General features: G+C 41.6%; 1 pseudogene; it reads left to right on the top strand.

Annotated features, from left to right (window-relative positions):
• Positions 1-27,428: 27,428 nt before the first annotated feature.
• Positions 27,429-40,889, top strand: LOC112666698 (transmembrane protein 229A-like; annotated as a pseudogene).
• Positions 40,890-72,089: the final 31,200 nt, after the last annotated feature.

The raw sequence follows: 72,089 nt of genomic DNA, 5'->3' as shown, positions 1-72,089 counted from the left end.
AACTGCTGCCTGGCCACTTTGAGCTCTCTTCATGCCTCTGAATCAGTAGGCAAGGAAGGAAGTTAATATGCTGGCTGTATGATTAATCCCAAATACCTTGGAGAAATTGGTTGAACTCCACAATGGAGGTTAAAATAGCATGTGTGAAAATCATAGAATCACTTAAGACATCTTTTATTATAATTACATGTTTTAGTTTTCATTTCCTTCCATGTATTTTTTAATTTATACTTTAAATTCCCTGTTGAACCACTTATTATGAGCAGGAGGATATTCTTTAACCCCCAGGTATTTCTGGGTTTCCAAATTTTTTCTTGTGGTTGACCTTAAGATTCATATCATTGTGGTTGGAAAATATGCATGGTATAGTCTTCATCTTTTTATACTTATTAAGTCTGATTTGTGTCCTGGTACGTGATCTATTCTGGAGAATGTTTCATATGCACTCAAAAAGACTGTGTCTTCTGCTGTTTTAGGAAGAAATGTTCTGAATGTATTTGTTAAGTTCCAAAAGAAGAAGGAAAGACAGGAAACGACAAATACCCACCATTTGCTTCAATGTGGATGGAACTGGAGGGTATTATGCTGAGAGAAATAAGTCAATCGGAGAACGGCACTCATTATTTGGTCCCATTCATTTGGGGAATAAAAAATAGTGAAAGGGAATAAAGGGAAAAGGAGAGAAAATGAGTGAAAATATAAGTTGAGGATGACAGAATATTAGAGACTCCTAACTCTGGGAAACGAACAAAGGGTTGTGGAAAGGGAGGGGGTTGGGGTGACTGGATGGCGGGCGCTGGTGGGGGGAATTGACCTAATGAGCCCTGGTTGATATGCTCTATGTTGGCAAATTGAACTCTTCTCATTAAGAACCTGACTACATCCTGTCAGCCCTTTCTGGCCTTCCAGGAGCTGTTAACCTATTACTTTTCCCCTCAAGGATAGAGAGCTCTTGTCTCTTGTTGCTTTGAGGATCTTCCTTTATCTTTGGAATTTGCAGGTTTCACCATGCAATGTCAGGATGTTGATCGGTTTTTATTGATTTTAGGGGGGGTGAATATCTCTATCTCCAGGATCTGCATGCCTGTTTCCTTCTCCAAATTAGGGAAGTTCTCGGCTATGATTTGTTCTAATACACTTTCTGGTCCTCTGTTCCTTTCAGCACCCTCTGGAACCCCCATTAAATGTAGATTTTTCCTTCTGAGGCTCTCGTTTATTTCCTTTAACCTTTCCTCATGGTCTTTTGTTTTTCTCTTTTTCCCTCAGCCTCCTTCCTTGCCATCCACCTGCCTTCTATGTCACTCACTCATTTTAAAACCTCATTAACCTCACCATTAGGACCTTCAGTTTGGATTGCATCTCATTTAATTGATTTTTAATTTCGGCCTGACTAGATCTAAATTCTGCAGTCATGAAGTCTCTTGAATCCTTCATGCTTTTTTCCAGAACCACCAGTTGCCTTAAAATTGTGCTTCTGAATTGGAATTCGGATATCGAATTGTAAGCCCAATTCTGTAACTCTGTGGGAGTGAGGACTGTTTCTGATTGTTTGTTCTTACTTTTGGTCATTTTGCTCAGTGCAGAGTGGCTAAAAACAAGTTGTACTGGAAAAAGGAAGGAATAAAAGAAAAAAAGGGGGGAAACAAAAAACAAAAACAAATATAGCAACAAAAAGCAAGAAACATTTCAAAATTAAAAAAAAATAAGGAGGGGTATCGTCTGATTCTATATACGGTAAGAATCAGATGAATTCCCCTGGAGCTTTCCAGCGCTACTTGGTCAAGAAATTGCTCTTCCCCTTTCCTTGCAGCTGGTCTTTGGTGGGAGGGGTCTTCTGTTTTGATTGTCAGGTGTGTGCCCCTGAAAGAGCTGCCACACACCATCCCAGGTGCAGGGTTCAGTGGGAGCTGTTTATCCTGTGAGGCCCATGCTCCCTGGGGGCTCGGCTCCGTCCCTGACACAAGGTTACATAGTGAGGAAAAACAACACTTTTGGCAGCCACCTCTCCAGCCCTAGAGTCAGCTTCCTCAGTACGTCCTTCAACTCCCAATCCGCGGGAGCCTGGATGCTCCGGGCTCCAGGTGTGGGGCCACCGACCTTCACAGTTCAGAGGTGCCTGGCGGCAAGAGCATCCTGGCTGTCCTATGTTCTCCTGGCCTCTGCCTTTCCAAAGGGAAAGGATTTGGGCTGTGTTCCCTGGCTTCTTGGACTCCGGGACCTGCACCCCTGGAATCGCTCTCCCGGAGTCGCGCAAACCCCTCCTCGCCAAGCCGCTGTCCAAGCCACCACCTGAGACTCTCCCGGGGCCCACTGGGTGCGCGCTCCAGCCCTTTACGGAGCTCGGTCCACGGTGTGTGGCGTCCTCTCCCCACTTTTCTGTCAGTGTCCCCGGGAACCTGGGGGCTCCACTGCCCCTCCTGGGATCCTGCCCCAGTTCCCTGTGAGCACATTTCCATCCGGGAAGATTGGTAAACTTCCTGATTCTCCCGGTCTGGGCTTTCCTTTCCTTGAGGCTATCCTGCCCGGCCTTAGCCAGGCTCCTCGTGGGGGCTCTCCCCCACTGGAGTCTATTTATTTATTTTTCCATCTTCCTACCTTGAGAGAAGCCAAACTCTTTTCACTGTAGCATTCCAGCTGTTCTCTCTTCAAATCACAGGCCGAATTTGTAGGTTTTCAGGATGATTTGAAAGTTATCTAGGTAAATTAGTGGAACAGGTGAATTCGAGATTCTATGCTTCCGCCATCAGACATCACTTGTTTGTCGTTATTTTGATTTCCTATTTTCCCGTTCTATTTACACAACTATTTTATTTTACCTTGTTTTTATTTTACTTTTTAAAAATTTGAATTCAATTTGCCAGCGTATAATAAACCATTAGTTTCAGATGTTGTGATCAGTAATTTATCATTTGTGTGTAACACCCATTGCTCATCACACCACGTGCCATCCTTAATGCCCCTCTCCCAGGTACTCAACCCCCACCCACGTCCCCTCTAGCGACCTGCCATTTATTTCACAAAGTTAAGGCTCTTTCAAGGTTTTTTTTCTCTCTCTTATGACTTCCCATTCAGTTTTCCCTCCTTCCCTATGATTCTATGCATGTTTCTTATATTTCACATATTAATGAAACCATATGATAATTGTCTTTCACTGACTGACTTATTTCACTCTCTGAGTAATACCTTCCAGTAACATCCATGTCGATATAAATGGTAAAGTTTCATCCTCTCTAAAGGATGACTAATATCCCATTGTATCTATAGACCACATCTTCTTTATCCATTCATCTGTCGATGGATATATAGCTCCTTCCACACTGTGGACATTGCTGCTGTGAACATTGGGGTGCAGGTGTCCCTTCTTTTCACTACCCCTGTATCTTTGGCGTAAATAAACAGTAGTGCAATTGCTAGTCATAGGGTAGCTCTGATTTTATGTTCTTGAGAAACCTGCACACTTTTCCAGAGTGGCTGCACCAGTTTGCACTCTCACCAACAATGCAAGAGGGTTCCCCTTCTCCACATCCTCGCCAACATTTGTTTCCTGCCTTGTTCATGTTACCCATTCTGACAGATGTGAGGTGGTATCTCATTGTGGGTTTTATTTTGTTTTGTATTTTCCTGATATTGAGTGATGTGGAGCATTTTTTTCATGTGTCTGTTCTCCACATGTAGGCCTTTTTTGGAGAAATGTCTGTTCATGTCTTCTACCCATTTCTTCACTGGATACTTGTTTTGAGTGTAGACTTCCATAAGTTCTTTATGGATCTTGGTTACTAGCCTTTTGTCTCTTATGTCATTTGCAAATGTTTTCTCCCATTTTGAAGGTTGCTTCTTAGTTTTATGGACTTTTTCCTTTGCTTTTGAACTTGATGAAGTCCCAATAGTTCTGGTTTGCTCCTGCTTCCCTTGCTTTTATAGACATGTCTTGCATAAGTTGCTATTGCCAAGGTCAAAGAGGTTGCTGCCTGTGTTTTTCTGTAGGATTGTCATGGATTGCTCTTTCACCTTTAGGTCTTTCATCCATTTTGAGTTTATGTTTGTGTGTGGTGTAAGAGAATGGTCCAGTTGAGTTATTCTGCATGTGGCTGTCCAATTTGTTGAAGAGACTGTCCTTTTTCCAGCGGATATTCTTTTCTGCTTTGTCGAAGATTAGTTGACCATAGAGTTGAGGGTCCATTTCTGAGTTCTCTATTCTGTTCCTTGATCAATGTGTCTGTTTTTCTGCCAGTATGATAATATTTTGATGATGACAGCTTTGTCTATGACATGCAGAAGAAGCCTTAGACAAAATGTAGCCTGAAGTCCAGACATTGTGATATAAACTGCTTTTGATTTCTTTTGCAACATTCCTATGGCTAATTGGGTTTTTTTCCGGTTCCGTGCAAATCTTAGAGTTATTTATTTTTGCTCCGTGAAAAATGTCAATGGTATTTTGATAGGGACTACTTTGAAAGGGTACATTGCCCTGGGTAGCAGGGACATTTTCACAATATTGATTTTTCAAATCCATGAACATGCAATGTTAACGCATCTCTTTGCTCTTCCACAATTTCTTTCATAGGTGTTCTGTAGTTTTTAGTTACAGATCCTTTACCTCTTTCATTATGTTTATTCCTAGGTATTTTATGGTTTCAGGTGCAATTATAAGTAGGATCAACCCTAAATTTCCCTGTCTTCTGTATCTTGTTAGGTGTCTACAAATACGACTGATTCCTCTGCATTGATTTCTCATCCTGCCACATTGCTGTATTACAGTACGAGTCCTAGCAAAGTTAGAAACTCTTGTGTTTTCCACATAAAGAATCATGTTATCTAAGAAAAGTGGGATTTTGACTTCTTCTTTGCCAGTTTGAATGCCATTTATTTCCTTTTGTTTTCTGATGGCTGAGGCTACTAATTCTATTACTCTATTGAAGAATGGTGGTGAGAGTGGGCATTCTTGTTGTGTTCCTGTCCTTAGGGGAAAGGCTGCCACTTCTTTCCCATTGAGAATGATATTCACCATGGGTTTTGTAAATGGCTTTTATGATGTTAGGTCTATTTCCCAATCTGTACACTGTGGAGAGTTTTAATCAAGAAAGGATGCTGTATTTTGCCTAAGGTTTTTTCTGCATTAATTCCGAAGATCATAAGATTCAGGCCCTTTCTTTTATTAAGGCGATCTATCATGCTGGTTGACTTTTAAATGTTGAACCACGCTTGCAGTCCAGGATCTTTTCCACATGGTCTTAGTGAATAATCCTTTTGATGTACTGTTGGATTCCCTTAGCTAATATATTGGTGATAATTTTGGCATCCATGTTCATCAGGGATATTGGTCTGTAGTTCTCCTGTTTGGTGGGATCTTTGGCTTTGGAATCAAGGTAATGGTGACCTCACAGAATGAGTATGCAAGTTTTCCTTGCATTTCCTTGCTATGTTTGCAAGATCTTCACTACCATAAGTATTATTTCTTATTCAAATGTTTGGTTGAATTCTCTGGAGGCATTCAGCCCTGGGCTGTGGTTTTCTGGGAAGTTATCGATGACTACTTCAATTACATTACTAGTAATGGATCTGTTCAGGTTTTCAATTCCTTCCTATTTCAGTTCTCCTAGCTTATAAGCTCCAGAAAAGCATCCATTTTTTCCAGATTGCCTAATTTGGGGGCATATAATTGCTCATAATATTCTTTATAATTGTTTGCATTTATTTGGAGTTGGTTGTGATCTGCCTCTTTCATTTATGATTTTATTTGTTTGGATTCTTTATCATTTCTTTAATAAGTCCTACGAGAGTTTTCTCAATCTCATGAATTCTTCCTAAGCAGAGGCCAGCTTGCCCTAGTGCTGAGAAATGCTGGTAGTCAAGGATCCAGTGGCACATGGTGAACCTGCGATCCAGGGGCCTGCTTGGCCTAGCCCTGTCTGGGATGTGTAACCCCAAGTCCAAATCACAAGGGCAGCCCACTTACCAGGGGCCTAAGTGAGTACAGCTGAGATGTGAGGTTGGTCTTCAGGTCCAAGGCACATGCTGATTCCCCTGTTTAGGTGCCTCCTTTTCACAATGATGAAGTGGGATGCAAGGCTCATGACTTGGAGGCATCAGCAAACCCAGTGTCCCCTGAACCCCATTGCCTTATTCTGGGCTCTGCTGGAGCACTGGTGGTGTGAGGCTTCTTGGTCCATCCAGTGTCTGGGTTACTCACATGCCCAGGGCCACGTGGGTTCAGATGGTTCCCAGTCTGAGGGCTACTGGTAAGTGCTCTGTTCCGTGGACTGAATTTCTCAGTGTCCTGCTGTGTTTGAGGGTTTGTGGTCTGTTGGCTCCTGGTCAGCCAGGGATCTGGGGGAATTGATTTTCCACTACTGAGCTGGGGTAGGCAGCTCTTGATCTGAGGGCCTGTGTTCCAATGTCCAGCAACATGTCCAGTGATCAGGTGACTCGTTCTCCCAGGGACTTACTTGTTTCATAAAATCCCCTCTCTGCTGGGTGCCTGGAGGCCAATGCAGACATGTACACATAGGAGTGGACTGGAGGTTTAGGGAACTCATGTGCCCTGTACTGAGCTGTGTTCGAGAGCTCCAGAGAAGCAGTGACTGCCCTGGGTTCCCACAGGATGTGGTCTCACAGCTTTCCTGTGTTGAGCCCAGTTGTGACCCCAGAGGTGTGGGAGAGGCTATTCCCCTCTGTCTGAGTATCCATGGTATGGATTTCCAGTGTCCCGCTCCCAGAGTCCACATGGGAATATGTCCGTGAGCAGCCAGGCCAACCTCACAGTGGAAAATGGGACCAAGAGTTGCTTGCTGTGGGTTCGTGGACTCTCAGAACTACAGACGGGGATGAAGGGAGGTGCAATCATGCAAGTGGAGGCGAAAGTTTTGGCAAGAGCCCTGGGGAAGGAGGGGTGGATAAGGGGCTTGCCATAGCAGGGGAAGAAAACAGGGCAGAGAACCTGAGGGAGAGCAGGGAGATCTGTGCCTGAAGTGCCATCACTGTCGTCACAGGGGCCTGGGTGGTTGCCTTACAAAACCCTGGTGCATCATAGTGCCTTTCTATGATGTCACTGCCATACCCTGGCCAATCACTCAGGATCGCATTGTGGACTGGTTCATGTGGCCAATCACCATGCAGCTCAGGTGGCCAATGTCAGATGGCTTTCTCAGTGACCCTCCTGATATTGTTGCCTAGAAACCATGCTGAAACGGAAAACAGAGGAGGTGGGGGCAAGATGGTGGAAGAGTAGGGTCCCCAAGTTACCTGTCCCTTCCCAATTACCAGATAACTTTCAAATCATCCTGAAAACCTAGGAATTCGGCCTGAGATTTAAAGAGAAAACAGCTGGAATTCTACAGTGAGAGAAGAGTTCATGCTTCTTCAAGTACAACATTTTTGGCCACTCTGCACGAGAAAAATGACTAGAAGAAAAACCTCACATCAAAGGAAAGAATCAGAAACAGTCCTTCTCCCACAGAGTTACAAAATTTGGGTTACAATTCACTGTCAGAAAGCCAATTCAGAAGCACAAGTGTAAAGGTACTGGTGGCTCTAGAGAAAAGCATAAAGAATTCAAGAGACTTTGTGACTGCAGAATTTAGATCTAATCAGGCCAATATTAAAAATCACTTAAATGAAATGCAATCCATACTAGAGGTACTAACGATTAGGGTTAATGAGGTAAAAGAACGAGGGAGTGACATAGAAGACAAGGTGATGGCAAGGAGGGAAACAGGAAAAAAGAGACAAACGAATAAAAGATCGTGAGGATATCTTAAGGGAAATAAATGACAGCCTCAGAAGGAAAAATCTACGGTTACCTGGGTTTCCCGGGGGTGCTGAAAAGGACGGAGATCCAGAATACATATTTGAAAAAATCATAGCTGAAAACATCCCTAATTTGGGGAGGGATACAGGCATTCAGATCCGGAAATAGAGAAACACTACTTAAAATCAATAAAAACCACTCAACACCTCGACGTTTAATAGTGAAACTTGCAAATTCCAAAGATAAAGAGAAGATCCTTAAAGCAGCAAGATACAAGAAATCTCTAACTTTTATGGGGAGAAGTATTAGCACAACAGCAGACCTCTCCACAGAGACCTGGCAGGCTAGGAACAGCTGGCAGGATATATTAAGGGTCCTAAATGAGAAGAACATGCAGCCAAGAATACTGTATCCAGCAAGGCTCTCATTCAAAACAGAAGGAGAGATAAAGAGCTTCCAAGATAGGCAGAAAGCGAGAGTATGTGACCACGAAGCCAGCTCTGCAAGAAATACTAAGGTGGAGTATGTAATTGATGAATTCCAGGGGAACAATCCACAACAACAGGGACTGAATAGGTATCATGATGACACTGAATACATATCTTTAAATTGTAACTCTGAACGTGGATGCGCTTAACAACCTCAGCAAAAGGCACAGCTGCAGTTTCAGACTGGATAAAAAAGCAGGACCCATCTATTTGCTGTCTACAAGAGTTTCATTTTAGACCCAAGGACAACTAAAGCCTGAAAACCTTAGAGAACCATTGGTTGGAGAACCATTTACCATTCATATGGTCCTCAAAAGAAAGCAGGGGTAGCCAACCTTATATCACATAAACTAAAATATACCCCAAAGACTGTAGTGAGAGATGAAGAGGGACACTATATCATACTTAAAGGATCTATCCAACAAGAGGACTTAACAATCCTCAATATATATGCACTGAATGTGGGAGCTGCCAAATATATCAATCAATTAATAACCAAGTTAAGACATACTTAGATAATAATACACTTATACTTGGCGACTTCAATCTAGCACTTTCTACACTAGATAGGTCTTCTAAACACAACATCTCCAAAGAAACAAGAGCTTTAAATGATACACTGGACCAGATGGATTTCACAGATATCTACAGAACTTTACATCCAAACCCAACTGAATACACATTCTTCTCAAGTGCATATGGAAGTTTCTCCAGAATAGACCACATACTGGGTCACAAATCAGGTCTCAACTGATACCAAAAAATTGGGATCATCCCCACATATTCTCAGACCATAATGCATTGAAATTAGAACTAAACCACAACAAGAAGTTTGGAAGGACTTCAAACACATGGAGGTTAAGGACCATCTTGCTAAAAGATGAAAGCTTCAACCAGGAAATTAAGGAACAATTAAAAAGTTTCATGAAAACTAATGAGAATGAATATACAATGGTTCAAAATCTTTGGGATACAGCACAAGCAGTCCTGAGGGAGAAATATATGGCATTACAATTATCCATCCAAATACTGGAAAGGACTCAAATACAAGCATACAAGCACGAACCTGGCACCTAAAAGAGCTGGAGAAAAAAACAGCAAATAGATCCTACACTCAGCAGAAGAAGAGAGTTAATAAAGATTCGAGCAGAACTCAATGAATTAGAGACCAGAAGAACTGTGGAACAGATAAAAAAAAAAAAGCCAGGAGTTGGTTCTTTGAAAGAATTAATAAGATAGATAAATCATTAGCCAGCTTATTAAAAAGAAGAGACAGAACTCAAATTAATAAAATCATGAATGAGAAAGGAGAGATCACTACCAACACCAAGGAAATACAAAGGATTTTAAAAACATATTATGAACAGCTAAACGCCAATAAATCAGGCAATCTAGAAGAAATTGACGCATTTCTAGAAAGCCATAAACTATCAAAACCGGAACTGGAAGAAATACAAAACCAAACAGGCCAATAACCAGGGAATAAATTGAAGCAGTCCTCAAAGACCTCTAAAGACACAAAAGTCCAGAACCAAATGGCTTCCCTGGGGAATTCTATCAAAGATTTAAAGAACCCATTCCTATTCTACTAAAGCTGTTCCAAAAGATAGAAAGAGACGGAGTAATTTCAAACCCGTTCTATGAAGCCAGCATCACCTTAATTCCAAAACCAGACAAAGACCCCACCAAAAAGGAGAATTATAGACGAATACCCCTGATGAACATGGATGCAAAAATTCTCCACAAGATATTAGCCAATAGGATACAACAATACATTAAGAAGAGTATTCACCATGACGAAGAAGGATCTATCCTTGGGATGCAAGGCCGGTTCAACACTCGTAAAATATCAATGTCATTCATTATATCAGCAACAGAAAAACAAGAACCATGTGATCCTCTCAATAGATATAGAGAAAGCATTGCACAAAATGCAGCATTCATTCCTGATCAAAACTCTTAAGAGTGTAGAGATACAGGGGAACATTCCACAACATCTTAAAAGCCATCTACGAAAAAAAAAAAAAAAGCCATCTACGAAAAATCCACAGCAAATATCATTCTCAATGGGGAAGCACTGGGAGCCTTTCCCCTAAGATCAGGAACAAGACAGGGATGTCCACTCTCACCACTGCTACTCAACATAGGACTAGAAGTCCTAGCTTCAGCAATCAGACAACAAAAAGAAAGTGTAAAATGGCCAAAAACAAGTTGTATTGGGAAAAAGAGAAAGAAGAACAAAAAGAAGAAAAAAGAATAAAAAGGAAAAAAGAAAAGAAAAAAAAGAGAATAGAATACAAGAAAAAAGGGGGGGAAGCAAAAAACAAAAAACAAGGGAGAGTCTCCTCTCATTTTCTATAGTGTAAATCCCTTGGCTTCCCCTGGAACTTTCCAGTGCTTCTTGGACAATAGTTTGTTTTTCCCCTGTCCGCTAGCTGGTCTTCTGTGGGAGAGGCCTGCTGTGCTGACTTTAGGGTTTTAGCACTTGGAGGAGCTGCTCAGCCCCCTCCCTGGTGCAGGGCTCAGTGAAAGATGTTTAACCTCTTTATCCATTGAGGCCACTGTGAGGTTCAGTAGGGGGTGTTTATCCTGTGAGGCCCCAGGAGGAACACCAACAGTAGAGGCAGCCAGCTCGAGCCCTGGAGTCAGCTCCCACAGTAGCTATGGAGCTCTCAGTCTGCAGAAGCCTGGATGCTCTGGGGGCAGGGGCCTCTGATCTGCCCAGCTCGGGGCCACGTGGTGGCAAGAGTGTCCTTGCTATCCTGAGCCTTCCTGGCTTCTGCCTGTCCCCAGGGAGGCGCCGGATCCTGGGCTGAGTCCCCGGCGCACTGTGCTCCCAGGCCTGAGCTGTTGGAATCGTGCTCCAGGCCGCCCAGGCCCCTCCATGTGGAGCCTCTGCCCAAGTGCATTCTGAGCAGTTCCCAGGCCGCACATCCCCCTTCACGGAGCCTCTACCTGAGCCGCTTCCGAGCTGCGCCCAGGGCCACACAGCTCCCTCCTAGCAGAGCCGCTGCCTCAGCTGACTCCAAGCTGCTCTGGGGCCCGCTGGATGTACGCTGCAGCCCTCTAGGGAGCTCGGCCGGTGTGGGATGCACTCTTCCCGAGGCGCTGGTGCTCTGTTAGTGTCCCAGGGAGGCTGAGGGCATCCCCGCCCCTCCTGGGATCCTGCTCCAACTCCCGGGAAGATGGGTGAAAGCCCTGCTTCTCCAGGATGGGGCTTTCCTGTCCCGGGGACACTCGCTGTGGCCTTAACCTGGGTCCTCGCGGGGCCCCTCCCACTTGGATGCCTTTTGTTTCTTTATTTCTTCCCCCACCCCGTCTGCCTACCGTGATAGAAGTGTGAACTCTTCTCACTGTAGCATTCCAGCTGTTCTCTCTTTAAATCTCAGGCCGAATTCGTAGGTTTTCAGGAGGATTTAAAACAGGTAATTTAGTGGGGACAGGTGACTTGGGGACCCTACACTTCTACCATCTTGCCCTCTCCTACTCTGTTTTCCGTTTAAAATTGTCTCTAGGCAAGGATATCAGGAGGGTCAAGGAGAAAGCCATCTGACCTTGGCCACCTGAGCTGCATGGTGATTGGCCACCTGAACCAGGCCCCTCCGAGAGCGTGCGTGATTGGCCACGGCATGGCGGTGACATCACAGAGGGGCACTCTGATGCACCTGGGTTGATATAAAAGCATGACAACCACGCAGGTGCCCGTGATGACAGAGATGGCACTGCAGCCACAGATCTCCCTGCTCTCCCTCAGGTTGTCTGCCCTGTTTTCTGCCCATGGCCATGGCAAGCCCCTGGAAAACCCTCCTATCCCAGTCCTCTCCCCAAGACTTTGGGCTCCACCTGCATGTTTGCACATCCATTCATCCCCCTCTGTGGTCCTGAGAGTCCACGAACCCACAGCAGGCGACTCCTGCTCCCATTTCCCACTGAGAGGTTGGCCTGGCTGCTCACGGACATATTCTCATGTGGACTGTGGGAGCGGGACACCGGGAATCAGTACCATGGATACTCAGGCAGAGGGGAAATGCCTCTCCAACACCCCTGGGGTCAACCTGGAGTTCAACACAGGAAAGCTATGAGTCCCCGTTCTGAGGGAACCCAAGGCACTCACTGCTTCTCTGGAGCTCTCCAACCCAGCTCAGTACAGGGCACACGAATGCCCTAAACCTCCACTCCACCCCCATGTGTACGGTGTTTGTAGTGCCTCCAGGCACCCGGCAGAGAAGGGATTGTATGAAACAAGTAAGTCCTGGGACAAGGAGTCACCACATCACTGGAAACGGTGGGGGTCATTGGAACACAGGCCCTCAGACCACGAGCTGCCTGCCCCAGCTCAGTAGTGGACAAATGGATGCTCCAGATCCCTGGCTGACCAGGCGCCCATACACCACAAACCCTCGAACACAGCAGGACACAGAGAAATTCAGTCCCCAGAACAGAGCATGTACCAGGATCCCTCAGACTGGAAACCCCCTTAAGCCTCATGCCTCCGAGCATGTGAATCACCCAGACACTGGATCCCTATCAAAATAGCATGGACTTTCTTCAGAGAGTTGGAACTAATTATTTTCAGGTTTGTGTGGAATCAGTAAAGACCCTGAATAGCCAGGGGAATATTAAAAAGAAATCCATAGCTGGGGGCATCACAATGCCAGATTTCAGGTTGTACTACAAAGCTGTGGTCATTGAGACAGTGTGGTACCAGCCCAAAAACAGACACATAGATCATGGAACAGAATAGAGAACCCAGAAGTGGACCCTCAACTTTACGGTCAACTAATAATATTCGATAAAGGAGGAAAAACTCTCCACTGGGGGGGATCCCTGGGTGGCTCAGTGGTTTAGCGCTTGCCTTTGGCCCAGGGCGTGATCCTGGAGTCCCGGGATCGAGTCCCACATCAGGCTCCTGGCATGGAGCCTGCTTCTCCCTCCTCCTGTGTCTCTGCCCCTCTCTTTCTCTCTCTCTCTATCATAAATAAATAAATCTTAAAAAAAATAAAATAAAAAAATAAAAAACTTAAAAAAAAAAACTCTCTACTGGAAAATACAGTCTCTTCAATAAATGGTGCTGGGAAAATTGGACATCCACATGCAGAAGAATGAAAATAGACCACTCTCTTGCACCATTGCAAAATGGATGAAAGATATCAATGTGAGACAAGAGTCCACCAATATCCTAGAGGAGAACACAGGCAACACCCTTTTGGATCTTGACCACAGTAACGTCTCGCAAGATACATCCATGAAGGCAAGAGACAGAGAAACAAAAATGGTCTATTAGGACTTCATCAAGATAGGAAGCTTTTGCACAGCAAAAGATACAGTCAAGAAAACTAAAAGACAACCTACAGAATGGGAGAAGACATTTGCAAATGATGTAACAGATAAAGGGCTAGTATCACAGATCTCTAAAGAACTTATTAAACTCAACAGCAAAGAAACAAACAATCCAAACAGGAAATGGGCAAAAGACATGAACAGAAATCTCACAGAGGAAGACATAGACATGACCAACAAGCACATGAGAAAATGCTCCACATCCCTGGCCATGAGGGGAATACAAATCAAAATCACAATGAGATACCGCCTCACATGTGTGAGAATGTGGAAAATTAACAAGGCAGGAAACCACAAATGGTGGAGAGGATGTGGAGAAAGGGGAACCCTCCTGCACTGTTGGTAGGAATGTGAACTGGTACAGCCACTCTGGAAAACTGTGTGGAGGTTCATCAAAAAATTAAAAATAGATCTGCCAAAAAGGTAAAAATAAAAAAATAAAAAAATAGATGTGCACTACGACCCAGCAATTGCAGTACTGGGGATTTAACCCAAAGATACAGATGCAATCAAATGCCAGGACACCTGCACCCTGATGTTTATCAGCAATGTCCACAATAGCTAAGCTGTGGAAGGAGCCTCGGTGTCCATGAAAAGATGAATGGATAAGGAAGATGTGGTTTATGTATACAATGGAATACTACTCAGTCATTAGAAACGACAAATGCCCACCATTTCCTTCGATGTGGATGGAACTGGAGGGTGTTATGTCGAGTGAATAAGGCAATCGGAGTGGGTAGACATTATATGGTCTCCTTCATTTGGGGAATAGAAAAAATAGTGAAATGAAACGCTATGTTGGTTCCTACTGGCTAGAATCTTTTTGTTTGTTTTGTTTTTTGTTTTTTTTTGTTTTTTTTATAATAAATTTATTTTTATTGGTGTTCAATTTACCAACACACAGAATAACACCCAGTGCTCATCCCGTCAAGTGCCCCCCTCAGTGCCTGTCACCCACTCACCCCCACCCCCTGCCCTCCTCCCCTTCCACCAGCCCTAGTTCGTTTCCCAGAGTTAGGAGTCTTTATGTTCTGTCTCCCTTTCTGATATTTCCCACACATTTCTTCTCCCTTCCCTTCTATTCCCTTTCACTATTACTTATATTCCCCAAATGAATGAGAACATATAATGTTTGTCCTTCTCCGATTGACGTACTTCACTCAGCATAATACTGGCTAGAATCTTGTGAGAATTTTTCCATCCATGTTCATGAGGGATATTGGTCTGTAATTCTCCTTTTTGGTGGTGTCTTTGTCTGGTTGTAGAATTTAAGTGATGTTGGCCTCATTCAAGGAGTTTGCAAATGCTACATCTCGTTATCTTTCAGAACAGCTTTAGTAGAAGAGGTATGGTTTCTTCTTTAAACGTTTGATAGAATTCCTCTGGGAAAGCATCTTGCCCTGGATTTTGTGTCTTGGTAGGATTTGAGGACTGCTTCAATTTCTTCCCTGGTTATCGGCCTGTTCAGTTTTCTATTTCTTCCTGTTCCAGTTTTGGTAGTTTGTGGTTTTCCTGAAATGTGTCCATTTCTCCAAGATTGCCTAATTTATTGGCATGTAGTTGCTCATAATAAGCTTTAAAATTCGTTTGTATTTTTTGGTGTCTGTGGTGTTCTCTCATTGATCATTCATTATTTTATTAATTTGAGTCCTTTCCCTCTTCTTTTTAATAAGGCTGCCTAATGAATTATCTATGTTATTAATTCTTTCAAAAAACCAACTCCTGGATTCGTTCATCCGTTCCACATTTCTTCTGGTCTCTCTTTCATTGAGTTCTGCCCGAATCTTTATTGACTCTCTTCTTCTGCTGTGTGTAGGATCTATTTGCTGTTTTTTTCTCCAGCTCCTTTAGATACCACGTTCGCTTTTGTATTTGAGTTCTTTCCAGTTTTTGGATGGATGCTCATATTGCGATGAATTTCCCCCTCAGGAGTGCTTTTGTTGTATCCCAAAGATTTTGAACAGTTGTATCTTTATTCTCATTAGTTTCCATGAATCTTTTTCATTCTTCTCTAATTTCCTGCTGTACCATTTCATCTTTTAGCAGGATGGTCCTTAAGCTCCATATGTTTGAAATCCTTCCAAACTTTTTCTTGTGATTTAGTTCTAATTTCAAAGCATTATGGTGTGAAAAGATGCAGGGGATGATCCCGATCTTTTGGTATCAGTTAAGTCCTGTTTTGTGACCCAGTATGTGGTCCACTCTGGAGAAAGATCCATGTGCACTTGAGAAGAATGTGTATTCAATTGTGTTTGGATGGGAAGATCTGTAAATATCTGTGAAATCCATCTGGTCTAGTGTACCATTTAAAACTCTTGTTTTTAGAGATGTTGTGTTTAGAAAACCTGTTGATTGTAGAAAGCGCTTCATTCCAGGCACCAAGTATGAGTGTATCATTATCTAAGTAGGCCTTAACTTTGGTTATTAATTGATTGATACACTTGGCAGCTCCCACATTGCGGGCATAAATTCTGGGCATAAATATTGATGACTGTTAGGTCTTCTTGTTGGATAGATCCTTTAAGTATGATATAGTGTCCCCCTTCATCACTTACTACAGTCTTTGTGAAGAAATGTAGTTTATCTGATCTAAGGATGGCTACCCCTGCTTTCTTTGGAGGACCATTGGAATGGTTCGTTTTTCTCCAACCTTTTATTTTCAGGCTGTAGGTGTCCTTATGTCTAAAATTAGTCTCTTGTACACAGCAAAGAGATGGGTTTTGCTTTTATATCCAGTGTGAATCGGCAGTTGCGCCTTTTGGTGGGGTCATTAAACCCATTCACATCCAGAGTTACTATTGAAAGCTATGTATTCAGTGTCATCATGAAACCTATTCAGTCCCTGTTTTTGTGGATTGTTCCCTTGGACTTCCTCTATTACAGAATCCCCCTTAGTATTTGTTGCAGAGCTGGCTTCGTGGTCACGTATTCTCTCAGTTTCTGCCTATCTTGGAAACTCTTTATCTCTCCTTCTATTATGAATGAGAGCCTTGCTGGATAAAGTATTCTTGGCTCCATGTTCTTCTCATGTAGGACCCTGAATATATCCTGCCAGCCCTTTCTGGCCTGCCAGGTCTCTGTGGAGGGGTCTTCTGTTATACTAATACTTCTCCCCATAAAATTTAGAGATTACTTGTCTCTTGCTGCTTTCAGGAAATTCTCTTTATCTTTTGAATTTGCAAGGTTCATTTTTAAATATCCAGGTGTAGAGCGGTTTTTATTGATATTGGGGTGGGATCTATCTTTAAATATCATTAAATAGCAGCTCCCCATCTCTTTCTCCCTAAGGTCCTGGAAGCCACCTTCCTACTTTCTATTCCTATGAATTTGACTACTTTAGATAGCTCGTATAAGCGGCATTTTAAACAAAATCTGACCTATATTTTTATTACATATACAGTCACAAAAGCCATGGCAATATGATTTTATATGTTAGTATATTAGCACGTTAATTGTTTCAAAGAGCTTGCATTGATATTAAGTCTCCCTTTATTCAGTATTTTCTCTCCTGTCACCCTCTTTCTCAGACTTCCCACTCTTTGAACCCTTTTCATCATGGCCTTCAAAACTCAATCCCACTGTAAACAAGCATTCTGTACTCTTAGTATTAACTGAAACCTCACTTCCCTGGAGAATCTTTTCTCTCTCTAAACCTATAATGAAGGCTCTTTGTTCTCTTATAATTCACACAGTCCAAGGCCATGGTGATGAGGTATAGGAAGGAGTATATAAGTTAATAGTTAATAGTCTTTTGGTTAGTAGTAATAGAGACTCAGACTAATGTCTAGCATAAGCTTAAAAAATTATGGACCTATATAACTGAAGAGAGGTATTCTCAAAGATGCAAACAAATATCAGAAATATTATTCCAACTTTCAGCCATTATTTCTACTTGTCTCTGCTCAAAATAATTTTCTCAGGATTCTATGGCCATCTTCTAGGCAGTGGGCAAGACGGCTGCTGATAACAAGGTCACATCATCTTTACCCTCATCTTGAAGAGTACATCTACAATTCAGAAGTACTGTAGTTGAATAGCTTAGGTAATAAAGCTATTCTTTGATCCAGTTACTTTCTATGCAAACACTTTCCATAACTTTCTATTGGTCCAGCCTGGGACATAAGTCGACTAATTTGTGAGGCTGAACACCAAAATAGATAGCTCCTCCAAAATCACATGAAGTTCATATCTTCAAAGAAAAACATAACAGGCTATCTACTAGAGAAGAAGTGGCATTCTTTAGCACCTCATGTTAGTTTGAAATCATGTCTTCTTTATCTTCCTCTAATAAAAGCTAACAAACCTCTCCTCCTTTGAGACATGTTAGCCAGCTCCTATTCTCAGCCATCTACTGCCATTGGTCAATACTTAACTTAAATCGGTTTGGCACAAGTTTTTTGAAATATTTATCATCATAGTGTACTACTTCCATGTCCATTTGGATGACTTCCCCAATAGTCTAAAGTCTTAAGTTCATAGTTCCTTGGTCCCCTAAAATCTAGTCATCTTAATTTTCTTTTTTCTAAATCTTATCAACCATGGAAATCTTCTTTTTTAAAAACCTTAAGATTCTAGTGTTAATCTCTCTGACCACAAATTCTGACTTTCTCCCAACATGTCCACACAGACATCCAACAGAAACATCAAGCCTGATATATGTCTAATCGATAAATCATGGTAGACTGTATTAAGATTGTGCCCCAGGCACTGCTACAGTTCACACACCTTGTCTCTGACCTGCTTGCCCACCTGACAAAGAGCAGCTGCCCATCAACAGCGATTCCAGCTCTGGCCAGATCTCCTCCTTTGGATTTTCTGAGTCCTAGTCTAGGTGTACATGCAATAACATGTAAAAGGCACCAGCTTCCATCTCAGGTCATCCAGATGTTGTGAGCATCAAACAAGTTCCCTCTGGCCACATGAGTTCTAGTTTGTTTCCTCAGGTTCCACTCTGTCTCTATGGATCTCAGCTTGCATTTTCCTTTCCTATGTGTCCTGATGACCTACACTAACTGCAAGCCCACCATGATATGCAGAGGGGACTTAAAGATATTATTTCTCCAGTTTCCTTTCATGATGATTAGCAACATTTCTCTGATCTTCTAACATCACTGTTAAGATTTCTGTGCCTCCAGGTTCTTGTACACTTTGTATGATCTAATCCCTACAATAAATCTATTTCATATCACTCATAGGGGTACTATGAGTGATAGTACCTAGTCAAGCTGTAACTGAGACACCTGACTGGAGGTTATTGCTCTGAGAAGTATCTATAGAAAAATAAAAGTCCTTTAAGAAGTAAAAGAATTCACATCAAAGGAGAATTTATATTCTTAGATGTGTTTGAAAAGTTCTGTATGATTGGAAATGAGAGGAATAGCAGGACTAAAAAACACTCATAAATTTTATGTCTCAAATCACTTAGGATGCTATTTCTATGTATACTCATCCCTTTTTCCATTCCACATAAAATCAAGAATCATTAACAATTTTTTACTAACTGGTCCTATGCTTTTCCCCACCAACCTCAACCAAACATTTTATGTTACATCTCAGTACAAAATGGTAGATTCAGCCTATTTTCAACTTTTCTTCTTCTGTATACCCCATAAGATTACAATAAGGATTATCTAAAATTATAAAAACACAATAACTAAAAGAAAATAGTGGGGGCATCCAAAAACAAGTACTTTAACATATTTCTGGAATATGAAAATTGAGAAAGAATACCTCTTGTGCTAAAGCTCTAACCCAAAACAAGAGAGAAGGAGGTTTCAGCAGATATGGGAAACACCTTGTCCAGCAGAAATCAAGATGCTTCAGAATAGAGACTATAGGTAGAAGAAAGGTCAGGAGAAAGTGGACATGAAAATGAGATTAAATGAAGACCTGTATAAGACATAGACACCTGTCTTTTCACACAGAATGACTTGTAGTTAGGCATTTCACTGGTGCCAGAAAGCAAAGCCCCTCTCCTTCTAGTATTAGCTAAAAGAAAAGGCAGTTGGCTCACTTCCCTCTAACTATAATGTAAAGCTTCTAGCCACCAAACCTCTTCACATACAGAACACACCATAACCTTTTAATTCCCTCAGTTTTAAATAGAAATGGGCAACAAATGACTACCAGAAAACTGAGGGAAGGTTGCAGTGTAACAGAAAGACCAAGATAAATAGCAAAATTTTCCCCTAAACAAAAAGAATATCCAGGAAACAGCAGAAGAGAGCCTTAAGTAAAACTTTAGTGTCCTTACACAGAAGATACTAAAGAAAAGATCAACAAAATTGAGAATCAATATAAAGCCTAATTATTAAGAATTCTAAAGACATGAGAACAATTTATCAAAGAATTAAAATAAGATAATTCTCCAGAGATGAAAGGAGGACCTGTCTCCAATCTGGTAGGGTCTACTTGCAACCAATGGTATGAATTTAAAAAGATCCACACTTGGGCACATTATTATAAAACTTCAAAACTCCAAAAGTTAAAAGATATTAAAAAGCTTCCACAGAGGGCTGGGAAAGACAATTGTGTACACAGAAATTAGAATCAGAAGCATTGATTCCTGGGATGTCTGGGTGGCTTGGTGGTGGAGTGTCTGCCTTTGGCTCATTCTGAGGTCCTGGGATAGAGTCCTGCATCAGGTTCCCAGCAGGGAGGCTGTTTCTCCCTCTGCCTGTGTCTCTGCCTCTCTCTGTGGGCTCTCATGAATAAATAAATAAAATCTTTTTTAAAAAAGCATTGATTCCTTTTTGTTTTATTAGCGACACCACATAGTACAGCAATATTTTTAAGGTTCTGTGGGAAGCTTTTTTCCAACTTAGCATTCTCTACCCAGCCAAACCATTAATCAAGTGGGAGAGAATGAAAAAGAACTTTTTGGTCTGAAAGCACTGATAGATTTATCTCCATACCCACTTCCTTGGGAAGTTCCATGAGGAGTGGTGACAGGTGTGAGAGTTGTGTGAGGTAAACCCTCATGACTCATAGCAGGATGACACTAGGAAGTGTCAAAGTTGATAAGTCAAGAAATCGCATTATACATGATTTATTGGAGACATGGAGTTAACCACCAGAATAACAAAAAAATTGAAGTTGTAAAAGTAGCGACTTCTAAAGAAGGACTTAGGTGGTAGGGTAAACCCTTCAGTACAACTTTAACCATGTACATATATTAACCTGAATTAATTTTTATTTTATTTATTTTTATTTTTTTTTAATTTTTATTTATTTATGAGAGTCACACAGAGAGAGAGAGAGAGAGAGAGAGAGAGAGAGGCAGAGACATAGGCAGAGAGAGAAGCAGGCTCCATGCACCGGGAGCCCAATGTGGGACTCGATTCCGGGTCTCCAGGATCGCGCCCTGGGCCAAAGGCAGGTGCTAAACCAGCTGCACCACCCAGGGATCCCTGAAGTAATTTTTAAATGTACTACCAGAGCTCCAATTAAAATTCTTTGTCTAATGTTTTATAATATTAACTACATGGACTGTGGTGAGCAGAATGATGCCCACAACAGGACCACATCTTGTGAATATGTTATCTTATGTGGCAGGAAGGGACTTTGCAGATATGATTAAGGTTCAGGATCCTGAGATGGGGAGATTAGCATAACTTAACTAGGTGGGCCTGACATAATCACAAGGTCCTTAAAAGTAGAAGAAGAGGGCAGCCCCGGTGGCTCAGCTGTTTAGTACTGCCTTCAGCCTGGGGTGTGATCCTGGAGACCCGGGATCGAGTCCCAAGTCGGGCTCCCTGCACAGAGCCTGCTTCTCCCTCTGCTTGTCTCTCTCTCTCTATCATGAATAAATAAATAAAATCTTAAAAAAAAAAGTAGACGAGGAAAGCAGAAGGGAGTCAGAGGAGATGTGACTAGGAAGAGTAGGTGGAGAGGTGTAACTTTGCTGGCTTTAGAGATGGAAGAAGATGCCTACGTTTGTAGGCAGTCTCTGGAAACTGGAAAGGCAAAGACATTGATTCAACCCCGGAGACTCCAGATAGGAATACAGCCCCGTTGACCCCTCAATTTTATTTCAGGAAGATCCATGGCATGCTTCTAACCTGCCAAAGCATAAGAAAGATTTTTGTTTTATTTTACCATGTTTGTGGTCATTTGTTACAGCAACAATAGAAGACTAATACATGGACTTACATCTGACCGGAATTAACTACTTTTGATGTTTTCCCATCTTAGAGTATTATTTTCCTTTCAGCTATTATGATCAGGTTTTCCATTTTAAAGGGCAGCAAAACAGACCCTTTGCTTTTCCTATTTTATAGGTACTGGCTTTTTTGTTTCGTATTTCAGGCAGTTTACCACCATAGTATCAAATCTTCCTTGGTATCAATTTTGGATCCATTATAATGTGTCTATTTTCAGTGAAGGCATGATGGAACATTTTTTGATGATCTTCTTTCCTAGAAACCTGAATAATTTCATCTGATTGCCCATGTCTTTTTTCAAGAGCTTCAACATCCAGAAACCACATTTTCAGAAACAAAAAAGAAAGTGATTAAGTGAAAGAAAAAGTGATTCTGTTTTTTCTGACACAATTAGTTTTATTTCTCTGTATCGAGTCTTCTAGACGTAACTTCAGGTGTCACAGCAAGGTCAGAAGCTTTTGCTAAACACTCCACTTAACAATCATGTATTTTCATTTAATTATACCTTAAAGTAATTTTATGGTTGTCATTATATATGTACTAATCTTCACTTTCTCTAAACTGAAATTCTCTTTGCCTCTTTGTGGGGAAAACATGGACTTTGAGCTAAATATACCTCTATTCCATACCTGGCTCTCTCATTTATAGTCTACATAACCTTGGGCAAGTTATTTAACCTCTCTGAGCTTTCTCCAACCATAAATACAGAGGTTGTAATGCTTTATACTGCCTACCTCACCTCTGCACTACTGATTTTTTTTAATAATAAATTTATTTTTTATTGGTGTTCTATTTGCCAACATACAGAATAACACCCAGTGCTCATCCCGTCAAGTGCCCCCCTCAGTGCCCGTCGCCCATTCACCCCCACCCCCCGCCCTCCTCCCCTTCCAACACCCCTAGTTCGTTTCCCAGAGTTAGGAGTCTTCATGTTCTGTCTCCCTTTCTGATATTTCCTACCCATTTCTTCTCCTTTCCCTTCTATTCCCTTTCACTATTATTTATATTCCCCAAATGAATGAGACCATATAATGTTTGTCCTTCTCCGATTGACTTATTTCACTCAGCATAATACCCTCCAGTTCCATCCACGTCGAAGCAAATGGTGGGTATTTGTCGTTTCTAATGGCTGAGGAATATTCCATTGTATACATAAACCACATCTTCTTGATACATTCATCTTTCGATGGACGCTCTTTGTTGTAAGGAGCTGTCCTCGTGTTTTCCAGCAGCCCTGGTCTCTCTATTCCTTAGATGTGAGTACATCCCCCACTCCTTGTTACAATCAAAATTTTTTCCAGACATTGTCAAATGCCCCCCTGGGGCAATGATTACTTGTTTGTTGAGTGGGTTAAATGAAATTATGTGAGTCATTTAGCACGTTTTGACACATAATAGGTACACAATAAATGTAATTTTTGTATTATTGGTAGACCTGGGTTCTCAATAATGACAACAACCACATTGTATTGCATAAAAACAAAGGATGAGAAATCAGAGAATGAAAATTTTTAAGTTATTATTATCAGGGGTAAGATTGGCTATAATTCAGAAAGGAAATAATTCAGTATTAGTTCGATTAGGATTATAGGAGTTTGGTTGTGCCTATTCTGAGGGAAGGAGAGGAGGGAACCTGAGTAAGTTAAAGCATTTGTGAATTTGACAGATACCAATTTCAACACTAGCTGACATTTTTTTCTTCTTTTAGTCCCCTGAGAAAAACACAGCCATTGGAATTATTTTTTTAATAATAAATTTATTTTTTATTAGTGTTCAATTTGCCAACATACAGAATAACACCCAGTTCTCATCCCGTCAAGTGCCCCCCTCAGTGCCCAACACCTATTCACCCCCATCCCCCGCCCTCCCCCACCACCACCCCCAGTTCGTTTCCCAGAGTTAGGAGTCTTTATGTTCTGCCTCCCTTTCTGATATTTCCTACCCATTTCTTCTCCCTTCCCTTCTACTCCCTTTCACTATTATTTATATTCCCCAAATAAATGAGACCATATAATGTTTGTCCTTCTCCGATTGACTTATTTCACTCAGCATAATACCCTCCAGTTCCATCCACGTTGAAGCAAATGGTGGGTATTTGTCGTTTCTAATGGCTGAGTAATACTCCATTGTATACATAAACCACATCTTCTTTATCCATTCATCTTTCGATGGACACCGAGGCTCCTTCCACAGTTTCAGCCATTGGAATTTCAAATTAAATTCAAGCCTTATTTCCAACTGTCTGATAATGTAGAAAGAGTTCAGCATTGAGAAACAGGCAGGAAAATGTCTAAACATTCTGAGCCTATTTCCCTATCTGTAATATAAGGAGCAATAATATTATTACTTGATAGTGTTTTGTGAATATTCTGTATTTCATCTGGCAACCTACAATAGAAATCAAGGATTAAGCACCTGAGACCCTACCATTTATTGGTACCTCCTATGAACCAGGCATTGGTCGAAGAGCTTGGCATATATTAACTCATTTATCTTTAAAACAAAGACAAGAAATCCAAGAGCAGGACAGCACTAATCTAACCCTTTTTTTAAAAAGGCACCAAGGTGCTAAGGCACTTGCCAAAGGTCACATGACCAGGGGGTGATGGAGCTAGAAGTCACAACCTTCCAACTCCAAAGTCTAAACTTATAACAAGTAACATTTCCTAACTCTTATCCTCGCCTAGTTAGATATATATAGCTGGAGTCTGCATAAGGTCCCTTACTTAGGTTGATGGAAATGCCTTTTCACTTTGTTTTAAAGAATTTTGGGTTAATAAAGAAGACAGATGTGATAATTCAGATTCCAAACTCTGGATTCAAAGTCTTGTGTAAATTTGGATCACAGTGAAGGATAAGAGCCTGAACATTTAACAGACCAGAAAGGAGAGTGATTAAAGACTTACAGTGACCAAATAGCTAGGGATTAATTGCTTACAAAGCAAGTTTATTTTTATTACAAGAGGTTAATTCATTTATGGATCATGTGCAAATCTTTTACAGAGTATGGGGAGAAGTTGGAGCAGAAGCAGATATCTCTGAAATGTTCTCACCTTCCTGAGAGTCTATAGGTTTTAGAGAGAAGATGTACATGAAGAGAAAATAAATGAAAAGAATATACATGGTTTTGGGTTTTTTGCTTTTTGGTTTTTTTTCTGGGTAACTGTTTTACTTGTTGAGACACATATTAGAGATGCCCCATTAGGAAAAGTCCTTCTGATATTACATTCACTGCAGTATTTAAAACTAAATGCTTATGCAAATTTTTTATCACAATCTTTGTTAAAAAATAAATCCTATATTAAAGAAACATTTTGTTCAAAATTTGCCTAAAACAAGAAAAATACAAATATTTGCTTTTTTTTTTTAAACACAAATTGTGAAAAGCGTGTTGGGTTGAATAATAAATTAGAGTCAGACTAGGAAGGGCCCTCAAAGCCATTCTAAAGAGTTGTGAAGGTAAAGTAGTGAATAATGAGGGTAGAAAAAAAGAAACTGTATCTGAGGGACATCTCCCAAGGAGAGTGGATAGGTCCCCAAAACTGATTAGATTTAATGAGCGAAGCAAAAGGGGGAGCAGAGTAAGACTCCAAGGTAGATAAGTGGTGAAGCCATTAGCCAAGACTAGGCAAGGCATCCCCTATCCCCTGAGAGGAGAAACAGTGGAAGAAAGGGAATAATAAGCGATAGAACGACTTCAGTTTTAGAAATGTTGAGATGGTGCTTAATACACAGGTGTAAATAGCTGATGCGATACTGGGTATATGAATCTGAGTTTGCAATGATTACAACCATAAGAATTTTTATTTATTGCTAGACTCTACGCTAAGCATTTCGTACTCTGTAGCAGAAGCTGCTATTTCTAAATATATGTGCTCCCTCAATAACTATATTCACCTTTATTGATATTAAAAGAACCCATGATTTGTGGCTAAGTACATAGCTACTTGGAAAGAGACTGTGTGTCCTAATCTTGCTTGGCTAGGTGTCATTATGCAACTAAATTCTGACCAATGGCCTGGAAGTGGAAGTGTTCTCAAAAAAGCCTTTCCTTATCTTTCTTAATGCAAGAATGCAGACAATGACATGGCTAGGATAGACAGATACTTAGATATGGAAGTCATCCATAGTACAGCAACCACACAAACCAGTACCTGCATACCAGGAGCACCACGTCAGAGCCCTAGGCACCTAGTGAGATTTATTCGTAAGACAAAAGTAATTTGTCTCTTGTTTAGACTACTAATATTTGGATGTTCTGCTTTTTAAAACAAAACCAAATCTTAACTAGGTCATGTACATCATCTCATATAATCCTCATAACAACACTATCATACCTAATTTAAAAGTGAGGAATGAGGGGTGACTGGGTGGCTCAGTGGTTGGGCATCTGCCTTTGGCTCAGGTCATGATCCTGGGGTCCTGGGATTGAGTCCTAGATGGGGCTCCCAGCAGGGAACCTGGTTCTCCCTTTGCCTATGTCTGTGTGTGTGTGTGTGTGTGTGTGTGTGTATGTCTCATAAATAGATGAATAAAATCTTAAAAAAAAAGAAGGGAGGGATGAGCCTAAGAGAAATGAAGAGAGAGATTTGCCCAAGGTCATCCAAACAGGAGAAAGTAGAGCTAGAATTTAATCCAAGAAATCCAATGGCAGAGGCCATACTCATTATCCCTAAGCTTTAGGAAACCATCTACTCTTTGATCTATCCAAAGGCATCCCACCTAGATAAAAATCAGTCGTTTCATTTTTTAACTTTTTCTTAAACTATAATATACGTAGAGAAAAGAACACGTCCCTATTTTTTAAATGAGGAGCATATTCAAAGTGTTATCTGGTTTCTAACCTATACTCTTCTTCCTCATTCATGTGCTCATTTTCCCTTGTCCCCAGATGACTATGTAAGCACCATTCTTTCCATGTTTATTTTATGACCCAGAAACACATTATTAAAGTACTCTGGAGACTTCTCTTTTGTAGGCTAGAAAACCACAGGTCCTTATGCTTTTATTTATAGATTTAATTTTCCAACTACTTGAATTATTCCCACTGTAAATCTTTAAGCATTCTTTAATCCCTCTCAATCTTTTACCTAAGTACCCTTCATGGTGGCAAACTGAGCAGCATATATGGCTTGAGAATGGGTTTTTCACAGCACTTCCTTTGTGCCAGGCCAGGATTCATGCATTAGGCCACCCATCATATTGAGTAGATTTAAATACTTGGTGAGTTAAGAAGTTCTTTCTGTTTTTCGGAGACAAAGAGAGCTTTGTGTCATTGCTGAAAAGCCACATAAATAACTTGAAAACAAAGAGTTTGTCAATTACAATCTGTTCTTTATATTTTCAGGATTTGAATTTGGTTAGCCATAATCCACTAAAAGTCATCTGTAGACAGGAAGGCATGGGAAAAAGTGGTGCAATAGTTTCTTTCTGGGACAGACCCAGGGGGTCAGCAAATAGGGAGAGGTACACCATGCTCGAGAGGTACAATTTCCATGGGTTAGGACATTGTCATGAGGAGGAATAATCTCAAGAAATACAGCTTGCTGTCACACACCCCCAGAAAAATCCAGGTGCCCAAATAGCTTAGATTCAAAAGAAAGATCTATGCCACTGTGAAATTCTAAAATTTAGAAGTCTAGAAGTTAATTTGTTTCCAGATATTTGGGTAAAAATTTTCAGAAAAGAAACATGCCTTTTGCTAAGAAGGAGTACTCAGAGGTAAGATTAGAATCTCAGAAGGTTCTCTAAAGATGCTCAGAAATATGGAAAATTGAAAGTTGAAATTCATCAACACTGTAAATTAATTACAGAGATGAAATAATCTTACAGGAAAGAAACAAAATTTACATGCAAATAGATAAATAATGTGAAAGATTTGCAAGTTCTGGAGATACTATCATTAAAAGTGATTTTTATTATTTTAGTATAATGATAGGAACATGAAATTTAGATCCAAAAGTCATGTGCATCACACAAAGAATGGATCTCTCTAATATATGAAAACTGCTGTTAATAAATTTAAAAAAGACCTATCACCCCAATGAAAAGGGACATGAAAAGATAGTTTACAGAAGAAAGACAAATAGTTCTTCTATATTTGACATAATGCTCCACTGTACTCAAAATATGACAATTAAAAATTAAAACTACCAATGAAATACTTTTCATCTCTCAAACTGGCAAGCATCAAAAAGTGTAATAAAACATTATTTGCAAGACTGTGTGAAATAGACCCTTTCATAATTGCTGGCAGGAGTGAAAATTGATCCAATTTCTTAGGAGAACAATTTGGCAATATCTATCAAAATTACAAAGGTATACATCCTCTCACCCAAAAGCTTTGCACCTACATCCTTAAGTCATCTACTCCCACATCTTGAAATGACTTGTGTTCAAGGCCTTTATATTGTAGCATTTTAAAAACCCAAGTATAGCTGACACACATTGTCACATTAGTTTCAAGTGTACAACATAGTGATTAAAAATGTTTATACATTATGCTATGTTCACCACAAGTACAGCTACCATCTGTCACCACACAAGGCTATTGCAGTATCATGGACTATATTCATTATGCTGTGCCTTTTATTTTTCTGACTTATTCATTCCCTAACTGCAAACCTGTATCTCCCACTCACTGCACCTCGCCCCCGTCTCCTCTCTGTCAACCATCAGTTTGTTTTTTGTATTTATAGTCCCAATTCTGCATTTTTTTTGTTTGTTTATTCTTTTTTGTAGTTTTCTTTTGGATTCCACATGTGAGTGAAACCATGGTATTTGTCTTTATCAATCTACCTTATTTCACTCAGCATAATACCTGCTAGGTCCATCCCTCTTGTCTCTGAAGGCATGATCTCATCCTTTTTATGGCTGCATAATATTCCTCTGTGTGTGTGTGTGTGTGTGTGTGTGTGTGTGATATCTTCCTTCTTTCTTATCTTTTGATAAGTGTCCTATTGATGGACACTTAGGTTGCTTCCATATCTTGACTATTGTAAATAATGCTGCAGGAAACATAGCGATGCATATATATCTTTTCAAATTAGTGTTTACATTTCCTTTGGGGTAAATATCTAATAGTGGAATTATTGGATCATATGATATTTCCATCTTAATTTTTTGAGGAAGCTCTGTACTATTTTCCACAGTGGCCGTCCCAGTTTATATTCCCACCAACAGTATACAAGTGTTCCTTTTTATCCACATCCTTATCAACACTTGTTTTCTTGTCCTTTTAATTTTAGCCATTCTGATACATGTATGGTGATATCTCATTATGGTTTTGATTTGCATTTCCCAGGTGAATGATGTTGAACAACTTTTCATGTAGTCTGTTGGCCATGTATGTTTGTATATATTGTAACATTTTTACCATGATGAAAGATTTTAAACTATTTAAATCCTCACTGGTAAGGGCCTGGTTTGATCAATAGTGAATCACTCAATCAATGCCCTACTTAGTTGTTTCAAATAAAAATTGAAGATGAATTCTTTATGCATAGATCTGGAATGATTTATGTGCAGAGTTAATAGGTGAAAGAAGTAAGGTACAGAATAAAATAGTATAGTATTTTAGCATCAGCATAAAAAATGGTAGAGGAGACTTCTATTCACTAGTATATGCATAGAATATCTCTGCATAGATAGCCAACTAACTAATACTAACCTAATGATATTGCCCCAAAAGGAAAATGGGTGGGTGGAGGACAAATGTCAGAGGGAAATTTTCTCTGCATAACTTTCTGTATCTTATAAATATTGACCATAGGAAAGTAGTAGTTCTTTTTTATCTAAGAATAGTTCACATACAATGTGAATTGTTTTTAAATTAAATAAAAGCTAGATTAAAAAATCATCTAGGCTTGGGCTCCGCCTCTCTAAGAGTTATTTTAACCTATTTTGAAATACAATTTACTATTTTGGAATTTCCCTAGCAATAAATGGTACTTCTTGCCTATCACACATTATTTCAGGGAACCAATGAGAAAACAAGCATGAGAGCACTTTGTAGACTATAAAGTACTATGCAAAGGCAAAAAAAAAAATTGTGTATATATAACAGTATTGACTGAGCCTACTGTACTGTAAAATAAATACCTATTTATCTTTACTGTAAAATAAATACCTAATATTCTAATAGTTTTGTTGAAACTCAGTTTAAGAATATCGTACAAATTCTAACCCATTTATTTGCAAATTGTTTATTCTGGCTCCAAACAATGACTTTTTTTAGCCTTAAACACAAAAAAGAACTCACCTCATGTCATGTAATATTAAAAGATAGTCATGTGTAACTCAAACAATAACACATTTAATGTACTAGGAAAGGGAACACCTAGGTGGCTCAGTCCAGTAAGAGTCTGCCTTCAGCTTAGGTCATGATCCCAGGGTCCTGAGATGGAGCCCTACATTGGGATCTCTGCTGAGCAGGGAGCCTGCTTCTCCCTCTACCTTCTCCCTCTGCACCCCCTTCCTGTTCATACTATCTCTCTCTCTGAAATAAATAAATTAAATAGTTTTTTAAATGTTCTAGGAAGGCTTGTGATCTCAAAAAATCCTACTGTGAGGATTTGCTTACCAGGAAGAGAACTTTTAAAGAATAAACAATTACCCAAAACATGAGAACGTATGTATATAAATGCAAATTATCATATATCGAATTTACCCTAGAAAGAGATAAATGCCCCATGTACATTCTAGAATGAGAATGCCATGTATGATTCATTTTCTTGCCAACTTCTGTTGATTGATGATATCTTCTTGTATCATTCTGTTGAATGAGATTCCAAGGCAAACTCTGGACTTAATGGGAAAATATGCAGCAATAATTATGTCTGCCATGTATGTGAGAGTAAGGAATAGTTGGAAGGCCAGACACAGTCACAACTGCTCTCTACATTCGCATATGTTTCCCCTTTCTGCCCTTTAGCACCATAATTTCCTACAAAAAGATTGCTAGGAAAGAGGTTCAGGATAGGATTTAGGCAGACTGGTAGTAAGAAAGAAAGAAGTGTTCTCCTCCCTAGACTTCCTTAGCAAGAAGAAAGGATGAAGAGATGGAAGAAAAACTTGTTTGGAGCTCAGTTAGTTTTTCACTCTGGTTATTATCATGACTAGTTCATATCAATACTACTAGATTTCATTTATATACAATGTAATCAATGAAGGTCAAGAAAGTCCAAACAGTAGCTCATTTAAATCAACATTAGAATCCACAGAAGTTGAATGATCTCCTTTTTGTGTATGTCTCCTTTTTTTTGTTTTGAGATTTTTATTTTTATGAGAGAGAAAGAGAGAGAGCGCCAAAGCCTTAACATGTATATACTTTGATTCTCTATTTAAACTTTAAGGGTATGTGGTCTAAGTAAATAAACATGGCTACATGAAGAAGATAATTAAGGAAATGCTTGTCGCATAAAAGTTTATAGCAGTTTATAAACAATAGTTTATAACTTTTGAAACAACCTAACCAGCTAAAAATTGGGGATTGGCTAAACAAATTGTGGGATATCTCTACAAAGGAATCTATTGTCATACCCATGATGTAGCAGATTATCAAATCAAAAGATGCTCCCTAATCACCAATAAGTGACAAGAGCAATTATAAATTATAAAAGGAATGCATAATATAATCTTCTTTTAGGTGATACTATAATATTGTTGAAAGCCTACATACCAAAATATTAACAGTGGTTATCTATGGGTGGTGGTATCACGGGGGATGTGTACTTCTTTTACTTTCTACATATATTTATTTCCAATGCATTCAATAGACAAGCATATCCTTTGTAGTAAGCTATACTTGAAACTTCAAGAGGAGTAGACTTTGTTATATTCATTGTTTATGTCCAAGATATAGCACAAAATATTGCACATAAGTGTTCCATAACTGTGTGTCGAAGAAAAATATATTTAAACATATATTTATATTTAGTTATTATAAATAAAATTAATATAGGATATAAATATAAGAAATATATATTCTCTAAAGCAAGAGTTGTGGCAGTCGTAATCTCAGAGGAAAGCAATATGTCACCAACACGACCATTCACAGAAGAAACAGTCACACAGGTCAGGCCAAATAACTACAGTTAAAGGAAGAAAACCACTAAGTAATCACTAAGTAAGTAGAACCAGCAACTTAGCTAAGGAAGCCAATGAGTATACTGAGTTCTAGAAACTGCATCCTCCACAGAGGGCCTAAGAAATCCAGGCTCTTGGCCAACAGGACTGACTCAGGCCTCCTTCACTTCCTTCTGGAATTCAAGTGAAAATAACTCCTCTCTTCTGAGCCCTGATCAGTAAGCTTGTTTCACACAGCTAGGGTGGGTGCTTAGAACCCTCCAGTGGGCTGGAGACATTTTGTAAGATAGGGAGTGTAGTCTGGAAGAAGGAATTTTTGGATTTTAAATGAGAAACAACTCTGCCATTACCAGCGTGTGAGTTTTGCCAAGTTGCATTTTCGTTTTACTTGTTTAGTATGAATTAGAAAAATAGCTGTTTGTCACAAGATTGAGGACAAAATGGATAATGACTGAAAAAAATTAAGAAGTACCATAACTAGGTGTTAAACTATAAAATATATTATCTTTACTACCCTAGAAAGAAATGCCCCATGTACATTCTAGAATGAGAATGCCATGTATGATTCATACGGAAGATGCTGAAATATAATATGTACTTAGGTTTTGGAGACCAGATACAAGTGGACTTGGGTGGCAGCCCGGGTGGCTCAGCGGTTTAGTGCCACCTTCCACCTAGGGTGTGATCCTGGGGACCCGGGATCGAGTCCCACGCCAGGCTCCCTGCGTGGAGCATGCTTCTCCCTCTCCCTGTGTCTCTGTCTCTGTCTCTCTGTGTCTCTCATGAATAAGTAAAATCTTCAAAAAAATGAGTGGACTTGGGTAACTAGATGAACACATGCAAATCTATTGGTTAAGTCTCTGCACGGAAGCATTCCTAGGTTTTTAGGTTATGACAGCCACAAATAGATGTGTTAACTGGAATAGCAGGGTGTGATTTTGCTGAACTTCGATATCTAGAGACAGGTCCCAACAACGCACAGGAATACATTTGCATTCCATACTTATTTTCCTATTATCTGAGCTCTATCTTCTATTCCACACCAAACAGCAAGCCCTTCCAGACAGCCCCATTTGTACAAATAAAGAGCCATTACTAATTTGTCATGAAACGCAGAAGGGGGAAAGTGTGGCACAATAAATAAGTGTACTGAACAGTAACAACAAAAGGATGTGAAAGATTGCATAGGTTAATGATTAAAATGATAGCCAAAGGGATGGAGTAGCTGGGGAGGGGTTAGGGATTCTTAAAGGAAAGCCCATTAGAACTATAAACAGAATGATCTTTTTTATTAAATCTGCAACTTCAACTCATTCAAGGTGGCTTTAATACAAGAACATAAGAGACAACACAGTGTGTGGCAAATGAGCTGTGATGTCAAGTGGAAATGACTTCATTGTTGGCATTGGACTTATTAGCTAAGACCTTGAGCAAGTAACTTTTCTGAGCCCCAGTTTCAATATCTGTTCAAAAAAATAAGAGAACAGTTGTAGGAATTACTGATAATCTATGTGAAGTGCCCAGCTGACATGTAGGTGCGCATTAAGTAGTATCCATTGACAGTGATGACCTCTCACCCATAAACCTCAACCAATGTACCCAAGTAGTTTTATTCAAAATAAACTCCTTCCTCTGAAAACATAATGGAATTAACTAGGGAGGGGAAATCCTCTCCTTGCGCACTGAAGGTGAGTCACTGGCAGGCAGGCCAAAATTACACAAAGGGAGTGTTACTGATTTGAATATTGCTCTAAGTGAAAATTTTAAGCAAGATTTTCCAAAACAGCTTGGTGCTCTTTTGGCTTTTCTTTAAGTGTTGTGAATTTAAAGAATTTATTCAAAGTCTGTTCCTTAGGGCGCCTCGGCTCAGTCAGTTAAGTGTCTGCCTCTGGCTCAGGGACCCTGGGATGGAGCTCCACATCAGGCTCCCTGCTCCATGCAGACCCTGCTTCTCTCTCTCCTGCTACCCACCACCCCCACCCTTGCTTGTGCTCTCAGTCTCTCTCTCTCTCTTTTATTTTTATCTCTGTCAAATAAATAAATAAATAAAATTTTTTTTAAAAGAAAAAAGAAAGAGTATAGGTAAAGTAAATGAAACTGTAGACATATGCAGACAAATATTTTACACGGCTGTTTTTATGGAACTGTCAATCAATCTCTCTCTCCCTTCCCCTGCCCTCCACACACACTAAGGATGAGCATCATTTTAGCTAAACTCAATGTCAGCCTTGCTTCTTTGTTACCTTTACCTGTCCTTACTCAAATTATTCTCCTCAGATTCCAAACTGGTCCTCACTATCCGATTGTGTGAATCCAAGATCAGACATCTCTAAAGCTTATTGTCTACGTGGCCATGACATTATTGTTTGGCTGTCTTCATTAACATGACTTCTATTGTCTTCATCAACACAACTTTTTTATTCTAGGAAGCTCTGGAGCAGAGAGATAAATGTTTATCGATTCTCAATGCTTTTTGAAACACTCACCTCAAGACACTCATCTTATGTCCACCAATCCAAAACTAGTTTATCATAATCATTAGCTAATTCTAATTAAGCCCTTGTATTGAAAGACCCATTTTAAACTCAAACCCAAAAACCACTTAAATAGTCCAACATTGTCCTTCCTGCTCCAAGATGCTATTAAAACTTTGTCAAGGAAGAAAGCTTACTTACCATGGTAAGCAACAAACTCAGTTTTGCCTTAGCAACAGGCTGTTTTGGTAGTATTTTTAGGGAGCTAGCATTCAGCAATTGCAAGCCTTCTTGGAGCGGGTGTTCTTAGTTTGATGATTATAGTATATAGGAGGGGGGTGTATGGGTATAATTTGATCTATAATAAGAAAGGTTTTTATATCTAGTGTTAATGTGGCTGCTGCCTTTTACTGTTTTCTTCTGTCATTACATTCTTGCTTTACCCTAGTGAAATTCCCTTAAGCTTTCTTCTAAATGCTGTACTCTCCCCTCACTTTCCTTTGTTCTTCTGGTGTGCAATGAAAGGTCTCAGGCATTCCGCACATCTAAAAGACTACAACCATGACCCCATATTCACTAGACAACAACTCACTGAAGATTATCATAATCCTCCAGAGGACCCTTCTCCTAATTAGCAGATCTCTCCCTGGTCACACTAGCTACACAGCTCAACCTGGCCAGTCCAGAATTGTTACATCTCTACAAGTGGTTACTGAGACAGCTTCACAGCTTCTGAGGACAAAGAAGACTGTCTTTTCCATGGAAGAACAATGCTTCAAAAAAAAGCTAAAAAAAAAAAAAAAAAAAAAACAATGCTTCAAAACATCCTTTGAATGGCTACTTTCTAACCTAGGGAGTCTCAACTCATGTTATTTTATTGCAGATTCCTGTTTCCTATTTTTAAATTCCCCTCACCCTTATGCCCACCAACTCCCAGCAAGTTGCTGCTTTAACAGGTGGATCTTTGCAACCTAATGTTTGTAGTAGTCAAGACCAACACAGAAATGCTTTTAAGCATTTTTATGATCATGGAGATTCTGATGCAACCATTGTAAACTATAAAATCATCATGGATCAGCAAGGCCATGCTGCAGTTTTCCATTTGGAAACCAGCAATGAAGTGTTTAAAACAAAAGAACAATGTGAAGATAAAGCAGAAACAAAGATTGGTATCGTTGGTGGGCTAGCTTTTCAGAATGGTAGAAGATACTCACTTTTTTTAAAATGAGGCAATGAGTGTAAATAATTAATAATAGCAAGTTATATAATGAATAGTTTCCTTGCCCCTTGTTTCATGCCTTTTTAAAAACTTTTCCTTTTATCCTTTTGGTCTGCTTTTTAAAAAAGTTAGTGTTTCATACATTTTGAAGTGGCATAACTAAGGCGAGGCCACAACAAAAATATAAAAAGAAATATAGAATAACAGGTAATAGCTGCTTTTTCTGCTATGGACTTATAACTGTTAATTTCTATTTTGCATTACTTCTCCCGGAATAAATGAGAAACAGATTCAAAAAAAGGACCTAGAACATTGAGATTTTTAGTAATCTAACCCACTCCCCACTTAGCAGAGCAATACATTGACAACAGTGGTGAGACACAAGCTTTTTATTATACATTCCCTAATTTTAAAAAATTAGCGTGTTTAGAACATGCATGTACTATACATGCATAAATTTTATACATGTCTTATTATACCAATATAATTCATAAGACATGTATGGTACACAAAATTGAAATTTTGTTAAGTGTGGAGGCTAAAAATACAGAAATAGAAGATACCAATTTTTGTGTTTAATCCAAAAGATTTTCCTACATTCCCTGAGATGAACTAGTCTGAACTATCAAATTAGACCTTTCAAGGTTTTCCTTGCATCTTTAAGAAAGTTTATAATAGGGCAGCTCCGGTGGCTCAGCAGTTTAGTGCCGCCTTCAGCCCAGGGCCTGATCCTGGAGACCTGGGATCGAGTCCCACGTCAGGCTCCCTGCATGGAGCCTGCTTCTCCCTCTGCCTGTGTCTCTGCCCCTCTGTCTGTCTCTCATGAATAAATAAAATCTTTAAAAAAAAAGCGCAGCCCCCAACACACCAAAGTTCTAGATTCTCTCATTCTACCTTAAATAGATTAATTAATTAATTAAAAAATCTCACTCTCAGTCTTCATCTCTGGGATGATCTAGTTCTGCAAGGAGAAAAAGCAGCACTGGGGTGTAAGAGGCAGAGACACAGACAGAGGAGAAGCAGGCTCCATGCAGGGAGCCCGACGCAGGACTCGATCCCGGGACCCCAGGATCATGCCCTGGGCTGAAGGCAGGCGCCAAACCGCTGAGCCACCCAGGGATCCCTCAAGGGTGCTATTCCTGACAAGAGCCTCCGCGGCAGCCAGAGCAACGTCCAACCAACTGGCCTCAGATCATTTCATAATTCGGGGGTGGGAGGTGGGGGGTGGGGAGCTTTGAATCTCTGTCTTGGCCCCTGGCAGACTAACCTAGGAAAACAGGCTTGTCGGGGAGAGAGAGTGAAAAAGTGAACCAGGGGACATTTCGGATGCTGGGGTGCGGCACGGAGTCTCGTGTTTATTCTTCGTGCCTGGGACACGGCCGGCTTTGAATCAGAACATTAAATACACAGCACCGCAGCCTGGGCCCGGCCCGGCCTCTGGCGTGTGGCGCGAGGCCCTCCGCCTCGCCAGCGGGCCCGGCCCTGGTTCCGCGCTCCCGGGAGTGCCGGGCCCCCGCGCAGCCGGCGCAGCTCGGGTCACCCCTGGTGGGGGTTTCTCCGCTCCTGCCTCCCCCGCCGACGCCGTCCCAGGAGGAGGGCGGAGAGGCGCGGCCGGGCTTCCTCGCCGGGACCCCGCGGGCCTCTGCGCGGAGGGCGGAGCGGGAGGGGGGCCCGGCGAAGGCGGGAGAGGGCGAGCCGGAGGGGAGCACGGGGAGGCCGGGAAGGGCGTCACTGCTCGCTTTCCGCTTCAGGAGCGGGCGGCAGAGGCGGCGGGGCGGGGCGGCGGCGGCGACGGGGTTCGCAGCGGTCCTCGCCTCCACTCCTCCGTGGGCCGCGCGGAGGGAGCGCGGGCGCGGCCGGCTGCACCCACCCGGGCCGGAGGGCAGGGCGCGGGGGGGGGGGGCTGCGCGGGGGGCTCCGCGGGCTGGGCGGCCGCGCGTCTCCCGGACACTAGGGCTCCGGCTGCACCCACCCGGGCCGGAGGGCAGGGCGCGGGGGGGGGGGGCGCTGCGCGGGGGGCTCCGCGGGCTGGGCGGCCGCGCGTCTCCCGGACACTAGGGCTCCGGCTGCACCCACCCGGGCCGGAGGGCAGGGCGCGGGGGGGGGTGGCTGCTCGGGGGTGCTCCGCGGGCTGGGCGGCCGCGCGTCTCCCGGACACTAGGGCTCCGGCTGCACCCACCCGGGCCGGAGGGCAGGGCGCGGGGCGGGGGGGCTGCTCGGGGGTGCTCCGCGGGCTGGGCGGCCGCGCGTCTCCCGGACACTAGGGCTCCGGCTGCACCCACCCGGGCCGGAGGGCAGGGCGCGGGGGGGGGTGGCTGCTCGGGGGTGCTCCGCGGGCTGGGCGGCCGCGCGTCTCCCGGACACTAGGGCTCCGGCTGCACCCACCCGGGCCGGAGGGCAGAGCGCGGGGGGGGGGGCTGCGCGGGGGGGCTCCGCGAGCTGGGCGGCCGCGCGTCTCCCGGACACTAGGGCTCCGGCTGCACCCACCCGGGCCGGAGGGCAGGGCGCGGGGGGGGGGGCGCTGCGCGGGGGGGCTCCGCGGGCTGGGCGGCCGCGCGTCTCCCGGACACTAGGGCTCCGGCTGCACCCACCCGGGCCGGAGGGCAGGGCGCGGGGCGGGGGGGCTGCGCTGGGGGGCTCCGCGGGCTGGGCGGCCGCGCGTCTCCCGGACACTAGGGCTCCGGCTGCACCCACCCGGGCCGGAGGGCAGGGCGCGGTGGGGGGGGGGGCGCTGCGCGGGGGGCTCCGCGGGCTGGGCGGCCGCGCGTCTCCCGGACTCTAGGGCTCCGGCTGCCATCGGGCCGCGGCCGGGACGGAGCTCCCTGCGCTCCCCCGGGGGCCTCGGCGGCGCGGCCCCGCAGCTCCACGCACGCGGCGATGCGGGCGCGGAGGGGCGGGCGGGCGGGGGCGCGAGGCTGCCGCCAGCCGCCCGGAGCCGCTGTCCACTGCTGAAGCGCCGGCCGCCGGCGCCGCGCTGCCCGCCTGGAGCGACTCTGCTAGTACGGGACGCACGGGATGCCCGGGACGCCTCGCTCGCAGCCCGGACCTCCGCAGGCTGGGGTTCTCCTCGCCCGCCGCCGCCTGCTGCACTCGCTCACCCGCTTCGCCCCGGAGAAGGTCTGCCTGCCGGCCGCGCTGCCCCAGCGCCTTCGTCTTCAGTTCTCCGGCCTCCCCGTCGGCCCGCGTGGCGCTGCAGACCCCGGCGGCCAGGCGCTGCGGCTCGGCCTGCGCGGCGGACCGGGCGCGGCGGTGCGGGGCCGCTGCGCTGGGGCTGCGGGACTGCAGGACGTGCTGGCGCTCTCCCGCGGCCCAGTGCTCCCGAAGCGCTTCCTGCGCCTGCGGCACCGGGGCCGCCCGAGCAGCGGCCCCAGCCTTGGCCGCGCGCGCCCCCGCCGCTCCGGGCGCAGGTGGCCGGCGACGACCGCCGAGGCACCGGGGGCGTCGGGGAGCCCCGCTCGGGGGCTGCCGGACCCGCTCCGCTTTCTCTTCTTCGGAACGCACGGCTTTTGGGATGAGATCCTCTTCACTTTCTTGGGCAGGCAGACGGGCCGACCAGCGGCCACACGTCGCTCTGGTCCTCCTTTCTGTAGGGCAGCTGCAGCTTCGTGGTGGAGAAACTCTACTTCCACCTGCACTGGAGCCGCGGCTGGAGCACCTGGAAGCGGTGCCCGTCTACGTGACCTTCCTCTACGCGTGGGAGCTGTGCCGGGGCCTGGGCCTCCGCTCGTGCGGCGCTTGCTCCGGGGACTATTCTCACTACCCACTCAATTTCATGGGCCTCATCACCCTGATGTATTTACCTGGTTGGATATTCCTTAGTGTGTACCAGGACCTACTTGGTGTTGTGCCGGGTTCAGTACATACCAACTATCTAAAAGAAAAAAAAAAAAAGTCATTCGAGTCCCGCGAACCAATTCGATTTATTTTTACACGTTTAAAACGGAGTGGTTTTTTTAGCCTTTTATTTTTATACGGTTTCCTAAGCTCTTCTAATATGTTTTATTCGACTTTTCGGTTTTTCTGACACTTTGGAACCTATGCATAATACAACATTTTGAAATTTTACTCGAAACATAACTCAAAGTACTTGTCAATATTTAAAATCCCTTACAAGCCCAAACAGCAAAACCATGATACCTTAACATCAGAAGCTGTAGTATATTCACTTATTTGGGCATGGGTGGGTGATAACTACTAGGTTTTTGTTGTTGTTGTTGTTGTTGTTGTTGTTTAAGAATGAAGTTATTCAAATCAGAAATTAATGATCTACAAGATTTGGTGAAATTTTCTAATTCAGTGATTTTTTTTACTTTCTTTTTAATCCAATTTCATTTTAATTCCCTGCCCTATTTACCAATCACTGCTGAAACTCAGTGTCTTTTATTCCTAGAATGACAGTTAATAACTCTTAAAGTGCCTCCCTCTAGCGCGCAAGTGGAAAGAAACTGACAAATGTGAAAACACATCCTATGGATCGATTTTTAAATAAATCTTTTCTAGCAACTCAGACAGGTGACACTGTGTTAAGATTTTTGATCTTCATCCTGGAGATGATTGTTTTTCCAATGTGGATTAGCCTTAAACGCCAAGTGTGTTGACATTGATCAGATGCTGTGTTATCTATAGTTGTAAACTTTTGTTGTAAAATGTTCACCTTATATGCCCAAAGGCCAAGCAAAATTTTATCACCCACAATAGTATTCTAACCCTAAGGACTCTTTCTACACGGAGCTTCAAGAACAGAAACAGTTCCTTGGAATAAAATGAACCTGAATGTTCATTATCCTCGCATTAGACCTAATTGCTTACCGTGAATACAGATAGGCGTTTTCAGAGTATTTCTGCCACGGCTCACTTGTAATCGTCTTTCTTTTTCCTTCTGGACCCACAGAGTTCTTGGGCCAAACCTGATGTGCTAATGTGCAGTATAAATCAATGATAGCTTTTTGGTGACTCATTATTGTCTGGAAGCTCCAAAGTTAAATGAGATGATAAAAACCGCTTTAAGAAATCATGTCTAATCAATAATAATGTACTTTAAGGTTGTTTGTTGTTTTATTATATTTAGAAAAGATGTAGAATTGAGTATAGCTCAGCCAAGGATGACTAACACTTTCTCAGTTTTCGTTATGAAAATTATGAGGAAAACTTACAGTTTGTACAAATGAATTGTTTCCGCTTCAAATTATTAGCTTGTCTATGCTATGAAAGGGGACTTCTTTCTGGTTTCAAAAAATATTTGCTATGGCAGTAAAAACAAATATGTATTTAGATGATTGTTGGGAATAATTTTGAGAATGTTATTTTAATTCACTATCTGAGGTTGTGAGCTAAATTATAAATAATGCAATATAATCAACCCCACCTGTGGAATGGATCGTGTCAAACTGATTATTTTAGCTAGTCAAAGCTGAGTAGCAAACCAAATGTTTGCAGAAAGTTAAAGTGTCACTTTATGAAACTTGGTCATAGGTAAAGGATTTCTGAAAACACTGGCCAGAGAAAAGTAGAAGTATAGACACTAAAGTTAGTCAGATGCTAAGCAAATATTTGTAATATGAATGTGACCCATTGCACAGGAATCTGAGTTAGGTGTGGCACCACACCACACATTCCTGTGAATGCTTAACCAAATCCTTGACTTCTAGGATACTTGCTAAATGTACATGTTTGCACTTACATCCTTCATATACGGCTCCTCATCCCTGCTTACCTGCTTACCAGCGTTCCTAGGTTCAGAAATCTGTCAGGAAGTAGGAAAGCCTGCTACTTTTTGTTTGTTTGTTTTTGCTTTTAATGTTAATCCTATTTTAAAGAAAAAACCAAGTTTTCCATCCATTCAGTTCATTCAAGAAATAATTACTGTGCACCCATTATTTGCAAGGCATTTGCCTAAATTCTGCAGATACAGCAATGACCCAACACAAACAAAATCTGTCCTTATGAAGCTCAGGTATTAGTGTTTTGGAAGTTATACTTAACTCGGAAAGCTACTGTTTTAGTACTAGGCAACGAGAGGCAGTTGCTAGGAGGGTCCTCATCAGGCTGGATATTCATCAGAATAAACATCAATCCATCATCTCTAAAACAAAAGTCCATTAACAGCCCCTCTTCTAGTTCTACAAAGACTTCATCCGTATGTATTCCGGAAGTGATTATCCTGTCTATGAACTCGCACCTTGCTCTAAGACTTCTTGTTATGTGTTTACTCAATTTCTTAATTGACATTTTGCTATAACTGAAACTTGAAAGAAAAAACATGGCAAGAATCATCAGATCAATCAATTTTGTTAACTCATTAGCAGTTCAGACATAGAAGTGACAAGCCAATATAATAGTTAATATTTAAGGAACACCACCTGCCAAAAATGAGCCTCTATTACATACATAAAATCTGAAGTGAATATATGTATATATCCACGTATATGTTTTAAATGAGTAACATTTATACATCTTAAGTAGATGTATATAATCTTAATATATATCCATATACAAAGTAATGCATATAAAATATGATCTATATCTCTTAATTGTAGATATATATACATATGTATACAGATACATACAGACACAAACCCACAGATTTTACTTAAACCTCTAGCAACCCTCCTTTTACAACCAAGACAATGAAACTGAAGCCGGAAGAGGTTAAGTAACTGCTCAAGTCATACAGCTATTGAATATTTAGACTTGAATCCAAGTACTCTGTACTCCAGGGTCTGTTTTTAACAGCAACACTGTCATGCCTCTGTCTACTGACCGCAATGATTTTGGATCTTCTACGGATTTCGCCTTGCAGTTTGTATTGCTCTTCCCTTTCACTATCACAAATGCAAGTGTAGATGTCTAATAACCAGGCACTAGTAACAAAAACACTCTATTCCATGGGAAATAACAACGATTTATTAATACCAGGATACATAACTGAAAATCAGCCTAGTACTAATTCCTCAGGTAATAGTCTTATACTTAAGCAGAGCTCTGAAGTGGAGTTCTTCATTTGAAGTCAGGCAATCTTGATCGAAGAATAATACACCAAGAGGCATGATACCTTATATCACAAGCTAGGAAAAATACATAATTATTGCTACATATTTAACATAGCATTTGGAAGGATCATCATTGTGAGAGCTAAATGCTCCAAAAGTTAAAATTAAATTTTTTGCACCAACATTTATTCTGAGTTGGATTAAATACCTTAAAGTCTAAGGAGTCCTGAACAGAAAACATGGAAGAAAAGTAACAAGTATGATTTTTGCTCCATGTTTAACTTCAACAACACTGAAATTTTCTTCTAAAGGTGCTTTAAATTTTAAATCAATTCTATCTGGGCACTGTATCTACAGAGAAATATGATCTTTCAAGTTTCTCATGTTAACAAGGACATTTTTAGGTTCTGCAAAGACTCCAAAAGGTTGATAATCTATATCAATATTTCAGACATTTCGGTGTACCTAACTTTGAATATTTTATCAATATTTGACATTTCATGTTTCGACTCAGCAAAACACAACTTAGAAAAGTATGACCTGTCCTTTGTTATTTAAAAAATGTTTCTAATTGGTTAATCCTATCCTTTTGAAAAACTAATTTTCCCATACTGTTTTGAAATAGACTCCATTGACATAATGGACCTGGTTCTATTTAAGAGGGCTGGTGAAGAATTTTGGTAGACTGTTTTGGTTCTTTTTCCACTTCCATAATACAGTTAAAAATCAATATACTTGGAAAGGAAGTTATAGTCATGCTACAGACTTGGAGTGATAAATAAATCATTGTATTGTAATATCTGAAAGCATTTTAATAAAATCATTTTTTGTTTATATTAAAAGGCATTAAAAACACTTTACATTTTAAATTAATTTTAAATATACTATCTCCAATATGTTTTCCAACATTGTTTAATGGAACTAAGCTCCTTTACTGAGGGGAAATAAAAGAAACACTCTTTCCCTCCCTCCATCAAACACATGCTTCAGTTTATGCTGAAGAGAAAGATGGCTGTAAAAGATGATGTTGTTGTGTTGCCAGGTTTTTTTTTTTCTTTCTATTCTTAGACTTGGTACCAGAGGAACCAACAAAAGCAGCAATTGTTTGTGCGGACTTCTATTCACTAGAATTTGCCTCATTCTGATTTTTAACATTGAGGTATGAAACCATCACAGAGGCAGTGGCTTCTAGACACTAGCAACCCAATTGTAAATTAAACTGGGATGAGTGTAGCGAATTTTTCCCTAGAGACTTTTTCTCTTAATATAAAGAGAACATAAATTTAGAGACTTTTCCCCTTAATTCTTAAATTCTCTTTGCAGAAATGGTCTTTCTTTCTCTTTTCCCCTTAGAGGGAAAGAGAAAGAAAGAAAGGGTGGGAGTGAGGGACTGGTCTTTGACATACAGAAAGACTTGATTTTCATCTTTTAATGATTCCATTAGAATCCAAACGTCACATGGACCAACTTTCCCATTTGGAAAAAATGAATTTTTACCATTATTAAGGAGAGTCCAGGTTTGAAAGAAAGCTGGTTAAACTGGTTAACAACCAGTTCCATCCCAGGCAGGAATTATTGACATGACATCTCTGACAGATGGTTTCTCAACTCAGCTTGGACTATTCAAGGCAGTATTAATTATGTTTTTCATGCAAAGACTGAATGAAGGGAAAGCTATCAACAGCTGAGCTGATAAAACCCACTCTCTGTCAGTGAAGGAAAAGGCTTTTCAAGGCTTTCAGGAGCTAACATATCTTGTGTGTTGCACATTGCTAATGTATTGCTTAATACATTGCTTGTGTATTGCAATGAAACGTTTTATAAGGCACTCTTTTCTTGTCATTAAAAAATCAGTGTTTCATTCTTTTATCATGATACGTATGGTCTTACATCTTTCCAAATGATGCCTTCATTCACTGAGTCTAAGCAGCAAGGCTTTGAGAACTTTGAGAGTAATTGACATTACTTCAGAGAAAGAGGAAAAAAGAAACATTGGCTGTAGATAGAGGAGTTGAAGGTTAAATGGTAGGGACCCTGCTTGGGTTGCTGGAGTCTCAATGTGGCTGGACCCAGGAAAAGCTTTTGGTTGCTTCTCAGGGCTACCTACAGAATGTCAACTGGGGGACTTTCCTGATAGTTTCCTCTGGCAGGCCTAAACAGCTGCATTAAGAAAGGAATTGAGAGGCCACAGGTGTCACAGAAGCAAGTAGCTAGCCAGGAAGGATGAAAGATGCCAATCGGAAAAAGAGAATTATATATTAAAGGGAAAGCTAGCTCCACTTTTGATGGGATTCCAACAGACATTTAGGTTATATCTGAGATACTTTATTAACGTATTATTAAGATCCATGATGAAAATAAGACTTGTTTCACAGGATCTCAGATTCAGAACTTTAAATATTTGAAAGGTAGTTGTTGTTGGAGAAAAATGGTATTGAGAAGAATATGTAGAAAGTTTACATCATCTCATTTTGATTACCCACTAACTTTTAGATACTAAAGCAAAATTAAATATGCTGTTGTACATTTCTGAGGGAGAACTATTTTAGTCTTAACCTTTTATTAGAAACAATGAATGGACAGGAAGATAAAATAAATAAGAAAATTCCCTGGAGTACATCAGAGCAAGTACTCAGATCCTAAGTACTCAAAAGCAAATATTTAACAAAATTTATCATTGTTCTTACTTGTAATGAGGATATTTTCAACAAACAAAACAGAAACAAAAGAATAATAAAGGCATTAATAGGAGATATAATGAAAAGGATAGTATTCAGTAGCTTTAGAGAGCCCATGGATTATCTTTCTATGTAAAATAATTCAGATTATGAATGCTTTTCTAAGTCTTTATATCATGTAAGATTTGAATTAAAAGAAAATGTTGAGTTCATGAAATGCTGTACACCCTTAGTTTGGTGAGGTATCAAAATGTGTACTTTATTATGTTAACATTTATTCAGCAAATTTTCTGAGGTTTTTTTTTTTTTTTTGCATGTGTAATGATGTGATTGGACATACTATAAAAGTTTTAATAATGTGCTTTTAAAGTCTCTACAAATGTACAAGTAAACAGTCCACAACTTACTAAAACCTAAAATTATGGTATTTCAGGGGCACCCGGCTGGCTTAGTTGGTAGAGCATGTGACTCTTGATCTGGGGTTGTAAGTTCGAGCCCCACATTGGGTGTAGAGATTAATTTTTAAAAAATTAAATCTTAGGGAAATAAAAATAAATAAAACCATGGAGTTTCAGAATTTGAGGAGAGAACTAAAGGTCATCTAATTTAACTTCCAGACAGTAGAATAATTCTTTCTAGATCCTCTTTTACAGGTGTCATCCACTCTCTTCTTGATCACATCCAATGAGATTATGATACTTACTCAGCTCTCGCAGGCCAAGAGAGCTGAGTCAGTATCATTTCTTTGTTCTATTGTTTTAGTTGCTAGAAAGTTCTTAACAGTAAGGGATATCTATAATTTTCACACATTTTCCAAGTTTTCACCCATCGAAAGAGGACCAAAGGTTTGAAGAAAGTTTCCAAGTGTGTCTTAATTGTTTTACTCCAGGTGAAATATCCAAGATCTTTCAGCAATAGATAATAAAGTGTACAATTAGAAAATTATTATCTACTTCAATCAGGGCACTTTATTTCTGCAAATGGGAACAACATTAAGCACTATTACCTTCTTTAGCAGCTCTGACCACTTGATTGTTTCTTTTCTTTTTTTTTTAAGGAGATTTATTTATTTGAGAGTGGGAGCAAGCTTGGGGGTAGGGGAGGGGCAGAGGGAGAGGAAGAGAGAGTCCTAAGCAAACTCTGCACTGAGCATGGAGCCAGGCTTGTGATCTCAAGATTCTGAGATCACCACCTGAACTGAAACCAAGAGTCTGACTGATGTTCAACTGACTGTGCACCCCAGGTTCCCCCCCCACTTCAATTGTTTCAATTGAACTTTTATTTCTCCAAACACTCCAAGTCTCTTGTAAACTGCTGTTAAGCCCGTGATCACTTTGTGTATATGCACATTCGTATAAAAATAATTGGCATGGATCTGTTCTATTCCCATACTCCATGAATTGGCTTGAAGTGAATGATAGAGAAATGAAGGCAAGTTGAGTGAAGAACAGAGAATCGACCATTGAATTCACTCTTCATTTCCTTCATTCCTCTGATTTTCCTACTCTCATTTTGAGAATGAGCATTTGTCATTCTTTATGTTTTCTCCACAGTTAGGAAAGAACCTAGCACAGAGCCGTACTCAAATTTTGTTGCTGATGATGAACTTATCTGAGCTTTCATGTCAGACAATTCAATAGTGGAAGCAGGAATTAGGAATGTGCCACATGGCTACATGGCCACACAGGACATTAATTTATGGAACATACACGAGACTCACCACGTGCCTAGAATTATGTGGAATTTGCTTAGTCTCTCCTCTCCTTCCCTCATCTGTTCAGCAACTTCTTTTGTCAGGTGCAGAACTCTATAAGAGATTTTAGCTACATTATAGATTAAAATTTGTAAGCTATTTATAGAACCTAAATACCCTTTGAAATGTTATTTTGGAAATATGAATTTTAAAAAACCGACGTGCAAATGAACTAGTTGGTGGTATAAGTATTACTACATGTCACTTCCCTAAAGACTGTCTTGCTCAGTTTGCAGCTTACTGATACCTGTCTTGATTTTTGTTGGTTTTTTTGCTGATGACTTTCTGGATTTTGGCAATTTTTGAATAAAAAAGAAAAACAAAATTCAAAATTAGTTATATTTAGAAAATTGCTGCTAGTGACAGGTGGTAAACATTTATGTTTATTATCTATGTATCTGATCACTTCTTGGTATATTTCCAACTCCAAATATTATTGACAGATTGTATTAGTCAGGATTCTTCAGAGAAACAGAACCAATAGGAGATATATATGTATAGGTAGACAGATATTGTGATAGATAGATACAGAGATAGATAGAGATATACAAAGAGAGAGGCTTATTATAAGGAATTGGCTCATACAATTATGGAAGCTGACAAGTCCTGAGACCTGTGGGGTGAGTCTACAAGCTGGAGACCCAGCAGGGCCAATGGTGCAAGTTCTAGTCTGAGCCCAAAGACCTAAGAACCATGAGAAACAATAGTGCACCTTCAATTCAAGACTGGCAGTCTCAAGACAGGAAGAGCTGATGCTTCAATTGGAGTCTGAAGGCAAGAAAATACCAATGTCCCAGCTAGAAGGCAATAAGGCAGGAAGAATTTCCTTTTATTCAGAGATGGTCAGTCTTTTTGTTCTATTCAGGACTTCAGCGATTGCATGAGGCCCACCCACATTAGGAAGGACAATCTGTTTTACCTCATCTATTGATTTAAATATTAAACTCGGGGCACTTGGGTGGCTCAGTCACTGAGCATCTGCTCAGATCATGATCCCGGGATCCTGGAATCGAGTTCTGCATCAGGCTCCCTGCAGGGGGGAGCTTCTCCCTCTGCCTATGTCTTTGTCTCTCTGTGAGTCTCTCAGGAATAAAATAAAATCTTTAAATATATATGTTTATATACTATATGTCAGCCAGAAATATCTTCACTGAAATATTCAGAACATTTGATGAAATATTCAGGCATCCTTGGCTCCATCCAGTTAAGACATAAAATTTACCATCATACAGAGCAAAGCATTTGAACCAAAGGATTAAAAATGAGCATAAGGAAAATTGAGGAGGGTTTATTCACTCACCTGTTCAACAAATATTTAAATGTGTATTATGTGTTAAAAGCCAAAGGAGACATAGATAATTCTTCTTCTCATGGAGCAAAGATACAGATTTTAAAACAAAATTTTATGTCAGAGAAAGGTGCTATTGGAGGAGAAATAACAGACCGCCACCTAGACTGAAGAACATGGTGGCAAAATTCTACAAAGAGGGTCCAGGATGCTAAAGGTCCTGGCAAGAGTGAGTATCAGACACTGAGTAACTCAAAGCCCATGGAGTGTAGATTAAGAGAGAGTAGTATAGAAGGGTGAGTGAGCAGGTCCTGCAGCCTTCCTGGCACATTAGAGTAGGAGAACCATTTCCTAAGGGTGTTGACAAGTTACTTAGAGAGTTCAAACAGACAAAGGACTGATCCTCTTTGCATTTTTGAAAGGAAACTGAGAGAGGACAAGATGAGAAATAGAAAAAGCCAGCTACGGGGCTATTATACAAAAAAGTGAGAGGGGCACCTGGGTGGCTCAGTGGTTGAGCATCTGCCTTTGGCTCAGGTTGTGATCCCGGGGTCCCTGGATCAAGTCCCACATCGGGTTCGCTGCAGGGAGCCTAGTTTCCCCCTCTGCCTGTGTCTCTGCCTCTCTCTGTATGTTTCTCATGAATGAATGAATGAATGAATGAATGAATCTTTAAAAAAAGTGAGAGATGGATGCTGGGCTGGGCCAGGATTGATGGTGGAAATGGACTAGCATATTACATCTGAGAGACACGTAAGAGACCCAGCAGACAGTGTGTGGTGATTAGATGCAAGGAGAAGGAGAGAAGCAGATGCAGTTGGCTGAGAAGTGACTGTAGACTCAGAGCCTTGAGGACCTCCCAGAGCAAGTGATAAGAGGAAGTCTGCAAGAGATGCAGGGATAAATGGTCAGATAAGCAGGTGGTCCAGAGAATGTGGTTTGGCAGACAACAGAAGAGAGAGAAGGAGGATGTGTTCAGTATCATTAAATTCAACTTGAAATGAAAGCAAATTAAGAACAGAATCAATGACCATTGTATTCCAAGATATTCAGGAAGAGGAAGCGTAGGCAAGGATCTGAGATGTGAAACTGAAATATACTGAGGGTTGCAACTTGGGAAAATGATGATGGTGGCATATGTGACTGGTCTGAAAAGTGGCTGTGGGGGCACCTGGGTGGCTCTGTCCACTAAGCCTCTGGCTCCTGGTTTCGGCTCAAGTCATGATCTCCTGGGAGGGGAGGGTGGGGAGATTGAGCCCCATGTGGAACATCACAGAGGACTCCCTGCTGAGTGGAAGTCTGTCCCACTCCCCTGTCCTCTGCCCCTTCTTCCCCCCCCCCCATCCACATGTCTTTCTCTCTCTCTCAAATAAATAAATCTTTAAAAAAATATAAAAGTAGAGGGAAAGGACTGGCCTGTAGGCAAAGAGAGGTAAAGGGTCAAGGGAGAATTTTTTATCTTCTAAATCGGGAGATTTGTTCATATATAAATGTTGCTGGGAAGGAGCCAGTATAGAGGTTGAAGGTACAAAAGGAAGGAGATATTAGATCTCTGGTTAAAGTAGGTTTAAGAATAATTGATAACTATGAGTGATGAGAGCTCACTATTTGTTTTCTAAGCATGACATGTATCAGTTTAATTCCCACAGCAACCTCCTCATAGGTACTATAATTATCTCCATTTTTACACATGCTGTTATTGGCACATGGGGTAGTTAACCACCTTGCCTAAGGCCACGAGAGGTAGAGCCAGGACTTGGGCCCAGGCAGTCTGGATCCCAAGCTGCATTCTCTGAACACCTACATAGTCAAATGGAGGAAAAACTGTAAAGGGGCAGATAGAAAGGGAAGAAGAACCTGGGATTGGCTCTACACTGAATGTCCATGCTGCCCATATACAATCTAATAAACAAGCCAGAGAATGCATCTGAAACCAGTTCTACTCAAAGAGAATTCAGATGCTTATCTGTTGACTAACTTTTGTATTTTGGATTCAATTATAGATTTGTTATTCAGTAAAGACTTTTTGAGCACCTACTATGTAATAGGCACTGAAAATGCCCTGGGATTACAAAATGAGCAAATCTAGGAATGCCTGGGTGACTCGGTCAGTTAAACATCTCCCTCTGGTTCAGACACGATCTCTGGGTCCTGGGATCGAGCCCTGAGTCCATGGAGTCTGTGTCTCCCTCTCCCTCTGAACCTCCCCCCTTTCTTGTGCTCTTCCTTGCTCTCTCTCAAATGAATGGATAGAAAAAATCTTTTAAAAAATATGAGCAAGTCTAACATGGACCCTACCCTTGATACCCTAACTTATTGTATTACTCAGCTCAGGCCGCAGACCGGTGCTGTGAGCAGCAGAAACTTATTTTCTCTGTTCTGGAGGCTGGAAGTCCAGGATCAAGGTCCAGCAGGATGGTATCTTCCCGGCTTGCTGATGGCTGTCTTCTCACTTGTCCTCATATGGCAGAGAGAGAGCAAGGTCTCTGGTGTCTCTTCCTATAAGGACTAATCCTATCAAGATCAGAGTTTTACCCTTATGATCACATTTAAACATTACCTCCATAAAGGCCCTGTCTCCAGATATAGTGACATTGGGGGTTAGGGCTTCAACATATTCATTAGGGAGGGGAGGAGGGGAGATAAAATTCAGTTCATAGTATATATTCTTTCTTAATTCCCCCAATGACCCTGTATGGTGGTGGTTGTTGTTATTTTTTTATTATCGTTATTAATTTACAGTTCACAGATGAAGTGATTGAAACCTATCTGCCACACAGCTAGTAAGGGACAGGAATGAGACTCCATTTCAGCATTCTTTTTAGGCAACACATCAGTCTCTTAGAAAGTCCAGGGTGGTATTATTAGTCAAGAGGAAAAGACTATAAAAAAGAAGGAGCATCCTGTTAGTCTTAACCCTCTATAGTTATATAAACCAATCATCATTGGTTTTTATTCTCTCTAGAGATAAATTCTATTTTGTCCATGCCTAATTTTAACCTTTCTTAGTAATTATTCACAGATTTCTAAGTGAGCCCCTCCCCATTTTTATTTTATTTTTTCTCCAGAGTCTATTTGTTACCCAGAAAATTAGCTCTCTGGAAACATCGGATCACAGACACTATGTCTCCAGGACTTTCTGCAAGCTAACACAGAGGTTTAAAGAGCAACTACACTCAGAGTCAATTCGCTTCAATTTCATACAATATATCTTGAGATTAGTGTTTAATATAGTTGCCCAGTGTTATATTTCCGATGTATTATAACTTTTACTGGGTAATCACATTTCCATTAAGTTTATAGGGTATTTATTTCCATTTCAGAAGCATGAATTCCTAATATTATTTCTAGATGATCTATAAATAACTGTAGATATGCTTGCCAGTGTGTTGCTTTGCCTTTGATGGTATAAAATGGAAAACATAAATAACAAAGTATTTTGTTTTCTTACCCAAAGGAAAGAATATCTTTTTTAAATCCATAAAACTGTATATTACTTTGGAAGCTGTATGCAAATCAGACAATTTAGACGCAATATCAGAAGGAAAGGTGGTCTCCTAGGAAACTCTTGGCAGTTTAAATGTTTGGTAGGTTCCTTCCTCAATTAAAGCAGAGTACAGTAAAGGGACATATCCCTTGAGTCACCCCATGTATTAGAAGTCATCAGCCTTCCCAAAACACTAGAGGTAGTCTGAGTGAAAACTTGTTGTTGGAGCAACTGGGTGAAATCCTGGAGCATAAATAAATTCCAGATTTTAACTTCACCACACAAATCACATTTTGGGGGATAATATGTTTAATTTCATGGTAAGAAATTCTGTCGAGGGTCAACTTGCTGTCCCTAAATAGTTGAAGTATGTCAATGGAAACTTCTCAAAAATGGTAAAGGTCAGTGAATGGCCTTTCTACAAAAATACTTTTCCAATACTAGACTTTCTTGAATAGGCTCATTCACTAAATCAGATAAATGTTAATAAATAATTTGATAGTCAACTTTACACCAGGATGAACCAATAGAACACTTGTTTTGTTTTGTGCTTTGGCCTTTTATAAAACACAGTTGGGAAAGGGTTGCCCTAAATGGATCAACTAACATTCAGCCTATGCCATGACTCACTCTGATCTTCTTACTGTTGGTAACTCTACAACAAAAGCACTCCTTTTGCCCAGGATTTAAACGTATTAAAAAAGTTTCTCAAAATTTAAGAGTAGTTGAGATTCCTCCTTTTTACATACCTTACATGCAGCCAGGAACCCAGAATCTCCTCTGATATATCATTTACGTTAATTTCTTTCCATTCCCTCAGCCTCCAGAGCAAACAGAAATCAACTACAATCTCATACATTACCTCCCTCACCCAAATTTCTGTACAGTTCAATGTTTAAACTAATCTTAGAGGACAGTATCAGGAGCTACATCTTCTACTGTATACCTAATACCTGTAGTTGACTTTTAGCAAAGCAACTTCATCCATCATATTAAACAGTTTATTTTTTATGTTATTGCTTTATATTAATATATAGATGCATTTCAGTTTTATCTTCATGTAGAGCCATGAATATAAGGTTTCATCCCCATTTCTGTTTATTCATTATTTAATATCCCTGATAATTTTTTCTCCCTCAAGGACATTTCTGTAAGTTTCTTTCATGTAAGTGCCAGAAACATACTTTCTGCAATTTCCAGTTTTCATATACTGTTTTGTAGAAGAGCTTGGTACTTCAAATTGTGGCATTTTTTAAGGTTTTTATTTATTTATTCATAAGAAACATACAGAGAGAGAGACAGAGACATAGGCAAAGGGAGAAATAGGCTCCCTGCAGGGAGCTTGATGTGGGACTCCATCCCTGGACCCTGGGATCACAACCTGAGCCAAAGGCAGATATATGCTCAAACACTGAGCCACCCAGGTGCCCCAAAATAACAGAATTTAAAGACTGGTGCTGGCAAGTTCCAGGACTTGGGGTAAGCAAATAAGCAGAAGCCACACTTCCAAGCAAGGTACACTGTCTGCTTCTCATCCTCTGTTATCACCCCTCAGGCTGCCACAGGCCAAGTTTTGGAGTGTACATTTTTAGTAGAAGTAAGACAGCCCTCTTAATTGCAGCTTGCAAGAAAGCACTAGGACCAGAACTATGTCAAGGACACTTTCCCAGGAGGGCACAGATGTTCTGGGTGAAGCTCAGGTCTAATAGTTATGAATCCTTCAGTGGATCCATATTTTTTTATTCCAGAAAGTGTGTGTATGATCTGATTCTGAGCCTATGTACAGACGTACATGGGAGATCTAACAAGGGAAAGTCCTGTTACCTGACCTATTTCCACATTGTCTAAACCAAAAGTGAAAAATCCATTTAGCCATAGGCTATAGAAATACAAATAAGAAAGAAAGATTTACAAGTAGAATATCTCTGACTTGATTTATGATTGTATAAAACAGTATGTTTTTCTACCTGTTTTTCTTGTTATCTGAGAGTTGAAAGCTATCCACTTTAAAACAAATACAGCATCATAGAAAAATAACTTATTACATTACCTAATAAATGACAAATGTAAACATAATACTTATAAATATATATTAATAACTTTCTTGTATTAGTCTGGGGCTTCTTTTGATTACCTTGCATAGTATATTAAGTGATTCATACAGTTGAACTCTTTTACATGTTTTAGAAGACGAGCATATCTTAAAGTAATATGCTTAACGTTTTCAAACAGAAATTTGCAAGTCTTTCATCTTTTAAAGTGCCCTTGCTTTCTTTTTTGAATGTATTTATCATTCAGTGGCCCATAAGAAATGGTTACATTAGCACATTATAGTAGCATGTTGTTATAAATTTGTTGAGTATGGATATGGTTTAACTTAAGGAATATTAATTTGGAATAAAAATGATTTATGTATTTTTATCATTCAAATATTAATGTAGTCTAAGAGCAAGATACTTTAATACGCAGAGTTACTATTGAAAGATATGTATTTAGTGTCAGCATACCTATTCAGTCCCTGTTTTTGTGGATTGTTCCCTTGAACTTCCTCTATTACAGAATTCCCCTTAGTACTTCTTGCACAGCTGGCTTCGTGGTCACATATTCTTTCAGTTTCTGCCTATCTTGGAAGCTCTTTATCTCTCCTTCTATTCTGAATGAGAGCCTTGCTGGATACAGTATTCTTGGCTGCATGTTCTTCTCATTTAGGACCCTGAATATATCCTGCAAGCCCTTTCTGGCCTGCCAGGACCCTTGGAGGGGTCTACTGTTATGCTAATACTTCTCCCCATAAAATTTAGAGATTACTTTTCTCTTGCTGCTTTAAGGAAATTCTCTTTATCTATTAAATTTACAAGTTTCACTATTAAATGTCCAGGTGTAGAGCGGTTTTTATTGATATTGGGGTTGGATCTATCTATTTCCTGGATCTGAATGCATGTTTCCCTCCCCAAATTAGGGAAGTTTTCAGCTATGATTTGTTCAAATACATATTCTGGACCTCTGTCCCTTTTGGTACCCTCGGTAACACTAGATAAACGTAGATTTTTCTTTCTGAGGCTGTTATTTTTTCCCTTACCCTATCCTCATGACCTTTTAGTCGTTTTCTCTTTTTTCCCAGTTACCCTCCTTGCCGTCAACTTGTGCTCTATGTCACTCACTGTTCTTGTACCTCGTTAACCCTCATCGTTAGGACCTCTAGTTTGGATTGCGTCTCATTTAATTGATTTTTAATTTTGGCCTGATTAGATCTAAATTTGTTGTGCCCAAGATCGCGAATCCGAGAAACCACGGAGGAGCCAACACTGATGCAAACACAGGAGGGTTTATTTACAAGCTCGAGCTTGGGTCCAGGAATACCCGACACAGCAGAGCAGGGACTTGGACCCCGAGGTGGGTTTCAGATTAGTTTTTATAGGCTGGTCTAGGGGATCTTCAGAAGGGCTAGAGGAATTTCTCAAGTTCTGTTTACATTTTGATATGGGACTTTCAAGGGCATTGAGCTCTGTTCTTATTCTAATAGGGGCTTCCTGCCCTTGTCTTGGGCTCTGTTCTCTTTCTAATAGGGGCTTTCTAGGACGTTAAACTGTAAGCTGTTTTCTTCCTGTAACTGAAGTAAGGTAAAGTTCAGCTCTTATTCACAGGGGCCTGGGATGGCTGCACTTGTGATAACGCTGAACTCAAAGTGGAATGGCCTTAATTTTCTCAGCCTCCACATTTCCCCCTCTCAGAGGAGCCTAAGGAAGGACCCAATCATGGGTCCAGGTTGCTCTCAGAGTGAGCCAGGGGGAATGATTAAACCAGGATTCTAACCAACCTTGTTGCTATTCTCGCTCCCATTTACATTCCAGGGAAGAAGCAACATCTTACGTTTAAGGCAGCACATAACCACCCCCCCCACACACACACACTCTTTGTTGTAAGAAGACTAAGTCTAATCCCCTTCTATTTTGAAAGACAACCTCAGACTAGGGAGTCTTGGAGGTGGGAAATAAGTGAGAATGGCACAGTCTTAGCTTTAGGGGATTGTCCTTGTCCGGTTGGCTTTTCCATTCTGGAACAAAGTCCTTGAGAACGGCGTGTGGGTCAGCTGGCCGGACGTGGGCCTAGTGGACCCAGGGAGTAATCCCGTCGACCTTGAGAGCGGTGAGAGTGGTCAGGATCATGATGTAAGGTCCCTTCCAGCGAGGTTGAAGTGTCCGGTGTTGGTATCTCTGCACGTACACCCAGTCACCTGGCCGATATCAATGGGGGTCTGGGGGTGGCCCAGTCTCATAGAGGGCCCTCAGCTTAGGCCACACCTGCTCATGGGTTCATTGTAACATTTGGAAGTAGAAAAGAAGTTGGTGATCATCAAATTCAGCAAGCCCCTCAGGTTTTAAATTGGGGATAACGGGTGGAGGAAGACCGAACATGATCTCATAGGGAGTCAGTCCCATCTTATATGGGGAGTTAGTTCCTCACCCTATATAGGGTGAAGGGGAGGAGAGTCAACCAGTCCCCACCAGTCTCCAGGGCTAATTTAGTTAAGGTCTCCTTTAATGTTCTGTTCAACCTCTCTACCTGTCCTGAGCTCTGGGGCCTATATGCACAATGTCATTTCCAATCTGCCCCAAGTACTAGGGCCACTCCCCGTGTTACCTTAGAGATGAATCCTGGGCTGTTGTCTGACCCAATCTTAACAGGAAAACCATACCTCGGTAAGATGTCTTCCAGCAGTTTCTTGGTCACGGTCTGTGCCGTTTCATGTTTGGTGTGAAATGCCACTCTCCATCCTGAAAAAGTATCTACAAACACTAATAAATACCTGTATCCGTATTTTCCAGGTTTTACCTCAGTGAAGTCCACTTCCCAGTAGGCTCCTGGGCGGTCCCCCCAGAGCCAGGTGCCTGGGTTAGATCCATGGGCGGTGCCATTAGTTAACTGGCATGCGCAGCAGCTCACCACAATCTGTTCGATCTTTGCTCGAGAGTCTTTAATAGTGATCTTTGCATGTCGTATGAGGTCTTCCATCTTCCTTGTTCCCGTGTGAGTACTCCGATGCGTTTTGGATAGGACTCGCCGTCCCAGTTCCTCTGGCAAGATGATGCTGGAGTCTGTGGCCCTCCACCAGCCACACAATCACTGGGTCATAGGCAAGTGTTTGATCCAGTGTAAGTCAGCATCACTATAGTTGGGGGTGTCCGGCAGGTTCCGTTCCCCCGGATCAGGTAGCGTGGTTGCTAAGACCTGGGTCACCAAAAGGGACGCCTCCTTTGCTTTTAAATCGGCTAGCCGGTTTCCCCTGGCTACTGGTGTGTCTGCCTTTTGGTGCCCCGGACAGTGGATGATGGCCAGGGCCTTGGGCAGCCAGAGGGTCCTCAGGAGTTCAAGAATCTCCGTTTTGTTTTTAACAGTCTTTGTCTCTGCTGTCAGAAGCTCTCTCTCTCTCTGTAAAGGGCTCTGTGAATGGGAGCGGTGGCAAAGGCGTACCTGCTGTCGGTGTAGATGTTTATTCGTTTACCTTCCCCCATGGTCAGCGCCTTGGCCAGTGGGATCAGTTCTGCCCATTGAGCCAACATTCAGGCTGTCAATGGCTCCGCCCAGACGGTCTCTGTCTCCGTGGTTATGGTATGGCTGCCCCCGCATATCGGACTCCTTCTCGGACAAAACTGCTGCCGTCCGTGTACCAGGTGGCATCGGCGTTCGGCAGTGGCTGGTCCTGGAGATCAGCGCTGATTCCGTACACCTGTGCCAAAATTTCTTGACAGTCATGCAGAGGGGGGTCCCAGTCTGGGTTAGGGAGTCGAGAGGCATGGGGTATTGGTGGACCCTGACAGGGTCTGCCCCCGGCTTTAGTTCTATGTATATGGCCGGTCAGTGCCGGCCCGGTTTCTGCCCATGCTTGGGGAATTCCTGAAGCCAATGGTCAATGTCAGTCATTGGGGTTGAGGGCATTTAGTGGGGACGATAGAGACGATATTCGTCTTCTAAACTCAGGACAAGCACCTGAATAGGGTGCCCCTTCTTGTTTAGGACTTTTGCCCCTTCGGGGTGGAAGCAAATTTGTGCCCCCATCTTGGTGAGCAAATCCCAACCTAACAACGGGTAGGGACACTCAGGGATGACCATGAAGGAGTGGGATACCCGGCCTGTGCCAAAATCCACAGTTCTTCGGGTAGTCCATGAGTATTGTTTGGTGCCAACAACACCCGGTGTTGTTTTGGGGACCGGGCAGGTCCCCAAAAACATTGGTGTTTTTTTGTTTTTTGGTTTTTTGGTTTTTTGTTTTTTTTTTTTTTTTTTTTTTTGCAGCTTCATGGTTGGTTTTGGCCAAACTTTTTATTCAGTATTCTGTAGTTGCTTAACACACACTTAAATGGTCTTATTGGGTGAGGGGATAGGGGAGGTTCTTGTAGATTCCCAAGGAAATGTCAGAAAGGCAAAATATGGCCAGCATTATCCATTTGCTTTTTTGGATTTACTGGGTGAATAGCACTTTCCTTACATAAGCATCTGATCTCAGGTTTTTCATTACTGAGAACATTGAGATTTCAGTTTGAAGACACTCTGAAATCCTAAGAGTGGCATACCCCGACCACCCTCTAATAGCTAGCTTGTTTGTATAGGCAGAAGGATTCACCTCTCCATTTTAGAAGGCTAGATGTTTGTGGAAGGTCTTAGAATTGCTTTGCCTCATTTACTGGGAAAAATAAGATATAGGAAGTGGCCTTTAGGGACACTTTTAACTTGAAAAATTACAACACTAGTACACAAGTTAAGTCTTAACACATTTAACATTTGCTTATTGAAAGCAATGTCATAAAGTCAAATAAGATTAAACAGGTTTTACTTTTTTCCCTCACAAGAACATAAAAATTATGGAAGGGGAACTTAACAGGAAATTTTAAAAAGGTAACACAATTTTTCCTTTTAGTAGTCCTTGGGTAGTTATGACAGAAAAGGTTCCACTTTTTTGTTTGTTTTCTTTGAACGGGGATTTTGGTCCAAAATCCCACTTCACCCATGAAGTTTTGTTTGCCAATTTCCCTTGGGGTTGTAATAAAGCCGAATGTTGTGCCCCAGTGTCCACTAGGAATTCAAATGTCCACTAGTTGCCCCTCCACTTTAAGAGTTATCCTGGGCTCGGGGAGGGGTGTCAAACCCCAACTCCCCTAATCGGCCAGGTCCTCCATTTTCAAGACCTTGGCAGGGGCCTTAGATCTTTTGTTAGGGCAGCTTTTCACCCAGTGGCCCTCTTCTTTGCAATAAGCACATTGGTTTTTGTTCAGCTTAGGGCGCTCCCGATGGGGACCAGGGCCATCCTCCTTACCTGTCCCTGAAGCCAGCTTCTTGAGGTGCCTTCGTCTTTCCTCTGGGTCATCCATGGGTTGTGGCCAGCAGGATCTTGGTCAGGTTTCGGGTCTGCCAGTCACTTAGTTTAGTTTGTTGTTCTTCCGGACTTTCTCTATTATTATAGACTCATTCTGCTACTATCACTAAGTCCTGCAAGCTCTTCTCTCCCAGTCTCTCTACACTTTGCAATTTCTTTTTAATGTCCGGAGCGGCCTGGTTAACAAAAGCCATGATAATTGCGGCCTTTGTTTCCAGGGCTTCTGGGTTCATAGGGGTGTACTGCCTAAAAGCCTCTATGACTCTCTCTAAGAAGGCTGCTGGACTCTCATCCTTACCCTGTCTTACATCATAGACCTTGGCCAGATTGGTAGGCTTGCCTGCAGCAGCCTTGAGACCTGCCATTAGAGTCTGGTGGTAGACCCGGAGTCTCTCCTTACCTTCAGCTGAGTTGTAGTCCCAGGTGGGACGGGATAAAGGGATGCTGAGGGCATCCCCGCCCCTCCTGGGATCCTGCTCCAACTCCTGGGAAGATTGGTGAAACCCCTGCTTCCCCAGGACGGGGCTTTCCTGTCCTGGGGACACTCGCCCTGGCCTTAGCCCAGGTCTTCATGGGGCCCCTCCCACTTGGATGCCTTTTGTTTCTTTCTTTCTTCCCTGCCCCCTCTTCCTACCGAGATAGAAGCGTGAACTCTTCTCACTGTAGCATTCCAGCTGTTCTCTCTTTAAATCTCAGGCTGAATTTGTAGGTTTTCAGGATGATTTGAAAGTTATTTAGGTAATTTGGTGGGGACAGGGGACTTGGGGACCCTAGTCTTCCACCATTTTGCCCCCTCCTACTCTGTTTTTTGTTTAAAATTGTTTCTAGGGCTAGCATCCAAGATCTATAAAAAACTTATTAAACTCAGCAGCAAAGAAACAAACAATGCAAACAGGAAATGGCCAAAAGGCATGAACAGAAATCTCACAGAGGAAGACATAGACATGGCCAACAAGCACATGAGAAAATGCTCCGCATCCCTGGCCATGAGGGAAATACAAATCAAAATCACAATGAGATACCACCTCACACGTGTGAGAATGGGGAAAATTAACAAGGCAGGAAGCCACAAATGTTGCAGAGGATGCGGAGAAAGGGGAACCCTCTTGCACTGTTGGTGGGAATGTGAACTGGTGCAGCCACTCTGGAAATCTGTGTGGAGGTTCCTCAAAGAATTAAAAATAGATCTGCCCTACGACCCAGCAATTGCACTGCCTGGGATTTACCCCCAAAATACAGATGCAATGAAATGCCAGGACACATGCACCCCAATGTTTATAGCAGCAATGTCCACAGTAGCTAAGGTGTGGAAGGAGCCTTGGTGTCCAACGAGAGATGAATGGATAAAGAAGATACGGTTTATGTATACAATGGAATACTACTCAGTCATTAGAAATGACAAATGCCCACCATTTCCTTCGATGTGGATGGAACTGGAAGGTGTTATTCCGAGTGAATAAGGCAGTCAGAGAACGACCTATGTTATATGGTCTCCTCCATTTGAGGTATAGAAAAAATAGTGAAAGTGAATAAAGGGGAAAGGAGAAAAAATGAGTGGGAAATATCAGAAACTGAGACAGAACATAAGAGACTCCTAACTCTGGGAAACGAACTAGGGGTGGGCAATGGGAGGTGAGTGGGGGGTGGTAACTGGGTGACGGGCACTGGGGGGGCATTTGATGGGATGAGCACTGGGTGTTATTCTATATGTTGGCAAATTGAATACCAGTAGAAAATAAATTTTAAAATTCCCAGCAGTGCAATTGCTGGGTCACGGGGCAGTTCCATTTTTAACATTCTTTGATAAACCTCCACACAGTTTTCCAGAGTGGCTGCACTAGTTCACATTCCATCCAACAGTGCAAGAGGGTTCCCCTTTCTCCACATCCTCTGCAACATTTGTTTCCTGTCTTGTTAATTTTCACCTTTCTCACTGGGGTGAAGATGTATGTCATTGTGGTTTTGATGTGTAAATCCCTACACATAGCAAACATATAGCGTATCACCCAGAGCTCATCCGGTCAAGTGCCCCCCTCAGCGCCGGTCATCCAGTCACTGCAACCCCCAAAGTACCTCCCATTCCACTACACCTTGATACTTTCCCAGAGTTAGGCGTCTTTCATAGTCTGTCATCGTCAACTGATATTTCCACTCATTTTCTCTCCTTTTTCCTTTATTCCTGTTCACTATTTTTTATATTCTCTAAATGAATGAGACCATGTAATGATTGCCATTCTCCGATTGACTTATTTCCCTCAGCATAATACCCTCCAGTTCAATCCACATAGAAGGAAATGGACGGTATTTGTCATTTCTCTTCTTTCTTTTTTCTTTTTTAACTTAACAAATATATTCAGAACATTTCTTCTTAAAACAGCAGAAGACACAGTCTTTTTGAGTGCATATTGAACATTCTCCAGAATAGACCACATACCCCGTCACAAATCAGCCCTTAACAAGTACAAAAAGATTAAGATTATACCATGCATATTTTCCAACGACAATGGTATGAAATTTAAGGTCATCCACAAAAAAAAAAAATGGAAATACTACAAATACATGAGGGTTAAAGAATATCCTCCTGCTAATAATGCATGGGTTAACCAGGAAATTAAAGTATTAACTTAAAAATACATGGAAGGAAATGAAAATGAAAACATGAAGGTAATATTAAAAGATGTCTTGGGATCCCTGGGTGGCACAGCGGTTTGGCGCCTGCCTTTGGCCCAGGGCGTGATCCTGGAGACCCAGGATCGAATCCCACATCGGGCTCCCGGTGCATGGAGCCTGCTTCTCCCTCTGCCTGTGTCTCTGCCTCTCTCTCTCTCTGTAACTATCATAAATAAATAAAAATTAAAAAAAAGATGTCTTAAGTGATCCTCTGATTTTCACACATGCTCTTCTTAACCTCCATTGTGGAGCTCATCCAATTTCTCCCAGGTATTTGGGATTAATCCCCCAGCCAGCATAGTAACTTCCTTCCTTGCCTGTTGATTCAGAGGCATGAAGAGCTCAAAGTGGCCAGGCAGCAGTTTCAATTTCCAGATCAGTGGAATTGTTTTTGTGTCTCTCTTTGTAACTGAGACCTCTAGGCCAGCAGAATATAAAATCGTGGGAACAGAGAGTCAACATTTTGCAAATAGATCATGAAGCGTTGTAGTGAGTAGTACCACTCCCAGTTCCAGGCCTTGACTTCTGCAGCTGTGAATGCGCACTATGGGAGAAACAGCATCATATATTAGGAGCAGATTTGGAACATATATAGCCCTATGGAGAACCTTCTCATAGCCTGCAAGGAATTGCCACATAGCTGGCACTACAGCTGAATCTTCTTTTTTAAAATTTTTTTTAAATTTACTTTTATTGGTGTTCAATTTGCCAACATATAGAATAACATCCAGTGGTCATCCCATCATGTGTCCCCTAAGTGCCTGTCTCCCTGTTCCTCCCCCCACCCCGTCCACCTCCCTTTTTACCACCCCTAGTTCATTTCCCAGAGTTAGGAGTCTCTCATGTTCTGACTCCCTTTCTGGTATTTCCCACTCATAATTTCTATGTTCCCCTTTATGCCCTTTCATTATGTTTTATATTCCTAAAATGAAGGAGACCATATAATGTTTGTCCTTCTCTGATTGACTTATTTCACTCAACATAACACCCTCCAGTTCCATCCATGTCAAAACCAAAGGTGGGGGCAGGCCCGGTGGCGCATGGGTTTAGCGCCGCCTGCAGCCCATGGCGTGATCTTGAAGACCCGGGATCGAGTCCAATTTCGGGCTCCCTGCATGGAACCTGCTTCTCCTTCTGCCTGTGTCTCTGCCTCTTTCTCTTGCTCTGTATCTCTCATGAGTAAATAAAATAAAATCTTAAAAAAAAGGAAACCAAAGTTGGGTATTTGTCGTTTCTAAAGGCAGAGTAATATTCCATTGTATACCTAGACCACAGCTTCTTTATCCATTCATCTTTCGATGGACACAGAGGCTCCTTCCACAGTTTGGCTATTGTGGACATTGCTGCTATAAACATTGGAGGGCAGGTGTTCAGGTGTTTCTCTGCATCTGTATCTTTGTTGTAAATCCCCAGAAGTTCAATTGCTTGTTCATAGGGCAGTTCTATTTTTAACTTTCTTTGACAATCCTCCACAAAGTTTTCCAGAGTGGCTGCACCAGTTCACATTTCCTCCAACAGTGCAAGAGGGTTCACCTTTCTCCACATCCTCTCCAACATTTGTTTTTTCCTGTCTTATTATTTTTCACCATTTTCCCTGGGGTGAGGTGGTATTTCATGGTGGTTTTGATGTGTATATCCCTGATGGCAAGTGAAGCAGAGCATTTTATCATGTGCTTGTTGGGCATGTCTATGTCTCCCTCTGTGAAATTTCTGTTCATGTCTTTTGACCATTTCATGATTGGACTGTTTGTTTCTTTGCTCTAGAGTTTAATAAGTTCTTTAGAGATCTTGGATACTAGCCCTTTATTTGATACGTTATTTGCAAATATATTCTCCCATTCTGTAGTTTGTATTTTAGTTTTGTTGACAGTTTCTTTTGATGTGCAGGAGCTTTTTATCTTGAACTATTGGGAATTAGTTCCTTTTTTCTTTTGTTACCCTTGCCTTTCCAGATGTATCTTACAAGAAGCTGCTGTGGCCAAGGTCAAAAATGGTGTTTCCATTTTTGGAATCCATGATGGCTTCTAGTCTCACATTTAGATCTTTCATCCATTTTGAGTTTATCTTTGGGCATGGTGTAAGACAATGGTCTAGTTTCCTTCTTCTGCATGTGGATGTGCAATTTTCCCATCACCACTTTTGAACACACTTTTTTCCAGTGGATAGTCTTTACTGCTTTGTCAAATATCAGTTGACCATAGAGTTGAAGGTCCATTTCTGGATTCTTTATTCTGCTCCATTGATCTATGTGTCTACTTTTGTGCCGGTACCACACTGTCTTGATGACGACCGCTTTGTAGTAAAAGGTGATATCTGGTATTGTGATGCCCCCGGCTCTGTTTTTCATTTTTAATATTCCCTTGATATTTGGGATGTTTTGTGATTCCACACAAATCGTAAGTGATTTGTGCCAACTCTCTGAAGAAAGTCCAAGGTATTTTGATCGGGATTGCATTAAATGTGTAAATTGCCTGGGTAGCATTGACATTTTCACAATATTAATTCTTCCAATCCATGAGCATGGAATATTTTTCCATCTCTTGGGGTCTTCCTCAATTTCTTTCAGAAGTGTCCTGTAGTTTTTAAGGTATAGATCCTTTACCTCTTTGGTTAGGTTTATTCCTATCTATCTCATGCTTCTGGGTGCAACTGTAAATGGGATTGACTCCTTAATTTATCTTTCTTCAGTCTCACTGTTAGTGTATAGAAATGCCACTGACTTCTGGGAATTGATTTTTTTTATCCTGCCACACTGCCAAATGGCTGTATGAGTTCTTACAATCTTGGGGTGGAGTCTCCTGGGTTTTCTAGGTACAGTATGATGTCATCTACCAAGAGGGAGAGTTTGACTTGTTTTTTGTCAATTTGAATGCCCTTCATTTCTTTTTGTTGCCTGATTGCTCAGGCTAGGACTTCTAGTACTCTGTTGCATAACAGTGGTGAGACTGGTCATCCATGTCTTGTTCCTGATCCTAGGGGAAAGGCTCTCAGTGTTTCCCCATTGAGAATATTGCCTGTGGGCTTTTCGTAGATGGCTTTTAAGATGCTGAGGAATGTTCCCTCTATCCCTACACTCTCAAGAGTTTTGGTCAGCAATGGATGAAGTATCTTGTCAAATGCGTTCTCTGCATCTATTGAGACGGTCCGATGGTTCTCATTTTTTTCTCTTGCTGATACGATCAATTAAATTGTTTGTTTTATGAGTGTTGAACCAGCCTTGAATCCCGGGGATAAATCCCACTTGGTCATGGTGAGTAATCTTCTTAATGTATCGTTCGATCCTCCTGGCTAGTATCTTGTTGAGAATTTTTGCATCCGTGTTCATCAGGAATATTGGTCTGTAATTCTCCATTTTGGTGGGGTCTCGTCTGGTTTTGAAATTAAAGTGATGTTGACCTCATAGAACGAGTTTGGAAGTGCTCCATCTCTTATTATCTTTCGGAACATCTTTAGGAGAATCAGTATGGTTTCTTCTTGAAACGTTTGATAGAATGTCCCTGGGAAGCCCTCTGGCCCTGGTTTTTTGTGCCTTCCAAGGTTTTGAGGACTGCTTCAATTTCCTTCCTGGTAAGCAACTTGTTCAGCTTTTCTATTTCTTCCTGTTCCAGTTTTGGTAGTTTGCAGTTTTCCAGAAATGTGTCCATTTCTTGTAAATTGCCTAATTTATTGGCATATATATGCTCATAATAAGTTTTTAAGCCGTTTGTAATTTTTGATGTTGCTGGTGATCTCTCCTTTCTCCTTCATGTTTTTAATAAATTGACTGCTTTCCCTCTACCTTTTAATAAGGCTGGTGAATGATTTATCAATCTTATTAATTCTTTCTTTTTTTTACCTTTGAAGTTTTATTTATTTATTTATTAAATAATTAATTTATTTTTTATTGGTGTTCAATTTGCCAACATATAGAATAACACCCAGTGCTCATCCCAGCAAGTGCCCCCCTCAGTGCCTGTCACCCAGTCACCCTCACATCCCACCCACTTCCCCTTCCACCCACCCCTAGTTCATTTCCCAGAGTTAGGATTCTCTTATGTTCTGTCTCCCTTTCTGATATTTCCCACTCATTTGTTCTCCTTTCCCCTTTATTCCCTTTCACTATTTTTTTACATTCCCCAAATGAATCAGACCATACAATGTTTGTCCTTCTCTGATTGACTTATTTCACTCTGCATACTACCCTCCAGTTCCATCCATGTCGAAGTAAATGGTGGGTATTTGTCGAAGATAAAGGGCTAGTTTCCAAGTTTTATAAAGAACTTATTAAACTCAACACTTAAGAAATAAACAATCCAATCCTGAAATGGGCAAAAGACATGAAGAGAAATCTCACAGAGGAAGACATAGACATGGCCAACAAGCACATGAGGAAATGCTCCGCATCACTTGCCATCAGGGAAATACACATCAAAACCACAATGAGAAACCATTCACACCAGTTAGAATGGGGAAAATTAACAAAGCAGGAAACCACAAATGTTAGAGAGGATTAGGAGAAAGGGGAACTCTCCTGCACTGTTGGTGGGAATGTGAACTGGTGCAGCCACTCTGGAAAACTGTGTGGAGGTTCCCCAAAGAGTGAAAAATAGATCTCTGCTATGACCCAGCAGCTGCACTGCTGGTGATTTACCCCAAAGATACAGATGCAATGTAATGCTCAGACACCTGCACACTGATGTTTATAGATGCAATGTCCACAAAAGCCAAACTGTGGAAGGAGCCTCGGTGTCCTTATAAAATCTTTCAAAGAACCAATTCCTGGCATTGTTCATCTCTTCCACATTTCTTCCGGGCTCTATTTCATTGAGTTCTGACGGAAATTTTATTAACTCTCTTCTTCTGCTAGATGTAGGGTCTATTTGCTGTTTATTTTTTTTTCTCCAGGGCCTTCAGGTGCAAGCTTCACTTTTGTATTTGAGTTCTTTCCAAGACTTGCATGGATGCATGCCTGTATTGCAATGTATTTCCCCCTCAGGACTGCTTTTGCTGTATCCCAAAGATTTTGTGGGGGTTTTTTTGAATAATAAATTTATTTTTTATTGGTGTTCAATTTGCCAACATACAGAATAACACCCAGTGCTCATCCTGTCAAGTGCCCCCCCTCAGTGCCCGTCACCCTGCCCTCCTCCCCTTCCACCACTCCTAGTTCGTTTCCCAGATTTAGGAGTCTTTATGTTCTGTCTCCCTTTCTGATGTTTCCTACCCATTTCTTCTCCTTTCCCTTCTATTCCCTTTCATTATTATTTGTATTCCCCAAATGAATGAGAATATATAATGTTTGTCCTTCTCTGATTGACTTACTTCACTCAGCATAATACCCTCCAGTTCCATCCACATCAAAGGAAATGGTGGGTATTTGTCATTTCTAATGGCTGAGTGATATTCCATTGCATACATAAACCACGTCTTCTTTATTCATTCATCTTTCGATGGACACCGAGGCTCCTTCCACAGTTTAGCTATTGTGGACATTGCTGCTATAAACATCAGGGTGCAGGTGTCCCGGCGTATTGCGATGTATTTCCCCCTGAAGACTGCTTTTGCTGTATCCCAAGGATTTTGAATGTTTGTATCTTCATTCTCATTAGTTTCCATGAATCCTTTCAATTCTTACTTAATTTCCTGGTTGACCCTTTCATCTTTTAGCAGGATGGTCCTTAACCTCCACGTGTTTGAAATCCTTCCAAACTTCTTGTGATTTAGTTCTAATTTCAAAGCATTATGATCTGAAAATATGCAGGGGACAATACCAATCTTTGGGTGTTGGTTTATACCAGATTTGTGATCCAGTATGTTGTCTAATCTGGAGAAAGTTCCATGTGCACTTGAGAAGAATGTGGATTCAATGGTGTTTGGATGGAAAGTTCTGTAAATATCTGTGAAATCCATGTGGTCCAGTGTAACATTTAAAGCTCTTGTTTCTTTGGAGATGTTTTGCTTAGAAAAACCTATTCAATCTCTGTTTTTGTGGATTGTTCCCTTCAACTTCCTCTATTACAGAATTCCTCTCAGTATTTCTACCAGAGCTGGCTTCGTGGTCACATATTCTTTCAGTTTCTGCCTATCTTGGAAGCTCTTTATCTCTCCTTCTATTCTGAATGAGAGCCTTGCTAGATACATTATTCTTGGCTGCATGTTCTTCTTATTTAAGACCATGACTATATCCTGCCAGCCCTTTCTGGCCGGCCAGGTCTCTGTGGAGAAGTCTGCTGTCATGCTAATACTTCTCCCCACAAAATTTAGAGATTTCTTGTCTCTTGCTGCTTTAAGGATCTTCTGATTATGTGGGGAATTTGCAAGTTTCACTATTAAATGTCAAGGTGTTGGGCGGTTTTTATTTATTTTAGGGGGGGGTCTCTCTATTTCCTGGATCTAAGTGCCTGTTTCCCTCTCCAAATTAGGGAAGTTTTCAGCTATGATTTGTTCAAATACATCTTCTGGACCACTGTCCCTTTTGGCACACTCGGGAGCCCCAGGTAAATGTAGATTTTCCCTTCTGAGGCTGTCATTTATTTCCACTAATGTATCCTCATGATCTTTTAGTCATTTTTCTCTTTATTTATCAGTTTCCCTCCTTGCCATCAACAGGTCTTATATGTCACTCATTCGTTCTTCTACCCTGTTAACCCTCATCTGGTTTGGATTGCATCTCATTTAATTGATTTTTAATTTTGGCTTGATTAGATCTAAATTCTCCAGTCATGAAGTCTCTTGAATCCTTCATGCTTTTTTCGAGAGCCACCAGTAGCTTTAGAATAGTGCTTCTGAATTGGCTTTCTGACATTGAAATGTAACCCAAATTTTGTAACACTATGGGAGAGAGGACTGTTTCTGATTCTTTCTTTTGAGGAGAGGTTTTCCTTCTAGTCATTTTGCTCAGTGCAGAGTGGCCAAAAACAAGTTGTACTTGATAGAAGCGTGAACTCTTCTCTGAGTGTAGCATTCCTGCTGTTCTCTCTATAAGTCTCAGGCCAAATTCCTAGGTTTTCAGGATGATTTGAAAGTTATCCAGGTAATTGGGTGGGGACATTTGACTTGGGTACCCTGGTCTTCCATCATCTTACCCCCTCCTACTCTCTTTTCTGTTTAAGCATGGTTTCTAGGCAACGATATCAGGAGGGTCAATGAGAAAGTCATCTGACATTGGCCACCTGAGCTGCATGGTGATTGGCCACTTGAAACAGGCCAACCCGAGAGCCTGCATGATGGGTCACAGCATGGCGGTGACATCACAGAAAGGCATTCTGATGCACCTGGGTTGATAAAAGCATGCAACCCCACAGGCCCCTGTGATGACAGAGAAGGCACTTCAGCCACAGATCTCCCTTCTCTCCCTCAGGTTCTCTGCCCTGTTTTCTGCTCCTGCTCATGGCAAGCCCTTTTTGCACCCCTTCTGACCCAGGCCTCTCGTCAACTCTTTGGGCTCCCCCTGAATATCTCTTCATCCCCCTCTGTGTTCTTGAGAGTCCACAAACCCACAGCAGGCGACTCCTGGTTCCATGTGCAACTGTGAGGTTGGCTTGGCTGTTCATGGACATATTCCCATGTGGCCTGTGGGAGTGGGACACTGGGAATCAATACTCAGGCAGAGGGGACAAGCCTCTCCCACACCTCTGGGGTCAACACTGGGCTCAACAGAGGAAATCTGTGAGCCCCCATCCTGAGGGAACCCATGGCACTCACTGCTTCTCTGGATCTCTCCAACCCAGCTCAGCACAGGGCACATTAATGCCCTAAACCTCCACTCCACCCCCATGTGTACAATGTCTGTAGTGCCTCAAGCACCTGGCAGAGAGGGGATTTTAAGAAACAAGTAAGTCCTGGGAGAAGGTGTCACCACATCATGGGAAATGGTGGGGGACATTGGAACACAGGCCCTCAGACCACGAGCTCCATGCCCCAGCTCAGTAGTGGTCAAATGGATCCTCCAGATCCCTGGCTGACCAGGAGCCACAGACCACAAACCCACGAACACAGCAGGACACTGAGAAATTCAGTCCACAGAACAGGGCACCTACCAGGAGCACTCAGACTGGGAACCCTCTGAACCCACAAGCTCCCGGATATCTGAGTCACCCAGACACGGATGGACAACAAAATCTCATAGCACCAGCTCTCTAGCTGAGTGAAGTATAAGGCAAGGGGGCCATGGGAACACTGGGTTTGCTGAGTGTCTCCAAATCATGATCCCTGCATCCCAGATCATCACTGGGAAAGGAGGCACCTGCACAGTGGGATCAGCATATGCCTTGGACCTGGAGACCAACATCACAGCTCAGCTGTACTCACTTAGGTCCCTGGTAAGTGGGCTCCCCTTGTGATTTGGACTTGGGTTTACACATCCCAGAAATGGCTAGGTGAATCAGGCCCCTGGATCACTATGTGCCATTGGACCCCTGGACTAACAGCATATCTCAGCACTAGGGCAAGCTGGCCTCTGCATAGGAATAATTCATGAGATTGAGAAAACTCTTGTAGGACTTATCAAGGAAAAGATAAAGAATCCAAACAAATAAAATTATAAATGAAAGAGGTGGATCACAACCAACTCCAAATAAATGCAAACAATTATAAAGAATCTTGTGAGCAATTAATTGCCCCCAAATTAGGCAATCTGGAAAAAAATGGATGCTTTTCTGGAAGTTTATAAACTATGAGAATGGATACAGGAAGAAATTGAAAACCTGAACAGATCCATAACTAGTAAAGTAATTGAAGCAGTCATCAATATCTTCCCAGAAACCAATAGTCCAGGGCTGAATGCCTCCCAGAGAATTCAACCAAATGTTTGAATAAGAAATAATACTTAAGCTATTGAAGCTCTTTCAAATAGAGCCAGGAAATGCAAGGAAAACTTCCAAACTCATTCTATGAAGTCAGCATTACCTTGATCCCAAAGACAAAGATCCCACCAAACAGGAGAACTACAGACCAATATACCTGATGAACATGGATGCCAAAATTATCACCAATATACTAACTAAGGGAATCCAACAGTACATCAAAAGGATTATTCACCATGACCATGTGGGATTGAACCCTGGACTGCAAGGGTGGTTCTACATTTGTAAGTCAATCAGGGTGATAGATCACATTAATAAAGGAAAAGGCCTGACTCTTATGATCTTCTCAATTGATGGAGAAAAAAACCTTAGACAAAATGCAGCATCCTTTTCTTGATTAAAAGTCTCCACAGGGTAGTGATTGGGGGAATAGACCTAACAGCATAAAAGCCATCTACGAAACCCATGGTAATATCATTCACAATGGGAAAAACTGACAGCCTTTCCGCTAAGGTGAGGAACACAACAAGAATGCCCACTCTCACCACCATTCTTCAACAGAGTAATAGAATCACTAGCCTCATCAATCAGAAAATAAAAAGAAATAAAAGCCATTCAAACTGGCAAAGAAGAAGTCAAAATCCCACTTGTCTCAGATGACATGACATATTATGTGGAAAACACAAGAGTTTCCAAATTTGCTAGGACATGTACAGTAAATCAGCAATGTGGCAGGATAAAAAAATCAATGAACAGAAATCAGTTGTATTTATAGACACTAAATATGATAGAGAAGAAGAGAATTTAAGGGTTGATCCTACTTAAAATTGCACCAGAAATCATAAAATACCTAGGAATAAACATAATGAAAGAAGTAAAGGATCTGTAACTAAAAACTACAAAACACCTATGAAAGAAATTGTGGAAGAGCAAACAGATGCATTAACATTCCATGTTCATGTATTTGAACAATCAATATTGTGAAAATGTCCATGCTACCCAGGGCCATGTTCACTTTTGAAGTAGTTCCTATCAAAATACCATAGACTTTTTCCACAGAGCAGAAACGAATATTTCTAAGATTTGGATGGAACCGGAAAAGACCCCAATTAGCCATGGAATGTTGAAAAAGAAATCAAAAGTTGGTTATATCACAATCTCTGGACTTCAGGCTGTATTTTGTCTAAGGCTTTTTCTGCATGTTATAGACAAAGCTGTCATCATCAAAATGTTATCGTACTGGTACTGAAACAGACACGTTGTTCAAGGAACAGAATAGAGAACCCAGAAATGGACCCTCAACTCTATGGTCAAGTAATCTTTGACAAAGCAGAAAAGAATATCCGCTGGAAAAAGTACAGTCTCTTCAACAAATTGGAGAGCCACATGCAGAAGAACGCACCTGGACCATTCTCTTACACCACACACAAAGATAAACTCAAAATGGATGAAAGACCTAAAGGTGAAATAGCAATCCATCACAATCCTACAGGAAACCACAGGCAACAACCTCTTTGACCTTGGCCATAGCAACTTATGCAAGACATGTCTGT

Source organism: Canis lupus, chromosome 21 (genome assembly GCF_003254725.2).
Source record: "Canis lupus dingo isolate Sandy chromosome 21, ASM325472v2, whole genome shotgun sequence".
Classification (NCBI taxonomy): domain Eukaryota; kingdom Metazoa; phylum Chordata; class Mammalia; order Carnivora; family Canidae; genus Canis; species Canis lupus.
The sequence above is the reverse complement of the archived record's forward strand: the minus strand, read 5'-3'. Positions and strand labels throughout refer to the sequence as shown.